Source organism: Melanerpes formicivorus, unplaced genomic scaffold, assembly GCF_026170545.1.
Source record: "Melanerpes formicivorus ecotype bairdi unplaced genomic scaffold, bMelFor1.0.p_v2 SCAF_23, whole genome shotgun sequence".
NCBI lineage: Eukaryota > Metazoa > Chordata > Aves > Piciformes > Picidae > Melanerpes > Melanerpes formicivorus.
Genome location: NW_027142375.1, coordinates 7,003,926 through 7,066,304, shown reverse-complemented (window position 1 = coordinate 7,066,304; position 62,379 = coordinate 7,003,926). Strand labels below are relative to the sequence as shown.

The window sequence follows — 62,379 nt, the reverse complement described above, 5'->3', positions numbered from 1 at the left end:
GGAGGTTGACTTGCTGGAACGTGTCCAGAGAAGGGCAACAAAATTGGTGAGGGGTTTGGAACACAAGCCCTATGAGGAGAGGCTGAGGGAGCTGGGGTTGCTTAGCCTGGAGAGAAGGAGACTCAGGGGTGACCTTATTGCTGTGTACAACTACCTGAAGGGAGGTTGTAGACAGGTGGATGATGGTCTCTTCTCCCATGCAGCCGGTACCAGAACAAGAGGACACAGTCTCAGGCTGCTCCAGGGGAGGTTTAGGCTGGAGGTTAGGAAGAAATTCTATACAGAGAGAGTGATTGGCTATTGGAATGGGCTGCCCGGGGAGGTGGTGGAGTCCCCATCATTGGAGGTGTTTAGGAGGAGACTTGATGGGGTGCTTGGTGCCATGGTTTAGTTGTTTAGGTGGGTTGGATTGGTTGATGGGTTGGTCGCGATGATCTTGAAGGTCTCTTCTGGTCTATTCCTATTCTATTCTGTTCTATTCTATTCTATTCTATTCTATTCTGAATTCTTTGTATTCATGTAGTACTGTTCTGTAGATTTTTTAAAACTTCAAATCTATGCATGCAAAAATAGGTGTAATACATCTTACATTGCTGGCTCTGAAAGCTGGACACTGATGTCATAAGTGTAATTCGCACATAACTGGCCTGACGCTTAATTTTAGCCTAAAAAAAAATGCCATTTTGCAGGATCGTACTTGCAACCTGCAACTCTTAATGAAAAATCTCTACGCTTCTACTGTAAAAAGTATATATGTTTTTTGTAAAGGTAAAAGCAGAGCCTGACTGCTGGTATGTTTGCCATTGGCGGTGGTCATTAAATACATGACAATGGTCATTAAATACAGAGCTTAAAACAGGTACTCGTTGATGGTTTGTTTTTCCCAGAGCAGGTGTGAGCTTTGAAGGTAGTATCGTGGAACAGATAAGTTATCAGTTCATCTGTATGATTTATTTGTGGGTGTATATCTGTCAGTCAGCTAGACACATTAACTGTTTGTGACTCTTACCCCAGGCATGAGCCTGGGGAAAGTGGTTTGTTGGCACACACAGGAGTGCTCTAAGTTGTTAAACCCTAATTGCCCAGGTCTTGGGCAATGCTCAAGCACTTCTCTCTCTCTTTTGTTTTTTCTTTCATAATCTGGCTTTCAAATGAGTATTTTGCCATTATTTTAACACTCATAGAGTGTAGAACAGCATTTGTTTGCCAGTTTTAATTATGCTGTGAACTTGGGCTATTTAGGATAATAGACTGGTCAGTGATCCTAAGTGGAGGGCAAGGGGCTCATTCCCATTCTGTGCTTCTCTGATGCTAAATATAAACCGCATCCATCTGTCTCAGGTTTGGGAGGAAGGGAAATGTGATGTGCGAATTCACAGCCAGTAACTGCATCCATGCAGAATTACTTTGTCAAGTTGTCAGTGTCTTTACAGCGTGTTGTGCATATTAAACAGATTGCAGGTCTTGTGCCTGTATGTCCCTGGAGTATCTCTAGTAGTTTGTTTTAGCCATGTGGCTGGAGAAAAGAGGTAACTTTGCAGATAGTGAACATATTTTTTCTCAGCACAAGTATTATTGAAAACAACAACAAAGGGTTTTTTTTTTCCAGTCTAGGCAATCTTGTTTAACTGCTTGGTTATCTTTATTTTTGGTAAAGATACTTCCTTCATCTAGAATCATAGAACCATGTAATTGTTTTGGTTGGAAAAGAGCTCTAAGAACATTGAGGCCAAGCATCAACCTGGAGCTCTTGATACTTGCCTTCTGGTAGAGTAAATCATTATTTGCTTTACATGGTTTTAGCTCTAATTACAGATTCGTTGTACCTGCGCTGGCTGGGGACTAAGCCCATCTGGTCCTTCAGTTACCTGCCGAGGGAGAGTCCCCGGCCCAACCATCACCCATGCGGCCTGTGTAGTGCCAGCACCTGTACCTCGCTGATAGTGTCATCCCTTTCCAATCTCAAACCAGGAAAATGGCAAATATACGGTAAGTGAAACCATACAGAGATGAACACTGACACATTGCCCAAGGGGAGCTGATGAGCACGTTCAAGGGGCACACTGAGGATGGACTAGAGGATATGGTCAGCTCAGGAGCCTCGCTTCTCCTGCATCAGTCGTGCTTCAAAACCTCAGGAATGGCATCTGCTGGTCGCCGCCTTTTTGTGTGGCGAGGGATTTGTGGGACACGCCTGGTACCGCACGCCCTGAAGCGCCCCGGCACCAAGCAGGCTTACTCCGGCCGCGTCAGGGGCTGCCTGCTGGCGGGAGCAGTATCCCTTCCACTGCGCAGGCACAGCGGGGCCGCCGATCCCAAGCGCCGTCGTCCCGCCACCTGCGCCGCCGGAGGGAGGCACCGCCCCAGCAGGCAGCCGGTGGTCGGGGGGCAGGGCCAGGCCGTCAGGGGGCTGTTAAAATCCCGCGCGGGGTCGCCTCCGCCTGCGCGGGGCTGGCGGCGGTGGTGGTGTGCATAGGCGCTAAGCGGCTCGGCCGCTTTAGGTAGCACTGAGGCCGCGACGTCGGTACCAGGCCCTCGCTCTCAGGGTCTCTGGGGGCGCGGGGTTGCGCAGGGAGGAGGGGGCCCAGCTGTGCTGTTAGGAACTTGAGGCCGTGGCAGCCTCATGTCGCACCCTCGCTGAAAAAAAAAGCGATTTTCAGTTAAAGGAACTGGTGTGCTTGCGTTGGCAAGGGCGAAGGGCTGAGGGCAGACGTGAGGCCGAGGTGATAGGAGAGCAGGAGCCCACTGAGCAGGGAGGAGTCGTGTAGGCCTGCGAGGGAGGTGTGCCCATTTAACCTGCTCCACGGGCCCCTGGAGTAGCACCGCAACTTCTAGCTCCAGACAGCTTGCAGCGTTGTAGAATCTGTTGTCATGGATGGAGACACACAGTCTGAGAAAGGTAAGGTGAGGTGGTTTATAACAAAAAAGCAACCACCCCTCCAAAACCAAAACAACAACAAACCCCCCCCCACAATTCAAAATCTTAAATCACATTCGATAATAATGGTTTTGGCTTTTCTTTTTTTCTTTTTTTCCCCTTTTTCTTTCCCCTAAAGTTGAAGATGTTGTGGGCTGCCATGTGGAAGATGCTGTAACCTTCTGGGCACAGGTGAATTCAGAGAAATACTTGGATTTCCATTGAGATGTTCAATCTTACCTCCTGTCCTGAGACAAGTTTATGTACAAGTGAGATTAAGTGATAGCATTTGATGTTAAAAAAACAGTTGATGTGTATTTCAGAGTCACAAGGATTGTTCCCTTTTAAACTGAAATGAGTTACTCCTTTATGAAATGTGAATTGGTTATCCATACTTTGGAATTATAGGTATAGCTGGATTTTATTGACTCTTCAGTAGGCTTAAGTAAGTAAATAAATTGAGGGTTAAAATATTTTCTGTTGACTGGAGGCTGCTGCAGGAGGCAGTTGGAGCCCTGCAGTGGGTGAATCCTCTCATAACATTTGGGGCAGTTTCAATGAAGATGGTTCAAGGAAGCAGGATCCTTTCAAGTGTTGTGTGGATGGGCTGATGGGTGTTGGACAGAATCAGTGATAAAAAGTAAAAACCCTGTGAATCGTTGCCATTAATGTGGATGGTGCAGCAAGAAGAGAGGAAAACCCAGAGAGAGAACCAAAGATTGCCTTTTCCATGCTCCATAGTCAAGCTCTCTGTAGCTTTGAGCCAGTTAGAGGAGGTAATGCTGCTTATGTGTCCCTGATAGGAATTTGGGGAAGGGGAGCAAACTTTACTTTCAGTTTATAGAATTCACTCACTCCTAATAAAGTTTTTTTTAGATATAGTGCTCATAGATAGTTCTTTATGTTCTTATTCTGGTGTTTTGAGACTTAGTCCCAGGGTTTAATGTTGAAAGGTACAAAAGTTAGGTGAATACTTCTAAGGTTGTTTAGTTGCATTAGTGTTTCCTTTCCTATTCTGAGGTCTGGATCCTTTCCTTTAAGCTGAGACTAGACTGTTGTCTAATAAATGCCATGCTACTGCAACTGAACCAGTTTCATGGTGGTTCAAATACCAAATTGTGACTGGAAAGACTCCCACTTTTCTCAGCCAAAGCAAAGTCCAAGTCTTGCATGTGAAGAGAATTAGAGGTATGGTAAAATTGGTGTCTCCTTGTATTAAGGAAAGAAAAAGAAAACCAAATGTGTACAAGAATTTGCAGGGAAGGATTGATAAGTTAACATCTGCTTACAGAAGGTGGTAATACAGCTGTTAGGAAGGTTAGATTTGTGTCAGTTTTTGAAAGAAAATGAGAGTAGGCTCAAAATGCAACTAGAATAATAAAGATTGAGAGCTTAAGGTGGGGCATTACTTGTCTCAGCAGTGCAACTGTTTTGATCTAATTTTTTTGGTTGTTATCAGCCATCAAGCACCTACTAAAAGTGACGGTTAATAACTTGTACCTTCTTTCCATACTTCTCAGAGTGTCAGTAAATACAATGACATATGGAAAATAAGTTATGCACTGGCAAAAGCTTGTCCTCAGGCCAATGCAATTTTGGACAAACCTGATTTGAGTAAGGTAAGTAGGTTGTGTTTGTGTGGATGTTTTTCATCTGTGTATAAAAGCTTTAATTTTTCTAAGATCTTTTCTTGCACTTTGATTCTGCTGTCCGCTGTATTCGCTTAAGAGCTGCTGGCTTTCCTAAAGGAGATGCCTGTTTGACTTATGTTCTGGGTTATCCTTAAGAAGGGTGCAATGCTTTTTCAGAGAAGAGATTCTTTGCTCCGTCTGAAGAAGTGCAGAGAATCTTAGAAAAGCCTGTAATGTTAAATGCACTGGACAAAGTGCCCTTAGGAAGAGAACAAGGATGTAGTTAATAGCAGCTCTGTGACAAGCATGCAAAGAATGATAGAATAGAATAGAATAAACCAGGTTGGAAGAGACCTTCAAGATCATCACGTCCAACCTATCATCCAACACCACCTAATCAACTAAATCATGCAACCAAGCACCCTGTCAAGTCTCCTCCTGAACACCTCCAGCGATGGCGACTCCACCACCTCCCCGGGCAGCCCATTCCAATGGGCAATCACTCTCTCTGTGTAAAACTTCCTCCTGACCTCCACCCTGAGACTGTGTCCTCTTGTTCTGGTGCTGGCTGCCTGGAAGAAGAGACCAATCTCTGCCTGTCTACAACCCCCCTTCAGGTAGTTGTAGAGAGCAATAAGGTCACCCCTGAGTCTCCTCCTCTCCAGGCTAAGCAGCCCCAGCTCCCTCAGCCTCTCTTCATAGGGCTTGTGTTCCAAACCCCTCACCAACTTTGTTGCCCTTCTCTGGACACGCTCCAGCAAGTCAACCTCCTTAAACTGAGGGGCCCAGAACTGGACACAGTACTCGAGGTGTGGCCTAAGCAGTGCAGTGTACAGGGGCAGAATGACCTCCCTGCTCCTGCTGGCCACACTGTTCCTGATGCAGGCCAGGATGCCATTGGCCCAATGATGGCAACTGTGGTTTTTTGAATGTGTGGACTGATGGCTTACTGCAAAGTAAGCTTTAAATAAAGTTGCCTGAGCTGTTGGTGTGTGTATGTAAATTACCTTCTACATTCCTCTTGAAAAGGAAGAGGGTGCACCACCAGGAACATAGCACTCTGCTGTGTGAGGTGTTGGTGTTTTTACAGTAGGAAAACTTGAGCTCTTGTTTTTGGGGTAGAGGATTATGGTTTTGAAGCATTAATGTATATTGTGTTGAGAAATAGGACATCAAATGCATTACTTTGTTCTCATGCTGCTGTTGGGATAATTATAGAATGTGAAAAGATTTGTAATGTATTACAAATACCATTTTGGGCTATGCTTACATTTTCCAGAATGATGTTGATGCTTTTTTTTCCCTCCTTTATCTCCAGATTTATGGTGGCTGTTTTTCTGAAGATAGGTGTTGGTACAGATGTGTGGTCCAGCAAGTGATCAACAATGAAAAGGCAGGAACTTCTTTTCTCGAGTCTTTAACTGTATATCAGTTTTGCATGCAGGATGATAGGAATCAATGCAACACCTTCTTGAAACTTGCAATATGAATGCACTTACACACTGAATATGTGTGTGGGGCAGAAACCCAGGTGACCTGTGATTCTGAAAAATGCTGATGAAGAGGCTGGCAAAACATGAAATGCTTGTGAATTGCTGTTTGTGTCTGTTGATAAAGAGATTCACAAGTGGCAGTTAATGTTATTAAGCAGTGTAATTGAATTTGAACTCTTCTGAGTGATGAAAATGGCAGCCTTTCTGTGACCTGATGCAAATGGCCTGAAAAGCTTGTTAATCAATATTGGGTGACTGATAGGGAAGGCTAGTAGTTCCTATTTAAAATGCTAATTTCTGGACAAGATGGTTGTCATGGAAACATTAGATTACGTATCTGTCCATTGAAGAAAGGCTTCTCTATTGCTTCATAACTGTAGCCCTTAGAGGCAAAACCAAACAAAAAACCACAAACAAAATGACAAAGCCCCCAAACAACCCAACAGCAAGAAAAAAAACCCCAATCAATTAAAAGACCCTCAAAATACCAAATACAACAGCCTCCAGCAAAGATCAGTTTTGTTACTTAAAGTTTTGTTGCTAAGCTGTTAGACAGGTGGCAACATAAAATGATTTCTCAACCTGCAAACATTCTTCAGAGGAACAGTTGATGTAGAGGATTCTGATCTCTGTGACATGCAGGTGTGCTAAAATACTTCTGTTCTAATTGTTGTCAGGGCATATTTCTATAGGTGAAATGTGTAACCTCCACTGATCTGTGTTGTATGTTGTTCCAGTTTCAAGTCTTTTACATTGACTATGGAAACTCTGAGGTTCTGAATAGATCACACATAGTTGAAATTCCACCAAACTTGCAATGTCCAGGTGTTGCCAAGAAGTACAGACTCTGGGGACTGCAGATACCAAGTAATCAGAACTTAAACATGTTTGACCAGGTGAGTAACCAGATTTTGAAGCATTTTGGTGATGGAATCTGTAGCAGCTGCTGCAAGATACCAGCGCAGTGTCACCAAGAGGAGTCTTGTGAATGCTGGATGCTTAGGGAGGCTGACCGTGCTGGTGAAGAATCTCACCTGTAGCCCTGAACATACTGCAGAAACTAAAATGATTATTTTTCAAAAGCAGTTCAGGTTGTGCAGGCTGATGAGTTTTAGAGCACACTTTTACCATCTTCAGAGCTTCAGGTCTATTTATGGCTGACCTGACTTCTTTCTGACCCAGAAAAGACCAAGTAGCTCTGTTTCACCATGAGAAGGAAAATACCTCCCTTGGTCATAGAGGCTGCAGTAAATTCACTTGCATTTCTAAGCTGCTTGAATGCTGTGTGCCTGTGTATTCTACAAACTTATGGCTGGGAGAGAAAACAGCAGGTGAATGTCAGTGGTAATAGGAACTCTGTTGTCCCTGGCCAACAATGAATATGAAAGGCTTGGGGGCTGATGTCAGCAGGATGAGTAAAAGCTGAGTGGCACTTGGTGACCCTTGATTGTTTCATCAGTGGCAGTCTCCCTTTCTGGGGCACCTCTTACAATCTTGACAGCGTGCTTCTTCAAGGCTTGTCAGTGGTACTGCCTGTGCTTCACTGTGCAGCACCAGTGTGTGGGGAGCAGCAATTATGGAGGAGGAAGCAGGAAATGGCTGTCCTGCTTGCCTTGTCATATCCCTCTCATTTAGAGGAGATCCTGAGACCCCTTTTTTAATAGTCTGTTCCTGTGATTCTGTTGACATTGCTTAATGTGATTACTTGAGAACAGAGGTTTTCATCTGTCATAATTCCCTGGGGTTTTGATTGTATGGTGTTGTGTGGGTTGTTTTTAAACCTTGTCCCTGAGTGTTACATCTACATGTTTCTTGAATACCTCCAGGGATGGTGATTCTACTGCCTCCCTGGGCAACCTATTCCAATGCCTGATGACACTTACAGTAATGTGTATTTCCACATTCCCCCCCCCCCCAGTATTCACTCTGGGCTTCCCCGGCCCAATTTCAGGCCATTTCCTCATTCTATCACTTGATGCTAGGGAGAAGATATCAACACTCACCTCTCTACAGCCTTCTTTCAGGTAGTTGTAGAGAGCAATGAGGTGTCTCAGCCTCATCCAGAGTAAACAATGCCAATTCCCTCAGGTGTTCCTCATGAGACTTGTGCTCTAGACCCTTCACTGGCTGTTACTCTTACTCTGGCACCTGGATATCCTTCTTGTAGTGAGGGGCCTGAAACTGAACCTAGTATTGGAGGTGTAGCCTCACCAGTGCTGAGTACAGGGACACATGTTAAAAGTATTTCAGCTAAAAGTATTTGAAGTGTCCAGTACAGGACTTCATTGTATTTTTGTGTTACAGGGGAAAAAGTTCTTGAACAGCCTAGTTTATGAAAAAGTAATTAAAATACATTACAAAGCCAAACATGAAGATGGTACCATTATTGCCCAGGCAAAATGTGAAAAAACAGATATTGGAGAAGAAGTGGCCAGGGCAGGGCTTGCTGAAAAATGGTCATCTCCAGGAAACACTAAAGATGTGGAAGAGAGAAGAGGAAATGTCACACACAATCCTCATCAGAAGCCAAAAGCCTCAGGTCTGCCGTGGTTTAACAGGCCTCATGGTGGACTATACAACATGCCAAGAGGGCAACTTTACCAAGTAACTGTTGCCACAAGGAAACAGAATGATACTGGAAACCGTATGTCTGCCCCAAAGTAAGGCTGTGGGATGTCATAGAAACTGTGGTGTGGGTAATCTGATTTGCTTAGCTGCTGGGATGTGGCTGTGTGAGAAGATGGAAGAGGAATTGAGTACCTAAAAAGCAAAGTTTAGTTCTGTCTTGCCAACATCAAGTGATGCTTTACTTAATGAAAGGGAAGCCTTTGTGAGTCTGTGTTGGGTGGTGGTGGTAATTCAGGCAGGAAGCTGTAGAAAAGCATTGATTAGTGTTACTGCTGATTGGATACCTTGTTCTTCCTTCTTTCATTTTGACAGACTGTTCTTATATGTCTTAAGGGAAGGATAGCAGCTAGCAAGCAGAGGAGACAATACTGGAAAGCTTAAGTTAAAATCAGGTGGCTCAGTTGGTAGTGCAATCAGACCCTTAATGGGAAGGTCATGAGTTCAAAGCCTGCAGTGGGCAGTAGTGTCCTCCTTACTCTAGTCATGAGGTCTGTGGTGACAGATTGGACTTGATGGTCTTTGAGGTCCCTTCCAACCTTAGGAATACTGAGTTTCCTGTGGTACTGCACCTGTTTGTGTTACAGCAGCTGCAGTCATTCCATTCCCATCTCTGCACTGAAGTATTTACCTTTGCTCGATGATCTTTGAGGTCTCTTCCAACCTTAGTGATACTGAATAAGCATCAGACCTTAAGTGGATATTGTGGTGATGGGTAGTGTATTGATATTCTTTTTAGCAACTGAGCCATTTCCATTGGCTTGTTCTTGAGATTTTTTGGTAGCTAGGTCCTGTTTATTTACCTCTGCTAAAAACTCCCTGGATGCAAAGGTGGAACGCAAAAGTGCGCTTACCTAGCAGGGGAAACATTTGGATGATGTAGTTGTGTAGGGATGTATCAGAGTGTGCCTGTAAGAAATAAAGCCAGCAATCACAGTTTGAAGTAAGCTTTCAGGGAAAACGGTGTCTCTGCAACTTGTAATTACATTGACAAGAGGTGGTGGTAACTTGGCAGTTACAGTTGTTATCAGAAATCTTTTTAAAGAGATTTGTCCTGCAGTTGCTAGGACTGCCATGGCAACAGGCTGCTGAGGAAAATGTTTGTGGGTGGGGAAAGACAGTGCTTGGCACTTGGAAAGTTGAGGTGGCATAAAAAGTAGTATTCTCCAAAAAAAACTTGCTTAACATTTTAAAGTTTGCTGGTTTTCCCATCGTTTCAGCACCTCAGACTTCTCAGTGAATCACCTGAGGGCATGCCCTTCCACATACCAGCATGGTAGCCAAATCTGCTTTAAAATTGCATCCTTTAAGCAAGTATCATAGTATCATAGAATCATTCAGGGTTGGAAGGGACCACAAGGATCATCTAGTTCCACCCCCCCTGCCATGGGCAGGGACACCCCCCACTAGATCAGGCTGGCAGAGCCTCATCCAGCCTGGTCTTAAACACCTCCAAGGACGGCGCCCAAACCACCTCCCTGGACAACACATTCCAGGGTTTCACCACTCTCATGGGGAAGAACCTCCTCCTCACCTCCAGCCTGAATCTCCCCACCTCCAGCTTCATTCCATTCCCCCTAGTCCTATCACTACCTGAGATCCTGAGAAGTCCTTCCCCAGCCTTCCTGTAGGCCCCCTTCAGATACTGGAAGGTCACAATTAGGTCACCTTGGAGCCTTCTCTTCTGCAGACTGAACAAGTACATGCTGTTAACAAATCTAATATTAATATGGAGTGCTCATTAAAGCCTAAAATTATAGTAAAGTGCTTCATCCTGGATTATTCTGTTACTCTGCCTTATTTTCTGATTTACAGATAGGCTCCAAATCTGATTGTTAAACAATAGTTATTTTCCCCCCCCCACACTTTCTTCATGACACATGGGGTTGAGATAACTTCTGTGTACAAAGCTATTTTGACTGCCTGAGGAGACAGCAGCCAGTGCATTTTGAATTTTAATTTCTATATGTTCTGGTATCCTTTAACTTTTTTTGCACATTGCAGGCATTTCTGGGGTGGTACATCTGTGCAGGAAATCGAGAAAGAAGTTAGAATGCAAACAAAGCTGTGCACATGAGGTTGAAGTTGAGGTGGGGTCTAGTGGAGCTTGGGTGCTGTACAGTATTCAGAGGCAGATAGCTTCATATGGCTCTTCTTAGTTACCAAAATGAATTTTAGGGAAAGATCCAAACCTTGAAGTACTTTGGCTTATTTAGTCGTGAAAAGATTTGGTTTACAATGGTCTTCCCTGGGTTCACAGTGGATTATCATAAGATGTGTTTTGGATGAGGAAGACTTTGAGTTAGTGACTGTGAAAACAGAGTGTTGTCTTCAGGTAATGTGGTGTTTCTCATTGAAGCTGTGGATTAGTCTTTGTGAAGCAGTGTGCAAAGGGATACCCATTCTGAAGTGTGATTGTGTATGTGCTCCTGTAGTCTTTCCAAGGTGGTGTTCTTTAGTTGTTCACTGATACTACAGTAGCATGAAAGAACTCACATAATATTTTGGTGGTGTTTGTTTTTAACTAACTTCTCTTAATTACTTTTTTAAAGAGAAGAATTACAAGCTTCTGCCTCAGTGCCAGGCATTAGCTCTGCACAAATGAGGCCAGATTGGAAACTGAAGGAAGAGATGGAAGTTCTCAGAAGGGAGAATGCTAAGTATTTAGAGAGGCAGTGGGAGCTAGAGCTGCAGAATGAGCAACTGAAACTCGAACTTCAGGTATGTGGAAGTGTGAAGAGGATGCTTCTCTCCTTGTGTTTCTGACGGTGCTTTTGTCTTATGGTTTCATCATAGTGCAGTTCATTAGTGCACTGTAGTTTGGGATAAAGAAGGATTAAGCTGGCTGAGTGAAGGTATGTCTTGCTGTGGTGCAGGGGGCTGCTGTCAGTGCTTTGTGGTTAAAGACATACTTTGTGTATAGGGAAATAATCTTTGGCCCCCACCCCCCACTTAAGAGGGAAAAAGAGCTAGTGTTGGGCTGAAAATTCCTAAGCTTCACCAAATCATAGCATAGAACTGGTAAATAATGGTTATTAATAGAAATTACTGGTTTTGTAATTGCTGCTTAATAGAAAAGGTGACTGTTTCTTTCCAAGGGAATTTCCTAGCACTGTCTGAGAAGCACACTACATAGTAATAGTGATAGGCTTAAAAATATTGTGAATGGTTTTAGGTGTTATCCACAGCAGCAATAGGAAGGTACTATGTGAAAGGTTGTTATATTTGCATGAGTTCAGAAAAATGTTGTGCAAACTTACTTCTACAGACATGAAAGGAAAACCTGCCATTGTGTATATCCCTTTGATGCTCCCAGTCCTGAGCTTGCAGGCAGATGTTTCTTTAGAATAGAATAAACCAGGTTGGAAGAGACCTTCAAGATAATCGTGTCCAACCCATCAACCAATCCAACCCATCCAAACAACTAAACCCTGGCACCAAGCACCCCATCAAGTCTCCTCCTGAACACCTCCAATGATGGTGACTCCACCACCTCCCTGGGCAGCCCATTCCAATGAGCAATCACTCTCTCTGTGTAGAACTTCTTCCTCATGTCCAGCCTAAACGTCCCCTGGAGCAGCCTGAGACTGTGTCCTTTTGTTCTGGTGCTGGCTGCCTGGGAGAGGAGACCAACATCCACCTGTCTACAACCTCCCTTCAGATAGTTGTAGAGAGCAACAAGGTCACCCCTGAGTCACCTCTTCTCTAGGCTAAGCAACCCCAGTTCCCTCAGCCTCTCCTCATAGGGCTTGTGTTCCAAACCCCTCACCAACTTCGTTGCCCTTCTCTGGACACGCTCCAGAAGTCAACCTCCTTCCTAAACTGAGGGGCCCAGAACTGGACACATTACTCAAGATTTAGCAATCAAACTGCTTCTAACTTGCCTTTGCTGCTCAGTTACCTCTACCTAGAACACCTCTATTTCTACAGAGGGTAACCTGTCATTGCACAGATTCTCCATCCAGTGAAGATAGGATGTTTGTGCACTTTTATGCAAACTAAATTAAGAAGCAGCAGAATACATCTGCAGCTAAGAAAACAACACTCAAATGCAAGGAATTATTAGAAACATGTTTTTATACATAGTCATCTGATTTGAGAAACAACAACCCTGTTTTCTACAAGTTCTGATTGGTATTTCATGTTGAACTGCAAGGACACTGCTTTAAAAGAAAAGGTTGTAGGTACTCTTTTCAATGAGAAAGTATTTACTCCCTGAAAACAGATAGGCAGTGGTCTGTCTTAGAAGGGTGATGTGTGATGGTGGGTTTTAGGGACACTTAGAAAATCAAACCTAGGAGTACTTAAATAGCTCATATTTGCATGTAAGTGTGTTGTATTTTTTTTTCCTTGTAAATGTAGCAAATCTGAAAGACTAACAATGTTTGAAGCTTGTCTTTCATTACCTGAGGTGGGGTTTATAAAGGCATCTCCGTGACATGAGAGTAACAGCTTTTAAATTTAGGTTGCCCTTTGAGGAGTGTAGCATGATTTGGTGTGTGGACCTTTTTTTTGGGTCAAGAATATTCCTTGTAGGAAGGTCAGGATGGTTGTGCATACGCCAGGAGTTCTTGTTTTGCAGCACCACTTTGAGGTGAAGTAGTGACGGGAGTAAGTTTTCTGAGGGTCTTGGACTTTGTTTCCCTGAGCTGATGGGTAGGAATTTTTCAGCAAGGGAAGAATAAATCCTGTTTGTAGATATGCTAGCAAATGGGGAATAATTGTAAAATGCACTTGAGCACATCACAGTCTCAGGCTGCGCCAGGGAGGTTCAGGCTGGAGGTCAGGAGGAAGTTTTACTCAGAGAGAGTGATTGCCTATTGGAATGGGCTGCCCAGGGAGGTGGTGGAGTCCTAGCAAGCAATCATTTCTACAAATTGAGTAGAGTTGAAAGAGTTGTTTGTGTCCCCTCTGCTGCCTGGGGAGGTGGTGGAATCGCCATCACTGGAGGTGTTCAGGAGGAGACTTGACAGGGTGCTTGGTTGCATGGTTAGTTGATTAGGTGGTGTTGGATGATAGGTTGGACACGATGATCTTGAAGGTCTCTTCCAACCTGGTTTATTCTATTCACTGCTGAAATGAAGAAAAATAACTATTAATCCTTAAAAAATGCTTAAAGAAAATTATCCCCATTGGTTTATATCTTTTGATTTATATCTTTCTGGGTATTTTGTTAGTGTTTTGAAGAGATCTGTGTGTACATGTGCCTGCACACGTGTGTGTGTGTCTAGCTTTCAAAAGTAAATTGTGGTCTGCATGTTAGTAATTTTGGCTGACTGCTGTGGCTGTTGATCTGTCTTTATCTGTCTTTGTTAAAACACTGCTCCAAAAATGATAAATAATTCAGAGAGAGAAGGAAGCATCCAGGAAAATCCTAAGTACTTCCATTGGTATGAAGATGAGAAATTTGACTGCTAAGGTGAAGGTATTGAAACAAGCTAGGTATGTATTTTTTTCTACAGTAGTACTACTACTTGCCATTTACCTGCTTATCTCTTGAAGTCATGCATGCCTTGTTTGTTTGGCTTTGTTTTTGGTGTTTTGTTAATGTTCTATGAGAATGCAGTGTTATGTATGGAGGAAAGGAGCTCACACTGGTGTTTGCATTGCCTGCTTTTCAGTGTTTGATCAGATTAAATCAGTTCACCTCTGCTCCTTTACCATAGCTGTTGCAAGAAAAACTTTGATTTTTTATCTTCCAGCAAGATGCTGATTAGTAAATGCAGCTAGTTTTTAAAAGTGGGTAGTCATAGTTCCTTGGGCATCTGCATTGCTGTGAGAGGTGTATCTCTTAGTGTAGACCAAATTAGCCTTCTAGTTTTAGGGTAATTCTAGGGACAAAACTGCAGTGGGAAGACGACTTGAAATGGAAATGACCATAAGCTGCTTTAAGAAAAGGAAATAAAATATTGCTGCATGTGTCTGTGGAAAATTAGCTAAAAACCCCAAACAACCAAGAGAGGAAGTAGGACCAAAGGGAAATTGAGAGCAGGAGAGAGTTGATCTAGTGTGGGGTGTCCCTGCCCATGGCGGGGGGGTTGGACCTAGATGATCCTTGTGGTCCCTTCCAACCCTGAATGATACTATGATACTAACCTTATCAATATTGAGATATAATGAATGTATTCTTGGTCTTTCCTCCTTCCTTCAAAAATGCTCACCAGCTGAATAAGATAAATAGCTGCTTCTACCTCTTAAAAGAAATTAAGTTATTAACATGGCAGGTGATACCTCAAAATTGGTGTGTCCAAGGTCAGAGTAGCATCAATGTTTAGTTTATTTTTTTAAACTGCTTGAGTTCTGGGAAAAAAACAAAACCTTGGTAACATGTGTTTTCCTCCTTACATGTTAGGCACACAAACAAAAAACACAGTCTTCAGGAGCAGCTCTCAGAAATTATAGAAGTGGTTACAGAAGGATGTCTTCCTGTTCCATCTTCCTTGGAAAAAATGGAAACAACCTGGACAGAGTACGAGTTGGCTCAAGAGAGGATCCAGTTATGCAGAAATGTGGTGGGTTGGAATTACTGTGGGGTTTTTTGTTTCCTCAGGAGCTATTTAACAGTTGCTGTCAGGGTGTTTTAGTCTTAAGTGTAGCTGGATAGCATGAGCGTGTCATGGAAGCATCTCTCCTTTGCTCGATAGCATTGGAGTGTTACTTTTTGTTTGTTAAACTGAGACTTTCTGACACCCTTGGGTTTTGTAAAGAGATACAAGGGAATGGGAAGATGTTAGCTGAAAAGGTTTTGTTCTGTATTAGAAACAGCTTCAGCTGTGCAGCTGTGGTGTCTGTCTTCAAAACCTTTTGTTAAAACAGCATGCCACGGCTTTGCTGTGCTTTGATTGTATGGGGAGGCACCGGGAGAGCGGTGCGAGTGTGGTTGTACGGCAAGATGGGCTTGTGTAGGGGAAAGCTGCCATCTAGTGCAGCTGCTCTGCAATCACAGATCCGAAGAAGCCTGCCTGGGTGCGTAGATGTGGCTGTGTTGGTAAGGATGGTTATGTGCTGTCTCTTGTACGTGGCGATGGATGAGCTTTGGGGAACAGGAAACTTCCCCAGCCTGTGGCAGTTGTTGTGGTAAGGCAGGGAGGGGGTGGTGTCTAGGAGAATAGCAGCAAATATGTTGCAATTAGTCCCGAGTATGGCCTCAAACATTTAAAACATGTTTGTTTAAGAAGTATTGCTGTGTTACACTGAATTTTACAGCTCATGAAGTGGACTAGAAAATAAGGAGCAGTGTGGAGAACCCCAGTAAGTTCTGGTACTTGTGCAGGGAAAAGTATTAACATACCTGTACCAGAGAACCACAGACTGCTGTGGGTTGGAAAGAACCCTTAAAAGGTCACCTTGTCCAACTATCCCTGCAGTGAGCAGGGATGCCCCCAGCTAGATCAGGTTGCTTAGAGTACAGCCTAACATTGAATGTTTCTAGGGATGGGGCATCTACCTCCTCTCTGGGTAACCTGTTCCACTGCTTCACCACCCTTGTTGAGAAGATGTCTTTCTTATCTTTAGACTTTAAGTCTAAATTTGCCCTCTTTTAGTTTAAAACCATTTCTTCCTGTTCTCTTTTGCTAAAAAGTCTGTCCCCATCTTTCATATAAGCGCCCTTTAAGTACCGACGGCTGCAGTAGAGTCTCCCTAGAGCCTTTTCTTCCCCAGGCTGAACAACCTCAACTCTCTCAACATTTCTTCTTAGGAGAGGTCCTTTAATTTCTGTGGCCCTCCTCTGGACCCACTCCCAGCAGGATCCCATCTGTCTTAGGCTGAGGACTCCAGAGTGAGACACAGTACTTGAGGTCAGGTCTCACCAGGGTAGAGGGGCTTAATCACCTCCCTTGACCTGCTGCCACATTTCTTAAGATGCGGCCCAGGGTACAGCTGGCTATCTGGACTGCAAGCACACATTGCTGGCTCATGTCCAGCTTTTCATCCATCACTCTACCCCAAGTCATTCTCCACAGGGTTGCTCTCAGTCCCTTCCTCCCCCAGCCTGTATTGATACCGGAGGTTACCCTGACCCAAATGCAGGACTTTGCATTTGGCCCTGCTGGACTTCATGAGGTTCCCACAGATCCACTTCTTACACTTGTCCAGGTCCCTCTGGCATGGCATACTTTTGATTGCTGTAGCTAGGAAAAAAAAAAGGTTTTTATATGCTAAAAACTAAATCAAAGGTTTAAATTTGATAACATTAAGCAAATTGTTAATAAGGAGATGACATTTTAGTGCTGCATCTTGTATAGGGGAGTAACATGTAGAAGGACAGCTGGGAAATGAGTTACCCAGGAACCAGAGCTGCTTAGGGATTCACATGGGCAAGCTTTCCTTGGGTGCCTCCCTGATCCCAGGTGAGGCCGTAGCAATTGCAGAGGTGGCCAAAAAGTACAGAAGTGCTTATTGAATCCTTTTTGTGGTGGTGGTTTGGTGTTTTTAAGTGCTGAAGCAATACATTGTGTTAACCTTCTATGGCAGAACTTTATCTGGTGACTTTTATTATCCAGTCCACTCATGTGTGGCTGAATTCAAAGATCTGCTTCATTGCTAATGTAAGTTTTAAAGCAGTGTATGCTGCAACTTGGGAGTTGTGTGTTCAGATGGAGGTTTTTTTTCCATCTTTCAAGTTCCAGCCATTTGGTTTCATTTTGCCTTTCTCTGTTACAGGCTTCTTCTCTGTCTTTTGTGAATACTTAAACTCCTGATTAAGTCAACTTCTAAGCTTTCACTGGATAAACTAAATTTAAAATCCCTGAGAACTTGTGTTTGTGTATGCATGTTTGTATTGCAGCTATATATTGATTGTTAGGAGGAAGTGCTCAGTTTGCTGTTCTTTGGCTCCATGTGAAACTGGTATTAGTGCCATGGCTAACTCTTCTGTTTTCTGTTTCTTCACTAATTGCCATCCACAGTGGACTTTCCAAGGTGTGTTTGTGTGTGTGTGTTTGTGTGTGTGTGTTTTTCAACAACGTTTTCTTCCCAGGACAGGGGAGGGATTAGTGCTTTTTATTACTTCCCACACTGTGTATGTAGCATTTGGGTCTGAGTTGCTGACTTGCTGTTCCTTCTGCATAGGATGAAAGAGATGAGCTGATTACCAAGAGAGATGAGGTGCAGCAGAACTTGTATTCAGCAGTGGAAGAATTAATCTTCGAAGTGGATCAGCTGCCCCTCTCTGAGCGCTCAAGAACGTTACAGGTAAGGAGGTTGCTTGTATCAGCTTTGATTCAGCTTTCAGCCCCTATTACAAGAGGGATATGGATGTGCTGGAGTGTGTCCAGAGAAGGGCCATGAGGATGATCAGAGGGCTGGAGCACCTCTCCTGTGAGGACAGACTGAAGGAGTTGGGGCTGTTCAGTCTGCAGAAGAGAAGGCTCCCAGGTGACCTAATTGTGGCCTTCCAGTATCTGAAGGGGACCTACAAGAAGGCTGGGGAGGGACTTCTCAGGATCTCAGGTAGTGATAGGAGTAGGGGGAATGGGATGAAGCTGGAGGTGGGGAGATTCAGGCTGGATGTGAGGAGGAAGTTCTTCCCCATGAGAGTGGTGAAGCCCTGGAATGGGTTGTCCAGGGAGGTGGTTGGGGTGCCATCCCTGGAGGTTTTTAAGCCCAGGCTGGACGAGGCTCTGGCCAGGCTGATCTAGTGTGGGGTGTCCCTGCCCATGGCAGGGGGGTTGGAACTAGATGATCTTTGTGGTCCCTTCCAACCCTGAATGATACTATGATACTACGATTATTTTTGTCTCAGTCTAAAGGCTATGCTGTGCTAATCCACTAGGTGGTAGGCGTTAGGCATCTTCTCCACAATTGTAGCTGTAGTGAAATGTTACAGTTGTTTGCAAATGTCTGAGTACTGAAATGCTGCTAGATGTGTTAAGTGAATGTTCTGTGTTAGTTTAATAGTGTTGATGAGCCATCATCTCTCGTATTAGGAGCTGGAAGATCAAAGCAGTTTTCCCAAGCAGGGAAACAGGAAAAAATGTTTTTACCAAGTATCACTGAGAAACTTGGTTGCAGTTAGAGCTGAAGAGCTCACAGTATCACAGTATATTAGAGGTTGGAAGGGACCTCAAGAGATTATTGGATCCAACCCCAAGTCATACTGTGCTGTCCTAGAGAAACAAGTAGTTACTTCTAGTGTCTTGCAGAACAGGAGCTTGGAAGCTAATGACTCTCTTACTGGAGCTGTGTACTGCAAATCTCTTTTGCATTGTGCATCTCTTCTGACTTAAGTTTTGTACCTTTCAGTGAGAGCTCTTGTTGGCCTACACTACAGAAAAATTCAAACAGCCCTAGCCACAACTGGTCTAGCTGGCTGGGACCAAAAAACCCCAAACCAAGAGTTGGTGAGATCCCTGCTTCCCAAATGACAATACTGCAGTGGTTAAGAGGAAAGCTGAGAGTGTGGGTATATTCAGATTCCCCTAAAGCAAGCTGGAATATGAGCTGAACAGTTGTCAGTCATTCCATGTTAGCTGTCTGTGAGCAAGCTGCCTCCTCTGCCCCATGGATAGTGTGCAGTAGCTTGTTCTGCTCCTTTTGATTTCTCACCTTTACAGGTAGCAACTGGAACAAATGCCTGTAGGCTATGGAGCTGCCTTCATATGTTGTTATCCTGCTGCAGCCTGCTTCTGTGTCCATGTGCTGGTGAAGCTGATAACGCTTTAGGGAATTGTGTTTATAGTATGAAAAACAAATGGGGATAAGTAGGATGTAACTTCCAGGATCCTTTCATTGAGGACAGCCTGATGGCATGACTAGTGCTGTTATTTTTATAAACAGGGTGTGACAATGGGTATGAAATTGCTGAGCACTTTTCTCAGTGCTATTACTGATGTCTGGCTGCTGTTAAATGGGATAATTCTTTTACTCTCTCCTTCAGACTGTTCCTTTTGAACCTGGCTTTTCCTTTGCCATGCCATCTGTCCAGGTGTGCACTTGCGTTTTAAAATCCAAATGTTCTTGTTTGATTCACTTGATACACAGGAACTGTCTCCTTCTCTGGAGATGATGGCTGGTCAAGGTTCTGAAGTAGGTGACTCTGAGGAGGCATTGCAGCAGTTCTTTGAGTGGAAGAGTGCCAAAGTGAATAAATTAATCCAGGTCAGAAATGATACGGACACAGCTCTGCAAATTTTTGCTGATTGCTTTGGTGGCATCTTAAAGGTAAGTTGAACAGTCAGTCTCTCAAGCTGGTGAAAAATAGAAAGTAGGACACTAACTAAGCTTGTGAGGAGCAACCTCCCATGGCAGGGCAATTGTCTTTGTGAGCAGAGGCATTGAATGACAGTGCCTGGATACAGAGGGAAAGGGAGTGTGTAGAAGACTGGCATGTTAATTTATTTCTAGTGTACCTTTGTGGTGAACCAGAGTTTATCTTCCTTCCAAAAGGACATCTTTTGTGTTAAGATCAGTGCTTTTATGCAAAGATTGTTTATCAATATGGTGGTAGGTACTTTATATAAACAAATAAATTACAAACCCCCACATAAATACTTTATAAACAAATCCTTCCATCTGTTCATTCTGTGACTGAAGTGCCATGATTGAGGTGCAGATTGCAAACCAAATGTATAATAGATTCCCTCCCCCACCCCATTGAACTGCTGAGCGTGCAGATGAATTGTCTACTTCTATTTGCCTGTCTTGCAGTATTTTCTGCAGTACTGTTCTGATGCAGTGTCTCTCACAATGAGTTGTAAGAGGTTTGGAGCATGGAAGTTGAGTGGGTGTTACTTTGCTTAAAAGGATATAGATGGTGAGTTACCATCTCCTGAGTTCTACTTGTAAACAAACCAAGCAACCCCAATAACAACAACAAAAAACCCAAACCAAACAAAACACAGAAAGTCACAAAGAGGGGAGGTAACTTTCTGGCTTTCCCATGTCTGTGCTTAATCTCTATGCTCTTCCTCAGTTTTGAATTTATAATCTTCCTGGGAAGACTGTAAGATGTTCTCCCTCCATTCCTGCAGGCCCAAATTGGACATAATCCACAGAGATCATGCTCTTTCATAGTGAATAGTTTTTCTGCCCCAGCATTTATTGTGGCCAGGTGGTGTTATGGATGAGTGTTCCTTGACCTGGTGATAAATGCTGTTCAGCAGCAGTGCAGACTTGTGCATGTCATGTGCAGTGTAATGTTAATGAATATAATTATTTGCAGATGCTTGTAGTCACCTCAGTCATTAGAGGGGTAAACAAACCTGTGGGGGCTTTCAGTGGTTGCTTCAGAGTGCAGTTCAGAGTGATTCAGCATGTGTGAAAGTGACTTAAGTTTGTTAGTGCTGAACTTCTGGTTAGGGATCAGTGCTGGGCCCTGTCCTCTTCAACATATTCATCGATGATCTGGATGAAGGGGTAGAGTCAGTCATCAGCAAGTTTGCAGATGACACAAAGTTAGGGGCAGATGTTAGTCAGAGGGTAGAAAGGCTCTGCAGAGGGACCTCGACCGACTGGACAGATGGGCAGAGTCCAATGGGATGGCATTCAACAAGTCCAAGTGCTGAGTGCTGCACTTCGGCTACGGCAATCCCATGCAGAGCTACAGGCTGGGGTCGGAGTGGCTGGAGAGCTCCCAAACAGAGAGGGACCTGGGGGTGCTGATCAACAGCCACCTGAATATGAGCCAACAGTGTGCCCAGGTGGCCAGGAGGGCCAATAGCATCCTGGCCTGCATTAGGAATAGTGTGGCCAGCAGGAGCAGGGAGGTCATAGTGCCCCTGTACTCTGCTTTGGTTAGGCTGCACCTTGAGTACTGTGTCCAGTTCTGGGCCCCTCAGTTTAAGAAGGACATCGAAACACTTGAACGTGTCCAGAGAAGAGCAACAAGGCTGGGGAGAGGCCTTGAACACAAGCCCTATGAGGAGAGGCTGAGGGAGCTGGGATTGTTTAGCCTGGAGAAGAGGAGGCTCAGGGGTGACCTCATTGCCCTCTACAACTACCTGAAAGGTGTTTGTAGCCAGGAAGGGGTTGGCCTCTTCTCCCAGGCAACCAGCACCAGAACAGGAGGACACAGTCTCAAGCTGCACCAGGGGAGGTTTAGACTCGAGGTGAGGAGGAAGTTCTTCACCGAGCGAGTAATTCGTCATTGGAACAGGTTGCCCAGGGAGGTGGTTGAGTCATCGACCCTGGAGGCGTTCAAGGGGAGATTGGACGTGGCACTTGGTGCCATGGTCTAGGCGTGGGGTTTGTGTTGATAGGTTGGACTCGATGATCCTCGAGGTCCTTTCCAACCTAAGCGATACTGTGATACCTGTTTGAAGTCTGAGCTCTTCTGCAAACAGTTCAGAGACATCAAAAGTACACACTTCTGCATGGGTTGGTAAACCATTGGTAGGTAGACCAAGGAAGAAATTTTCAATTGTCCATCTTCGTTTCAGCTTTTGATATGCAATTATTCTGTTGCAATTTAACTTCTAGCTCCTTTAAAGAAAAAAAATAGGTGAGCAGTCTTGTAGAGGAAATACTTCTATGAAGTGTTTCCCCTTCCCTTATTCTGTGTAGATACACCTCTTCTCTTTGGGTACAAATTAATCTCATATAAAATCAATCAGTAGGAAATTGGTCCATGGCAGACAGTGAAATTTTCAGAGACTGGGCATTTCCTTTCCTGTATGCAGGCTCTGAGGCTTTGGGGAACAGGTTACTGTTTGAACTTGTGCTGCTGAAAGGTTTTTCTCTTAAGTTCCTCTAAGGTTAAGGCAATAAAATGTATTCCACTATAGATTCTGAAATTGCCAGTTTGATAGATAAAAAATGTTGCAGGTCTTATTACAACTGTGTATCTTGTATAGAATATAGAATAAACCAGGTTGGAAGAGACCTTCAAGATCATTGTGTCCAACCTATCATCCAACACCACCTAATCAACTAAACCATGCAGCCAAGCACCCCATCAGGTCTCCTCCTGAACACCTCCAGTGATGGTGACTCCACCACCTCCTCGGGCAGCCCATTCCAATGGGCAGTCACTCTCTCTGTAAAACTTTCTCCTCACCTCAAGCCTAAACCTCCCCTGGCACAGCCTGAGACTGTGTCCTCTTGTTCTGGTACTGGTTGCCTGGGAGAAGAGACCAACCTCTGCCTGTCTGCACCCCCCCTTAAGGTAGCTGTAGAGAGCAATAAGGTCACCCCTGAGTCTCCTCTTCTCCAGGCTAAGCAACCCCAGCTCCCTCAGCCTCTCCTCGTAGGGCTTGTGCTCAAGGCCTCTCCCCAGCCTTGTTGCCCTTCTCTGGACACGAATCCAGGACCATATTTTGATTCTGCTTGCCTGTGGGATACCTCTTGTGCAGATATGAGTAACAAAACTTAGCTGAAAATCCCATTCAATATATTTATAAACTGGTCTTACTGATATTCCTCTGGCACCTTCATTGTCCTTTATTGTGGATCTAAGTTATTTCTGACTTCTGTAAACCCCATAGGATTTACTGGTGAATTTTTTTAACCTTGTTTCACACTTGATAAACTGTGAAATAGGTCACAAGATGTGTTTTTATCTCAGGTAGTGCTATATAGGAATGGAAATACCACTCAGTAGTGAAACTGCCATGCTAAGTATCTTGTGTATCCTTGCAGGGGCAGCATGTGTGTTGATTTTTGACATGAAACTCAATAGGAGAAAGATTGGGATCCTTTTACTGGTTGTTTTTTGGTTTATTACTGTTAGTAGCAATTATTAAAAACCAAAACCAACACAAAAAAAATAAAATCATGAGAGAATAGGAAAACCCAACCATGACCAAGGCAAGAATCAGCTCTTTTCTTGGTTGGTGAGTCTTAACTCTGTTAGTTCTGGAAGTCATTACATCACTGAAGTGTGAGGCAGTTAAAGGTGAGATCTGACGCAAGTCCTGATTAGATTTCCAGTAGTAGTCTTTGTATTTCTTACTTGTTTTTTGCTGCCTGCTTGCTAAATTCTTGCTTTCAATTGCAAGGCTGATTTTTTTAATTAAGTAATTGATTATTTTCTTTCCCCTTTTGCAAGTGTTTTGACATGATGTCAGAAGCATCTTCAGATGTAGAGGAAGCGATTGGCAATGCAGATGAAATTCTGAAGAACGTAGAGTTGGCTATTTGTGAGGAGCTGGATAATGACTTAAATGTAAGTTCTAATCATACCTACTGTGCCATGACTTCTATGTATTTTATACATTTTTACATTTCAGTTTGGAGCTCTTCTTAATGTATCTGATGAGTTTATTTGCTACAAGGCAGCATCTTTTTTGATAGAAATGTGGTAGAAAGTCATTCAGGTTGCTCCACAGAGAGAAGAGAATGTATTTTCCAGGCAGCTGTCAGAGGACAGTTTTGGGTTACAGGGACTTAGCTGTTTGTGTGACTGGCCTAACTAAGCAGTAGTGGGAAAACTGGCTCATTATGTGCAGAGAAACTTTCTTTAAGCTGTGCTGAGTTTTGTTGCTTGTATTGAAAAGACAGGTGATGAAAAGTGAGTTTGTATGAACTTGTGTCACTGGGTGAATGTGTATGGATAAATTTGCTTTCCCTAGTCTTCAGAAAATGAATAGGTTTTATTCACTTTAATTTTGTATAGGGCAACAGTTATTGCCTTACTGGCAATATTTCTGTGTGCCAGAGAAGGGTCACATCAGCAAAATGTGAAGCTGTCCTTTGTAGCATCATGCTAACAACAAAGCAGTGGTTCGCTCTGCTTGTGACTTCTCTCTGTGATAGAACCAGTGACTCTCATGGAGTAGAGTAGTTGCATGCTCTAATGATTCATACCTATTTAACTGTGCTATCCTTAAAATTTATTTCATAGCCTGTAGGATGTGAAATTGGACTTCTGCATAGACAAATCAGTTTAATTGTATTGAAGACACTGGATTAACTCTTAGCCTTGCTAACTTTCCTTTTAGAATCTCTCTAGGAAGAGAGACAAAATCTGATTTCCCTCCCCCCCATTAACAATGGAATTTCTCAGTAGAGATTTTACATCTTAAACATTGGTGTGTATAAATGAAGAATTACCTCAGTCTTTAATCTCCCTCTGTGTAATTCCATCCAGGAGCAGGATGAAGCAGAGAAGAGAATAGTTATGAGTGCTTGCAGTGAACTTATGCACAAAGTTCAGCAGGAGCAAAGTATGATCACTGTCCTACAAAACAGATATTCAGTTGGTGTTGAGGTGAGTATATGCCCTGCTTATTGCTGTCTCACTGATCTATACTATACTAGTAACACATTCTGACATAATCTCTTAGTAGAATAGAATAAACCAGGTTGGAAGAGACCTTCGAGGTCGTTGCTTCCATCCCCCTTACCATTTTATAAGGGAATTCTAGGAGTGTATTGGTGATGAGAGACTGACTTAAGATTACAGTTGTGCATTACCTCAGCCCATGCTTTGCTTATTTAAATAAAGCAGTGGAAGCTGCAATCTCTACACTTGTTACAAATGAGGAGTAAGTTAGTTCAGGGGACTGAGCTGTGAGTAAAATGTTGGTCTAGCAGAAGCTTGTTAATGTCATTAGAATGAAACACAGAAGAATCCCCTCTTGTGTGGAGGCAGACCCTGAGAAGCTGAAGTCAGACAGGCTTCAGGCAGTTTCTCTAATGCATTGGACTAAATCATACAAAAATGGAATGCTTGAACACAGGTTAATTTTTTTTCCTCTTCTTTCTTTTCCTTTGTTTTATTTTCCCCCTAGCTCAAAAAGCATTGTGAGGAATGGCTGAATAGAAGACCCAATATTGACAGCTTGCTATCAGTTAAGAAAACTCTGAAAAGCTTAAAGGCCCAGTTAAGGTGCAAGCTGGCTGAAAAGAAGAACTTTGAGGAAGTATGAAAATATTTTCCCTGTAGAACCAATACAGTGTTGGTGGTTTTGCCTGTTGTTTTTAAATTGTTTTAGAAACCATGTTGTCTGGTCACAGTAAGTGACAACTGTGTAGAACAGCCCTGAGACCAAGCACGAATGGCTTAGAACGTCAAACAAAAAGAGAGTCAGGCCATAGCCACTTTCTTGTTCAGTCCTCAGCCATGGCACTGTGCTTGGAATATTCCTCTGGTGCTGTTCACAGCATGAATAGTATTATCCAGTGGTTTTTCACTGTGCTGGTTGTGTGATTTTAAGTTTTCACTTGTCAGTGATACATTTATCTCCTCTTTGGTGACTGAAGTCATCTGTTCTAGTTTTCAGGGTTCCCCACTATACCACCTTGAAAGTGCAAAGACTTGTAAATATTAGAATAGAATAGAATAAACCAGGTTGGAAGAGACCTTCAGGATCATCGTGTCCCACCTAATCAACTAAACCATGCAACCAAGCACCCTGTCAAGTCTCCTCCTGAACACCTCCAGTGGTGGTGACTCCACCACCTCCCTGGGCAGCCCATTCCAATGGCCAATCACTGTCTCTGTGTAGAACTTCTTCCTAAACCTCCCCTGGCGCAGCTTGAGACTGTGTCCTCTTACTTCAGCTTCAGTGCTGTTTATATGATTGCTCATCAATTTCCCTAATGCTTAATGGGGGATAAAAACCCAACATGTGTCTCACTGTAAGCATTATAAAGGGGCAGTAAACTTCCAAGAGGGATTTTAAAATGAGACACGCTAATGAAGCCCCCTGGGAAAAGGATTCTTGAATAATGAAGTAACATGGGAAAATGCCTGCTTAGGAGAGAAACAAGTGAATGGGTTATGGAACCTAGCATTGCTGGTAGATGAATGATGTTGCTGTTAGGATTGTATGTGATCAGCTACTGGAAAAAAACCAAACTACCAAACAACCCTCTTTGACTTCTGAAACCAGTAGGCTAGAATATTTAGTCTGTCACATTAGTAAAGGGAACACCATTCCCAGTGATGAATTTTTAAGAGATCCTCTAGTGTTTCCAGGGAGGAGATTGAGTAAAATAAGCATTTGAGAATAGTTTCAACTCCAGAACTGATATGGAAGCTGCATGTTAGTCTGAATACAGTAGGCTACCTGGTATAATAGCAGAATGGGAATTAAACACTAACTGTGGTATGCCTAATGCAGTCTGATGACTACAGTGCATTTGAAATGACAAGAATTAAAGAGGAAATTGCTGATCTGAGACACAGGGTTCTTCAGGAAATATCCAAGGAGAGAGAAGAATATGTAAGTATTAAACTGCTTAGGTAACTAACCCAAACATCTGTGTGGCACATCTGCATTTCTTTTGCTGTAATGTGTGATTCTTGTAGTGTTCAGTGCTAAGATGGCCCTTTTATAGTGAAACTTATGGAAGAATGCATGGAGCATGATCAGTTTCATCTGTTTGGAGGTAGTTTAAGGCCTTCTTCCCCTTTCCTATCTTCATAGAGGGGTAAAGTTCTCAACCCAGAAGAACTGCCGGTCAAAGTGTAAGCCTGGTTACTGAGGAAAGACTATTTCTTGCAAGAAAAGGAACTGTTCTGTTATGACTAGGCCATGTCATACGTGGTTGTGTGTGCTGGTCTGTTTGGGTTTTGTTGGTTTGTTTATTTGGGGTGTTTTGGTGGCTATTTTTATTTTGGTGGTGGTTGTTTGTTTTGCCTCTGTTTGGGGGTGTTTGTGTTTGGGCTGTGTGTCTGTTTGCTCTTTAAGAAAAGCAAATGCCAGTGTTACTTTGATGTTGTTGAAAGAGGTGCAGCCATGGTCATTGTATGCTTGACTGTCCTGGGTATACACCACAAAATTCAGTGTGTATTTATATATGTCAGAAACCACTCACCTGACAATGTGGGCCTTGTTTCCTTTGTTTAGGAGAAGCTTGCTTGTTTGGCACAGAAATGGTTCCCTGAGTTACCACTTCTTTATCCAGAAGCAGGAATTCTGAACTATATGGTAAGCAGAGATGGTGTTTGAATGCTCTTTCAGTTACTGTTTCAGGCACTATCAAGGCTCTGCACCAACAGTGCTCTGCATGGTCTTTGGGGGACATACATCCTGAGTGTTGTTTGTTGTGGTCATCTTCCTACTCCCCCTCTTGTGAATGAATGTTTGAAGAATGCATTTGTGTTCCCCAGGGCTCAGTGTTGGGGCCAGTTCTCTTTAGTATCTTTGTCAGTCATCTGGATAAGGAGATAGGTTGCACTCTCAGTAAGTTTGTGATGACACCAAGTTAGGCAGGAGTTGTTGATTTGCTTAAGGGTGGGGAGGCTCCACAGAGGGATCTGGACAGGCTGAATTGGTGGATCAAGGCTAGTGGTATGATATTCAACAAGGACAAATGCACTTTGATCTCTACAACCCCATGTAGCACTACAGGCTTGGGGAAGAGTCGCTGGAAAGCTGCCTGGTGGAAGAGGAACTTGGGGTGTTGGTCAGCAGCCAGCTGAACATGAGCCATCAGTGTGCCCAGGTGGCCAAGAAGACCAATAGTGCCCTGGTTTATATTAGAAATAGCATGGATAGCAGGACTGGGGAATTGAGTGTATCTTTCTGCTTGGCACTGTTGAAGCCACAACTCAAATGCTGCTGTTCTGTTTTGGGGCTCTCTATACAAGAAGGACTTTGAGGTGCTGGAGTGTGCCCAACAAAAGACACTGAAGCTGGTGAACACTCTAGAGCACAAGATTTATGAGGGAGGTTTTTGTGGGATTGTTTAGCCTGGAGAAAAGGAGGCTGAGGGAAGACTTTGTCCTCTACAACTACCCAAAGGAGGTTGTAACAAGGTGGATATTGGTCTCTTCTCCCAAATAACAAGCAATAGGGCAAAAGAAAATGGCCTCAAGGTGCACCAGGAAGGATTTAGGCTTGATAATAGGAAAAATATCTTCACTGAAAGGGTTGGAAAGCATTGGAACAGGCTATCCAGGGAAGTGGTGGAGTTACTATCCTTGGAAGTATTTAAATACACATAAGGATGTGGTACAAAGGGACATGGTTTAGTGGTGGACTTTGCAGTGGTAGTTTAACAGTTGGAATTTATGGTCCTGAAGGTCTGTTCCAACCACAAAGATGACATGATTCTGTGATTTCAATAGCTGCCTCATCACGGCCAGTCTCTTGGCAACAGATGCTGTAACTTTTTAACATGTCCCAGCTGTTTTTCTGCTTTAAGTTGATTGAGGAAGAGGAGAGATAGAGGCTTCAACTGAATCCTACTGGGTATTAAATCCATGCACTTACTTTGGATATTTCTGTGTGCACATGCTTCAGAACTCTGGTGGACTTATGACATGCAGCCTGGAGCGAGAGCTTTTGGATGCTGAGCCCATGAAGGAACTGAGCACGAAGCGACTTCTAGTGTGTTCAGGAATTCAGGGTCAGAAGGTTCTTTTGAAGGTAATGTTGGCACTGGCTTTCAGTGAGCCCTGCAGGTGAGGCCTTGGCTTTGCAATGTGCAAGTTCTGAATAAACTCTGCTGTTCCTTTCATATCTCTGTGTTTAACAGCCTTTTTCTGATGGCAAGTATTTTTTTTCTGGGTCATGTAGAACACAAAGCATTGTTTTCCATCTGGATTGCTTCTGTGTTACCTACTGGCTCTTTCTCCTTTTGAGTAGTGCTGAGGTAGACAGTGCTTCCCCCCTACTGTCTGTTCTTTCTGGTATCTGGTGGACCTTTTTTTCTGTTCACTACTACTGCCTCTTTTTCAGATGCTATTCAGTGTACTCAGTATCACTAAGGCTGGAAGAGACATCAAAGATTGAGTCCAACCTGTCACCACAAGACCTCATGACTAGAGTAGGGAGGAGACTACTGCCCACTGCAGGCTTGAACTCACAACCTTCCCATTAAGGCTCTTATACACTAGCAACTGAGCCACATCTGATTTTTTTTTGCTGATGATTTAAATGAGAAATTCAGGAACTGCTGTTTTTCCTTTGTGCTGCTTCTCTACCACCCTGCTAGCAGTTGGGAAGCCAGGAGCTGTAGTATTATGAGAGGCATAGATCTATCTATTCTTTTTGCCTTTGACTTGGCTTATTTAAATCTCAAAATAGAGACACACTCCCAAATTTGTTTTTACAGGCTTTCTAAGAGGTAAGAAGAAATTATGGGAACAGTCTGTGACAGCTGGAACTGAATTTTGTGTTAAGTAGATGTTGTTACTTGCTGGCATCTAACAATAGGCATTTCTTTAATTAAAAAAAGCTTAATGCAGTAATATTATAGGCAAGAGTGATAACTTGAGTTTCTCTTTTGTATTTTAGGGTTACTTTGTAGATGTAAGCTCGGAAGCCAAAGTGACTGAAAGAGTTGTCAAGTATCACAAAGCCTGGAATCAACAGAAGGAGAAGTCTGGATTACTGCAACTGTTGTTCCTTCTTTCCTGCGAGGCAAGATTCAAATCGATGACCTCTGGTTTAAGCCATGAAAAACTTGTAATTGGACCTTAAAACTTAATATGTTTGAAGTTAGAGCATTGAATTAGAAAAGCAGTTCTTTTCTGAGTTTAGAGAAATTGTCAACTTAGTAAAGATAATGAATTCATCTATGTCATATCTAGTGTGTGCTCAACTTCCTAATATTCCTGATATTTGAAACAATCTACTTCTCCTTTCCTTCTTCTTCTTGAAGTCTGATCCCTTGGTGTACTTAATGGTCCCATACTACCCAGGAGCAAGTCTGGAAGCTTTACAGGCTGGTACACCTTTAACTTTAGAAGTAAGTATAACTTGAGACTATTAACTTTTTATTTTGTACGTTTCTGAACTGAGCTCTTGATGTTTTGCTGTATCTTACAGTGCTGATTGTGTTTCATCACTGTACTCCCTTTGGTGGATGACAGTGAATAAAGGAAGTTGCACAGAGTAGCTTGACTGGTATTCTTAGCATCTTGTCAGGCAGTAGTTTATAATTTTCTAGGAGCTTTTGCTTGAATACACTTTTTTCTTTTGTTGAAATTACTGCCTGAGCTGTATTACAAGTGCATTTTTAAAGTACTGGAGTTGAATGTCTCAGATATCCATGGACAAGCGTTTCTATGTATTGAAGTTTTACAGGACTCCTGTGTGTGTAAATTTTTCTCTTCCATTGCTCTCATTCATCCCTCTCCTTTTCCTTTCCATGCTCTCCACTCAGTGTGCACACTTTGGATAGTCATTCCTTCTCCAAGATGCTGTAGCTAGGATCATATAATTGTCAGGGTTGGAAGGGATCTCAAGGATCACCTATTTCCAGCTGCCCTGCCATGGGCAGGGACACTGCGCACTAGATCAGGTTGCTCAGAGCCACATCCAGCCTGGCCTTAAAAACCTCCAGGGATGAGGCTTCTACCACCTCCCTGAGCAACCTGTTCCAGTCTCCTACCACCTTCATGGTGAAAAACTTCTTCCTTCCTAACATCCAATCTGAATCTACCCATTTCTAGTTCTGTTCCATTCCCTGTCCATAAAGGTCCAAGTTGTATAGTTTGTTTTTCTTTGTGTATTTTTTTCTCTTATGTGTGCATTTGTTTTCTTTGTCCCTGACTATTTTTTCAGGTTTGTAATTTGTCAATTGGTGATGGCATTTTTCCCCCCCACCCTGCCCTGGCTGCTGTGCAAGTCATAATAACCTTACTGGGAGTAAATCCACTTTTTGTAAAGTGGAATTACAGAATTTGTGTGAACTCTGAATATGTACAAACGTTAAAAAAACAACCCCAAAGTCTTAGCTCTAAACAGGAACTGACTTGGTACTGTTAGGCCACACCTCGAGTACTGTGTCCAGTTCTGGGCCCCTCAGTTTAGGAAGGAGGTTGACTTGCTGGAGCGAGTCCAGAGAAGGGCAACAAAGTTGGTGAGGGGTTTGGAACACAAGCCCTATGAGGAGAGGCTGAGGGAGCTGGGGTTGCTTAGCCTGGAGAGGAGGAGACTCAGGGGTGACCTTATTGCTCTCTACAACTACCTGAAGGGAGGTTGTAGACAGACAGAGGTTGGTCTCTTCTCCCAGGCAACCAGTACCAGAACAAGAGGACACAGTCTCAAGCTGCACCAGGGGAGGTTTAGGCTGGATGTTAGGAAGAAGTTCTACACAGAGAGAGTGATTGCCCATTGGAATGGGCTGCCTGGGGAGGTGGTGGAGGCACCATCATTGGAGGTGTTCAGGAGGAGACTTGATAGGGTGCTTGGTGCCATGGTTTAGTTGTTTAGGTGGGTTGGATTGGTTGATGGGTTGGATGCGATGATCTTGAAGGTTTCTTCCAACCTAGTTTATTCTGTTCTGTTCTATTCTATGCTTTGGTTTCTCCATATCAACCTTTGTAATAAATACCCAAATTAAATCATTATCAGGAGGCGTTAAAAGTCATGACAGGAGTGGCCCAAGGTCTACAGACATTGCATGGAGCTAATATAGTACACGGATCTCTGCATGGAAATAATGTTTTTGCTGTGAATCGTCAGCAAGGAATCGTTGGAGACTTCGATTTCACAAAATCAGAGGTAAAAAAATGAAAGTCACAATTGCATATCAAACCAGGCAGCTGTTTGCAGTTCAAAAAGGGGTACTGATAACCATTGTGCATAGCGATGAGGCTCATGTTTTGTATCCTGAATATGGCTGACTAGTGTGATTCCAGGTGAAGTTTTTCAAGGGCAAAAGAACTGCTGAGGGTGAGCTTTAGCTGAGCAAAACAGTGAAACAAAGAGAAATTGCAGCAGTTGTTAGTGACTCTGGTTTTGTATGTTTAATGGTAAGGGGACACAGTCTCAAGCTGTGCCAGGGGAAGTTTAGGCTTGAGGTGAGGAGAAAGTTCTTCACCAAGAGAGTAGTTTGCCATTGGACTGTGCTGCCCAGGGAGGTGGTGGAGTCTCCATCCCTGGAGGTGTTCAAGAGGAGAGTGGACGTGGCACTTGGTGCCATGGTCTAGTCATGAGGTCTGTGGTGACAGGTTGGACTCGATGATCTTTGAGGTCTCTTCCAACCTTAGTGATACTGTGAAATACTGTGAACATCAGCAGAGTAAGAACTCGCCTTCAAGGAAGGGTTAGTCAAGCTCATTTGAAGTCTGTGCCTTTGATGGATGGGATTCTAAGTATGTGTTTCAATCTGCCATGGTATTTGGTGAATTAACAGGATTTTACATGTTGACTACATGCACCTTTATTTATATGTACTTCTGATTTAGCCCTCAGTTTCAGGAGTAAAGAATTTCACGGTTGTTATGAGACAACTCTAGCATTTTTTAATGTAAGCTATGCTCTTATTATTCATTGTGCTTACACAGCAAGTGGTGATGGTATCTGTTCTGTAGTCAACTTTTGACCTTCTAAACTCAAGTTGGTTGAGCTGGTTGCATGGTTTAGTTGATTAGGTGGTGTTGGATGATAGGTTGGATATGATGATCTTGAAGGTCTCTTCCAACCTGGGTTATTCTATTCTAAACCACTTTTGTACTAGAGGGCTGGTTCTTTTTCCTTTTCTTTCCCCAATTAATAATGTATGTTATAATGCTATGGCTAGTATGGCTATCAATAAACATAAATATAATACATTTCATTGAGAACCCTTATTTCTGCTTTGGAAATACATTAGCTGTTAATCTGGTTAGTGTCAAATGTTCAGACAGCAAAGTGCTTTCCTTCAAATAAATGTCAATTCACAATGTGCTGAAAAGATGCTTTAAAAATTGTTGACAGCTGAATTTCCTGAAAGGTTGTGCTCAGTACAGATGGTGTCACTGTGAAATTTGCAAGAGCTGAGGAAGGCTATCCCTGTGTTTACACCTCCCTGCAGGTATGGGCTGTGCTGAAAAGAGCAGCTCATTTATGATAGAGCAGAAAAGTTCCACTCATGATTCACATCCTGGATCCAGTTTGTGCCCTCTCCATAGGGGAGTAATTTCTGTTCAGGGCTTGTACTTTCTGCAGGATAACAAATGCATGAGTGGGGCTGGTAACTGATGTGTTGCCAAGTACTTTTGGCAATCTAGAGATTAGTCTTTTTCAGTCTGGCTATAGCTAGTACTGGCTGCTGTCATGGAGGGGGATAGAAACCCAGGGTCTAGCTTCTATATTGACAAGAGACAGTCCTAAAATATGCTAGCAACTAGGAGGGAAGAAGCAGCTCTTTTCAGGTAAAGATCAGAGAGAGAAGGAAAAACAGAAAAGTCATCAGAAATGAAATTCAGAACTAAAGGTCTCTGAAACATTGCCAATGAGCTCTTAATATTTGTGATTTTATTTTTTCTAATTTGAGAGCTGTTGCAGTTTGTACTCTAACCCCTTGTGAGCTTCAGTAATTCTCCTGTCATCCTATTCTTTGCTTACAGTTACCAATGGCAGATGTGTGACATTGCCTCCCTTTTCCCACTCTCTTTTATTTTAATCAGTAAAGGAAGATTTTTGCATTTCAGTCTGGGTCAGCACAGAACTCTATGGTAAAGTTATGTGACACAGTAAAAGGCAGAGAGAAATCTGCTTCAATGTGCTGTCAGTTGTGCCTGATACTATGGGTATGGTTTTTGCCCCACAGGAACAGCGTGCTGCTGCAAGCAATATGGTCGTCGGGACCCTGAGCTTAGTTTCTCCTGAAGTGAAAATGGGAGAGCCAGCTTCTCCAGCCTCAGACATGTATGCTTATGGCTGCCTTCTGCTCTGGGTACGTTATGGCTTGTGGCAGAGTTTCTAGTACTATTGTGGACCCCAGGCTTAGAGCAACAAATAGTACGTCCAACTATTTCTTAGAACTGTCTTGGCAAAATAACTGTTGGTCTCTTCAGCTGATTGTTAGGTGTGGAATAAATGGGAGGTGTGATTATGGGCAGAAGACCCACTGCACTTTTCTGTCAAGTATACAGTGTTGTTTCTAGAGTAATAGGAGCAGAATTTATGCTGTTGTTCCTTGTGCTGTGCTATTCTTTGTAAGCCTTTTTTTCTTGACTTTGTTGTTCTTGTTGGGTTGTGTTTGTGTGTGTGTGTTTTTGTGACCTGGGCCCTGAGGAATTACCTAGACAGAGAGGGAAGATGAGGGCACCCATGGGGATGTCATGTGTTTTGTGTGTCTGTGTGTGTGTTTTTGTGACCTGGGCCCTGAGGAATTACCTAGACAGAGAGGGAAGATGAGGGCACCCATGGGGATGTCATGTGTTTTGTGTGTCTGTGTGTGTGTTTTTGTGACCTGGGCCCTGAGGAATTACCTAGACAGAGAGGGAAGATGAGGGCACCCATGGGGCTGTCATGTGTTTTGTGTGTCTGTGTGTGTGTTTTTGTGACCTGGGCCCTGAGGAATTACCTAGACAGAGAGGGAAGATGAAGGCACCAATGGGGCTGTCATGTGTTTTGTGTGTTTGTGTGTGTGTGTTGTGACCTTGGCCCTGAGGAATTACCTAGACAGAGAGGGAAGATGAAGGCACCAATGGGGCTGTCATGTGTTTTGTGTGTTTGTGACCTTGGCCCTGAGGAATTACCTAGACAGAGAGGGTAGATGAAGGCACCGATGGGGCTGTCATGTGTGTTGTACTGGCAACCATGATTAGGTAGAGCTTTTAGTTTTCAGTTTTTAGTGTGTTTTGATAGTGGGTTAGGCCAGTGAGGAGAAAGGAGTTTACTTTTTTGTCTTAGGTGGTGTGTTGCACAGCCTCTCCTCCACCTCCTTTTTGCTTTCTCACACTGTATTACTGCCTCCCTAAGTCACGGTGTCAGTGCCGTGTGTTCTCAGTGGGAAAACTTCACATCTCCCAGACTTGAAAAGTCCCAAGCTACCCAGCAAGTGCTGATGTTCCCTGGCAATGAATTTTCATGAGCAATTGATAAATTGAAGCTGGTTCATTGACTACCAGTTGGAGCTCCAGGTACACAGGGGTCTTCCTGGGAAAAAAAAATTAATGACAAAATTTAATAGATGAGGTGACAAAATTAATAGATGAGGGGCGAGCAACTGATGTCGTTTACCTGGACCTGAGCAAAGCCTTCGACACTGTCCCACACCACATCCTGGTCTCCAAACTGGTGACACATGGGTTTGATGGGTGGACCACTAGATGGATAAGGAACTGGCTTGATGGCCGCACCCAAAGAGTGGCTGTCAATGGCTCCATGTCCCAGTGGAGGCCAGTGACAAGCGGAGTCCCTCAGGGATCAGTCCTGGGACCTGTCTTATTCAACATCTTTGTGGGGGACATGGACAGTGGCATTGAGTGCACCCTCAGCAAGTTTGCTGATGACACCAAGCTGTGTGGTGCAGCAGACACGCTGGAGGGAAGGGAGGCCATCCAGAGGGACCTGGACAGGCTGGAGAGGTGGGCACAAGCCAACCTCATGAGGTTCAATAAGAGCAAGTGCAGGGTCCTGCATCTGGGTCGAGGCAATCCCAGGCACAAATACAGGCTGGGCAGTGACTGGCTGGAGGGTAGCCCTGAGGAGAGAGGCTTGGGGGTGCTGGTGGACAAAAAGCTCAACATGAGCTCTCAGTGTGCACTTGCAGCCCGCAAAGCCAATCAGATCCTGGGCTGCATCAGGAGAAGTGTGGCTAGCAGGTCGAGGGAGGTGATCCTCCCCCTCTACTCAGCCCTGGTGAGACCCCACCTGGAGTACTGTGTCCAGTTCTGGAGCCCCTATTACAAGAGGGATGTGGAGGTGCTGGAACGTGTCCAGAGAAGGGCCACGAGGATGATCAGAGGGCTGGAGCACCTCTCCTATGAGGAAAGACTGAAGGAGTTGGGGCTGTTCAGTCTGCAGAAGAGAAGGCTCCGAGGAGACCTAATTGTCGCCTTCCAGTATCTGAAGGGGGCCTACAAGAAGGCTGGGGAAGGACTTCTCAGGATCTCAGGTAGTGATAGGACTAGGGGGAATGGATTGAAGCTGGAGGTGGGGAGATTCAGGCTGGATGTGAGGAGGAGGTTCTTCACCATGAGAGTGGTGAAACCCTGGAATGGGTTGTCCAGGGAGGTGGTCGAGGCCCTGTCCCTGGGGGTGTTTAAGAGCAGGCTGGATGAGGCTCTGTCCAGCCTGATCTAGTGTGGGGTGTCCCTGCCCATGGCAGGGGGGTTGGAACTAGATGATCCTTGTGGTCCCTTCCAACCCTGAATGAAACTATGAAACTATGGAACTATGGAAACTGGCGGTTGCCTTAGCTGCACAGTGTTGGCTTCAGTAATCACCTCTGTGCTGTAGCATCTTAACAACACTTAACAGAAATGTAAGCTGTCACTGTAGTGAGAAGATGAAACTGGTTCCTATGACAGTCACTCTTCATTATGTTTTGGTCCCAATTTAGGAAGCAGTTGCCCAAAACATTTTTCTCCATATATAACTAATCTTCAGCTTGAACTTGGTGTTGCATTGATCATTTGATGGAGAATTCTAGCTCAGCTGTTAGTGTTACATTAAACAGTTGCCATTTTCACATGAGATATCTGAAATGGTGTTCTTCCTCATTAGTTTAGTTGGTGGGGTGGTGTTGGATGATAGGTTGGACACGATGATCTTGGAGGTCTGTTCTGCTCCTGTTCTGCTCCTGTTCTGCTCCTGTTCTGCTCCTGTTCTGCTCCTGTTCTGCTCCTGTTCTGCTCCTGTTCTGCTCCTGTTCTGCTCCTGTTCTGCTCCTGTTCTGCTCCTGTTCTGCTCCTGTTCTGCTCCTGTTCTGCTCCTGTTCTGCTCCTGTTCTGCTCCTGTTCTGCTCCTGTTCTGCTCCTGTTCTGCTCCTGTTCTGCTCCTGTTCTGCTCCTGTTCTGCTCCTGTTCTGCTCCTGTTCTGCTCCTGTTCTGCTCCTGTTCTGCTCCTGTTCTGCTCCTGTTCTGCTCCTGTTCTGCTCCTGTTCTGCTCCTGTTCTGCTCCTGTTCTGCTCCTGTTCTGCTCCTGTTCTGCTCCTGTTCTGCTCCTGTTCTGCTCCTGTTCTGCTCCTGTTCTGCTCCTGTTCTGCTCCTGTTCTGCTCCTGTTCTGCTCCTGTTCTGCTCCTGTTCTGCTCCTGTTCTGCTCCTGTTCTGCTCCTGTTCTGCTCCTGTTCTGCTCCTGTTCTGCTCCTGTTCTGCTCCTGTTCTGCTCCTGTTCTGCTCCTGTTCTGCTCCTGTTCTGCTCCTGTTCTGCTCCTGTTCTGCTCCTGTTCTGCTCCTGTTCTGCTCCTGTTCTGCTCCTGTTCTGCTCCTGTTCTGCTCCTGTTCTGCTCCTGTTCTGCTCCTGTTCTGCTCCTGTTCTGCTCCTGTTCTGCTCCTGTTCTGCTCCTGTTCTGCTCCTGTTCTGCTCCTGTTCTGCTCCTGTTCTGCTCCTGTTCTGCTCCTGTTCTGCTCCTGTTCTGCTCCTGTTCTGCTCCTGTTCTGCTCCTGTTCTGCTCCTGTTCTGCTCCTGTTCTGCTCCTGTTCTGCTCCTGTTCTGCTCCTGTTCTGCTCCTGTTCTGCTCCTGTTCTGCTCCTGTTCTGCTCCTGTTCTGCTCCTGTTCTGCTCCTGTTCTGCTCCTGTTCTGCTCCTGTTCTGCTCCTGTTCTGCTCCTTCTACAACTGAGCCTATGGTTTTTCAAGTCTCCTGACCACCAGTGTCACATGCCTCCTTTTGCTGCATAGTTGTTCAGAATAGTGGCATTTTCAGCTTAACCTGCAGGCAGGGTTTGGAAAAATGCTATATTAAGGCATGGCTCTAGGCAGTAGTAAAGCAAAACTTTACTTTGTTTATGGGTACAGAATTCTGTTTTCCTGTTAGAGTGCACTTACCACTCAGCACTGCTTAAAGAGGATTGTATAATTAAGCGTACAGCTTGAGGGTACTCTGAGTCATATTTTTAGAAGCTTGTTTATTTTGGCCCCTGAAAGTTTCTTCTGATAATTTATCTTTTCTCCCTTGTTTGTATGTAAGGAGAACTTGAGCCCCTTGAATGTTTTACCCTGCTGTAAAACTGGGAAGGAAGCCTTTCCTTGCCATTTCCCTGTAACAATCTCTTGTCTGATGTTTGGTTTTGTTCATTTAAAGGGCAAAACCCCACCAACTTTACACATTATGTATCTCTCTATTCTATTCTAATTTCCTTAAATCTTTCCATTTACAGCTTTGTGTTCAAAACCAGGAGCTTGCTGTAAAAGAAGATGGAACACCTGAGTTGGATGTAGTTGTGATGGTATGTTAGTTGTCAGATGAGGAAAATTGGAATGATCCATCTTTAGAGGTGGTTAGTTGATTTTACCCTTTTATTTGTTTTTTAAAGTCAAACATTTCATTCCAAGTGCTGGGTTGAAAATGCTCTTAATTGACTAGTTGGATAATTCTAAATGGCATGCACAAAATAAGATGAATGTTTTAGAAGGTAAAAGCCACAAGAATTTTCTTAATATTTAGCTCTGGTCTCAAGAGGAGCAACTTCTTCCCAGGTAACTGTTCAATATCATCAAGGTATTGCTGTTGGCAGTCTTTGAGGATGCATCCTAGATGTATGTGTGTGTGTGTGTTGTGTACCTACCACCAGAGTCTACTGGAAAGCAGTCCCTGCTGCTTGCAGTGCACAGAAGCATGCTTGAGGGTTTTACTAAGAAATATCAATAAGTCCATTTCAGCTGTGTCTTGGGGAATCTCCTAGACCTATGGCTGTTAATCCTTGTCCCAGTTCTTGGGGAAAAATCTATTTTGCTTTTAAGTGCTTTATCTATAATCAGCTTATTCAGAATTAATCTCCATGCCCATCTGCAGGCTCTTGACAGGCTGGTAATTTCCCTTCCATTTTAGTCTTGTGCCCAGAGGAATTGCACACTTGCAGCTAGTACAATATTTGTTACTTTCAGCAAATATAAAATGACCCTGGGAAAAGAAGCTTTAATCCTGCAGTATTTATGTTAGGTAACTTGAGAAGAAGCAAAGTTTGGAGATGAGGTCTTCATTTAGTCAAGCCAGACTTCAGTGATCAGTGTGTTTCAGCATCTGGTTTTGTGTGTTTAGGAAAAAAACCGAAAGACCAAGCACAGTGAAATGGAGTAAACATGATGAAACCTTGTCCCATAGCAGTAATTCATGTGGAATCATTTCTCAGTTTCCTTAGTGCAAGAAGATAGTGAAAAGGGAATATATGTTGTTGACAGACATGTGATAGTGTCAGGAAATGTAAATACACAAGCACAAAGCTCTTCAATCTCATGAGATGCTCAGACTTTCTTCACTTAGTGTGTAGTTATGGTTCACTCCTGCACATGTTTGAATTCTTACTTACTATCCTCTGAGAATTTAACATGATTTGTGAGTATTTTACAATCCTTTATGCCTCTGTAAGATCAGCAGTGTTCAGATCTCATCTTTTCACCCAGGGTTCAGGTTATTTAGGGATTGGCTAATTCTTCAGAGTCACTCTGATAATTAGTGAAAAGGTTAGAAATTGGTTGCCTGTTCCTGCTTCAAGTTTTTGACTGCTTGCCTACGTTCCTTTGCACCACAATGGTTCTTCTACCCAGGTGACATGAGGATAGGTGAGAGGTGTGCTGTTCACTCATGCTTTGCTGTTTTATTGACCCTGGTCAGAGGGTTGCTGCCTTGGAGACTGAACAAGCAAGTCTTCTGCTGGAAGAATTCTGTTGCCATTGAGTTTTGGTAATCTAGATGCTGTCCCCTTTTCCAAATCCAGTGTGTGCTTTTCCTCTCTCATCAGCTTATGCTTATGCATATGTAGAGCAGCTGTGTTTTTCTGTTGGATGTATGGAGTCTAGCACTGTTAATGTTCTGAGCATCTAGACATGTAATCTGTTTTGACAAATCCAAAGAGCCTGAGTGTAAGTGATGGATTAATAGCCAAACAGCTACTGTTGATTTAGAGTCCTTTGGTGTTCTTTTTGACTTTGTGCTCTTGTAGAGAGATAAGCAATAGGACAGAAGTTAGAAGATGAAGGCAATAGTACCTGTTCTGGTTCTCCTCATTAGAAAGACCATCTGCAGTATTTCTCTAATTCATAGTAGTTCAGTGAATCAACACTTTGAAATAATGGAACTACTTATGCTGGTCTGTTATACCTGCTGGCACCAGACTGCCAGAGCTGGTGCAGAATGCTTGCTTTCATTTAGTTGTTAATGAGCACTATGACTGTCAAGTGCTGCTGACCATTGGGAATGCTATGATACAACCTTTTGTGAGGGCTTTGGGCCCTAAGCACTTAAAAGATGTGTTCATCAAATAATTGGTTGTTACTTGTAATTGACTTTGTTTTGCTTACTGATGAGAAATCTTTCTTCCTCTGTTTGCAGGATGACAGAGTTAAATCTCTTCTCCAGAAACTGTTGTGCCGTAGCAGGCTGTGTGCTGAGCAGGTGCTGAGGGACGATTGCTTCCTGGGACTTGATGCGATTCCAGTTTCACATGGGCCAGGTGAAGAGCATGGCCCGTGTATCCAATGATAAGAAAACCTTGGTTAAAAGTAACTTCTCAATGTAGAGTTTTTGGTTGGTGTTGATAAATACTTTCATTGCATAAGAATGGTACTTTGGGTTTGGTCAGTGAAAATAAAGTTTAGCTCTCCATATACTGATTGTAGTCTTTCATTGTTAATAAAAGCCTGCCTTTAATTAATGTTTAATGCTTGGCAGAGGCTAGAAACCTTAACTTGATGGCTTGTGTTATGCTGTGCCATGTAGATTAGAATAAATCCTTGCCCAGTGTTTATGCTCCAGAATCCATGCCACCTAGAGTGTACTTCTTAATCCACCAGACTCCTGACCTTGGATTTTGGAAACCAGACATCTCCATGTATGCTTGGTTAAAACAAAATAAAATGGCAGTCTCTTCAAAATCTCAGCAGCTGAGAGTAATATGATTTTACATGTGGAACCTGGCACATGAGATGAATACTCTTCTTCTTTTTAATTAAAAGAAAAACCCCAACCTGCAATAAAACTTTTGAAACTTCCTGGTGCAGTGCATGAGGCAGCCTCTCCCTTCAAATTAAATGTAGGTTACAGTCTTAGCATCACCAGTTCTGGTTCTGTTTCAGTCTTTTCTGTGGTAATTTTGTTGCTTTGACTTCCTTTCTAGTTTTTTTGTTTTACTTGCTGGAGGCCTTGGCAAAATAGGATGATTTGAGGTCATGTTGTACAGCTGTCCTGCCAGACCTGAATACCCATGGTAATGGGCTGGCTGCTGTTCAGTTTGAGACAAGGCCTCAGAGAACATTTGTAATGTTGTCTCTCTACCTTGCCATGTCCTCCATGCGTTGCTGCAGCTTCTCTTACTAACCAACTCCTACTAACCAACTCAGTTTTGTCCTCACTCTGGTGATAAGGTTACTCTGTTGCTCTCAAAGACAGTCTGTTGTGGTGTTACCAGAACTTGAAAACCTCTGAAGCTCAGGTTTTTGATAGTGTTGCCTTACGTACCCTGTGGTGGACTGTTACTGCCTGCTCCCCCCTGCCCCCCACCTTGCCCTGCCAAGGCAGGAGTAAGGTAGACACAGGGGCAAGTCTTGAAGGAAAACTCGAGAGTTATGTATCTAGTAGAGAGTCTTTTGGGTGCTTTGAGCTTTGATAGAAGGATTTTAGGTGGTGATTATCACACTTCAAATTTTATGCTGTTATTTGCTTGAAGTGTGTTAAATCACAAGCTCTGCAAGTCCTACCAGCTGAAACACTGATCAAACATGCAAGAAGCCTTGTGCAACATAACTGACATACAATGTAAGTGGATAGAGCTAGCAAAACTCAGAGGACTTGTTAGGTGCAAGTACCTCACTTTTCAGTGTACAGTATCAACTTAGTCTCTGCAGGAGAGAAACTGTCAGAATTCATTTGGAGCAGATGGACTGAAGATGCTTTGGTCAAGCTGCTGTGACGGACGAGTGCAGCAAAGTAAAAGCCTGCTGACTTCAGTGTCAGGAGATGCAGGTGGAGGATGCTGGAACTGGAAGAGGTTTTATTTGAAATTTGGTTTTTTGATGTTCCTTTCCCCTCACAGAGCTGGCTTGTACTAGAAACACTGAGGCCAGCAGGAACACATTGGTGAGGTGTGACCTCACCTGTACTCACTCAGTACTGGTGAGGTCACACCTCAAGTATCACAGTGTCACTAAGGTTGGAAGAGACCTCGAGGATCATCGAGTCCAACCTATCAACACAGACCCCATGACACCAGGTGCCACGTCCAGTCTCCTCTTGAACACCTCCAGGGATGGTGACTCGCTGGGTGGAGAACTTTCTCCTCACCTCCAGCCTAAACCTCCCTTGGCGCAGCTTGAGACTGTCCTCTTGCTCTGGTGCTGGTTGCCTGGGAGAAGAGACCAACCCCTTCCTGGCTACAACCACCTTTCAGGTAGTTGTAGAGGGCAATGAGGTCACCCCTGAGCCTCCTCTTCTCCAGGCTAAACAATCCCAGCTCCCTCAGCCTCTCCTCACAGGGCTGTGCTCAAGGCCTCTCCCCAGCCTTGTTGCCCTTCTCTGGACACATTCAAGTGTTTCGATGTCCTTCTTAAACTGAGGTGCCCAGAACTGGACACAGAACTGAAGGTGTGGCCTAACCAATGCAGAGTACAGGGGCACAATGACTTCCCTGCTCCTGCTGGCCACACTATTCCTAATGCAGACCAGGATGTCATTGGCTTTCTTGGCTACCTGGGCACACTGCTAGCTCATGTTTAGGTGGCTGTTGATCAGCACCCCCAGGTCCCTCTCTGTTCGGGAGCTCTCCAGCCACTCCGACCCCATTGTGTGCAGTTCTGGGTCCCTCATTACATGAAGGACATTGAGGTGCTGGAGTGTGTCCAGAGGAGAACAAGGCTTGTGAAGGGCCTGGAGCACATGACCTTTGAGGAGTGTCTGCAGGAGCTGGGGGTCTTCAGTCTGGAGAAGAGGAGGCTAAGGGGGAGACCTCATTGCTCTCCCAAACTACCTGAAAGGAGGCTGCCCGAAAGGCTCCTTGGTGTCCAGTTGGAGGGCTACAAGCTGTGCCAGGATGGATGTGTTCAGCATGGATATTAGGAAATACCTCTTCACAGAGAAGGACACTGGAATGGTCTGCCCAGGGCAGTGGTGGAGCCATCATCCCTGGAGGTATTTAAGCAGCATGTGGACCTGGCGCTTAGGGATGTGATTTAGTGTAGTCCCTTCAACGCTGGGTTGAGGGCTGGAATGGATGATCCTTGAGCTCTATTCCAACTGTATGTTTTCTGTGGTTCTGCTATGCTGTAGAGGTTTGCTGGAGAGCAACCTTGTTTCTTCCAACTTAGTAATAAGCTTCTAGTCTTGTGATATGTGCTGTGTATTGTCCCACAGTTTTACTAGGGAAGTAGCTTTAGAGACAGGATGAAAAACCTCACTTAAAATAAGTTATAGTTACCTGCTCCCACTACTGAAGATTGAAGTGGTGGAGGCATCTGAAGGAGATATTGCATACCAGTGACTTAGAACATTACTTTTTCCATTCTGGGTGTTTCTGTTTCAGTGAAAGTCTCTCTTGGGGCTGGGTGTCAGGAGGGAGGGGACAGGCTTTGCTCACTTGCTCCCTGTGATAGGACAAGGAGCAATGGATGTAAGCTGCTGCACAGGAGGTTTTACCTCAACAGGAGGGGGAACTTCTTTGCTGTAAGGGTCACAGACCATTGGAACAGGCTCCCCAGAGAGGTTGTGGAGTCTCCTATGGAGACTTTCATGGCCCATCTGGATGTGTTCCTTTGTGACCTGAGATTCTGTGGTCCTGCTCTGGCCGGGGGGTTGGACTCGATGATCTCTTTGGGTCCCTTCCAACCCCTGACATCCTGTGAGAGGGAGCTTTAGAAATGTGCACTACAACTTGTTTTAAGTCCTTCATAATGTCCACACCTACCACCCATTTCAAAGCACAGGGAGGCAGCATTATTTCCTGACAGTCCTAACTCTACAAGAAGATGCTGCTTTCCTGACAGTAGGAGGAAGCAGCCTGTTAGTGCTGTTAGATGGGCCCAAATGCTGAACTTGGTTTACTGAAAATGTGAACCATTTTCCAGTCAGGGCATACTGGCAGACCAGCATGTTGTGTTAATACCTTAACACTGTGCCTCAGGGCGTTCATAAAGTCAACCTGGTGACGTCTGTATTTGCTTTTTGGCTCAACATCATGATTAATTTCTTGCCTTTTAGAAGTTCCATGTACGACTGTCACTTAATTGATGGCAACTACAAATTACACTACCTGCAAAGGAATAAATAAAAGAAAGGCAGGTAGTGCAATTTGGAAGGTGGTAATCTTAGTAGCCTGAGTCATGAATTCCATCATCTGCTGCGGTTGGTATCATTTTATGATTCATAAGTGTATTCATTTCTTTTTTTAGTAGGTAATCAGATAAATAGCTCAACAGTAAGGTGGCAGTAAGCCAGTCATGGGAGAGAATGCAGATTTGATTGTTCCTGCCTGTGTGTAGTAAATGTGTCCCTCTGACCCTTAAACCTGTGGAAACAAGTTCTAGTGCCTCAGCGGAGTGCTTGCTGCTGAAGCCACGCAGATCATCAGCCTCAACCCAAAATGTGTGCTTTGTACAAGTTGCTTTGAGATGCATCTGTTCACTTGCTGAAGATGACCTGCTGCATAGATCCGTGTGATCGTGGGCTGACCCAAGCAGTAAGCAATCAGCATTTAGTCAAGTCAGTGCTGTCAGGCCCTTGAATGGTTAGTATCTACTTCAATTTGAGGAAAGGTAATGTTTCATTGCTCTCTGGGGGTTCCCTTTCAGCTTAAAATCCTCAAGAGGTGTGATTTCATTTTGGAATGTCTCTTCTTATTGCTTTCTACAACTACCTGAAGGGAGGTTGTAGACAGACAGAGGTTGGTCTCTTCTCCCAGGCAGCCAGCACCAGAACAAGAGGACACAGTCTCAGGCTGTGCCAGGGGAGGTTTAGGCTGGATGTTAGGAAGAAGTTCTGTACAGAGAGAGTGATTGCCTATTGGAATGTGCTGCCTGGGAAGGTGGTGGAGTCACCATCACTGGAGGTGTTCAGGAGGAGACTTGATGGGGTGCTTGGTGCCATGGTTTAGTTGATTAGGTGGGTTGGATTGGTTGATGGGTTGGACGTGATGATCTTGAAGGTCTCTTCCAACCTGGTTTATTCTATTCTATTCTCTTTAGGTGCTGTGCCAGCAACAGTACCTACTGCTTTTTAACTTAATTTGAAGTTTGAAAAGCTCTGCAGAAAGCACCAGTCTTCATATATGTTAAAGTAGTGCAGTCCCAGCCCAAAGTGGAGTCTCAGGCCTGGAATTTTCTAAAAGCAATTTAATGGAACAGGGCCTTAGCAGGGTCAGCTCGAGCTGGGTGCCTCCAGAGGCAGACCTCAGACCAAGAAACCCCTGGGCATTTGAACCCTTAGAGATTGAGCATCTGCCCTTTGTGTCATCCTCACATGCCTTTCACACACACTTTGATCTAGTGGTGATTCTGGCCTGAGATCTTCCAGCACCACCTGACTCCTTGGATTCCTCCCCTGTTAGGCAGCAGGTCCTTCTCTTGGCTAGCTGCAGCTGCTGGTACAGTTTTAGCCTTGAGGCCTCCTTATCTTTTGGTGTATACTGAATCTGGAGGCCCTGTTTTGACTTGGTGGGTATGGTTAAGTAAATCCTAGAGAAGATTTACAGCTTGTGGCCTAAGGCTTTAGCAAATCCTGGTACTCATGCTAAGTCAAGCTAAGCAAATAGCATACTAAGCCCACAATGCTGTAACTCTTAAGTTATTATTTCATTTAAAGCTTATTTAAGCTGAACAATTAGTGTCTCAACATAGATGTGTTGGTAGAGATACATTAATACATCAGAACTTGCATATTTCAGGAGGATGAATTTGCTGTAGTAATGTTCATTGCTTTTTCAGGAACCCATGTAGTGAGGAGAAACAACTTACAAGCATATAAATACGTGAGCAACATCTTTGTACACGTGGTCATCACTATAAAATCAATATCTTCAGTTGCTGCTGAACTTCCAAGCTTGTGCTGTGGCAAATGTCATATAAGCTTAAAGTGCTGGAATATTAGCTTTAGGCAGAGGCTTGAAAAAGTATCAATATAATCACCATCTTCCACCAAGAGGTGGCACTTTTCACCCAAACAAGGCTTGGTTTTGTAAAATGCTTGCAGGCTCCCTTTCTGCTGCATCTGCCCAGCCCTCAGAACAGATGTACAGGATAGTTTCATGTATGCATTCTGATATCTGTATTGAGATTCCCCCAGGACTGCTGCTTCCCAGCTTTTATTTCATTCACTCCTGTCTTTTTTTTCTGAGGGGCTCTGTGAACAAATGGTTTAACTGTGCCATTGGAACAGCTGTGTTAGTTCTGAGGATGACCCCTGAATTGTCAGGCAGTGTGTAGTATCTCTGCTTTTTTCACCATTTTGATAAATCTTAGCATGGTAACTCACTTTCATTTGCAAAAGTTGCTGTGCAAGATATGCAACATCCTATCTTTTAACCACACATTGATTATGGAGTCACAGTATCACCAAGGTTGGAAGAGACCTCAAAGATCGAGTCCAACCTGTCACCACAGACCTCATGACTAGACCATGGCACAAGTGCCACGTCCAATGTCCTCTTGAACACCTCCAGGGATGGTGACTCCACCACCCCCCTGGGCAGCACATTCCAATGACAAATGACTCTCTCTGTGAAGAACTTTCTCCTCACCTCGAGCCTAAACTTCCCCTGCTGCAGTTTGAGACTGTGTCCTCTTGTTCTGGTGCTGGTTGCTAGAGAGAAGAGACCAACCCCTTCCTGGCTACAACCACCCTTCAGGTAGTTGTAGACAGCAATAAGGTCTCCCCTTAGCCTCCTCTTCTCCAGGCTAAACAATCCCAGCTTCCTCAGCCTTTCTGTCCCTGGAGGTGTTCAAGAGGGCATTGGATGTGGCACTTGGTGCCATGGTTTAGTAGTCATGAGGTCTTGGGTGACAGGTTGGACTTGATGATCTTTGAGGTCTTTTCCAGCCTTATTGATTCTATGATCATAGTTGCCTCAAAACCAGGTTAAGTAAGCTTTAGCAAGTTAAGTGCCAAGCAATCTCAGAGTAAATCAATTGGAAAAGACAGGATTTCTGGAGACTCAAAGCATCTCTGGTGACCTCAGTGCTGCTATTTGTCTTTTCAGTAAAATGATGAGGATACCATTTTTCTTCACCAGGGTACTTTTTACAGACTTGGACATCACACATCGAGAAAGAATAAATACTCATCAGAGACAATTCAGGGAGAAGTATGAGAAAGTCAGAGGTCTACAAAGCAGGATTTACAAGCTAGAACAAAGTTTTGGGAAAAGAAAGGGCTAGTTTTAAGTCTTTGAAGAGGTAAAAGCCTCGAACAGAAGTGAACAAAATGGAGTTACTTTAACTTCTGCACTTTGGGGGTTTAATAGGTTGATTTTTATAGCAAAGGAAATTAAGGTTAATCAGCAGGGAAACAATCATTCTAATTCAGCATAATTAAGCACTGGAATGTATGGCTTAAGCATGCTGAAGCTTCCAATACTGCAGTGAGATAAGGCAACTGTCTGGCACAGGAATGGAGTAGGTATTTCTAACTGCTATGGGGTGGAAGATGGGCTGGGTAACACTTTTTTTTCTGTTCCACTTGTCTTTGCCTTTTGTAACTTTCTTTAGTGTATCACTTGGCCTTAAGCTGTCACTATTAGGTTGGTTTCATCAAGAAGAAATGTGTGAACTTGGAATAGCTTAAATTGAGTGAATTAAAAGGTAGAAACTTAGATCAGAATTTCTCTTTTGCAGATGGTAGGGAAAGGAGACCTGTGTTAACTGCGTGCAGGCAAGATGTCTCTGCAGTTCCAGCTCTGGAAGCTTAAAAAGTCACTGGCCTGCTCATTGCAGTAGGAATAGTGTGGCCAGCAGGAGCAGGGAAGTCATTGTGCCCCTGTATTCAGCACTGGTTAGGCCGCACCTTGAGTCCTGTGTCCAGTTCTGGGCCCCTCAGTTTAAGAGGGACATTGAGACACTTGGACGTGTCCAGAGAAGGGCAACAAGGCTGGGGAGAGGCCTTGAGCACAAGCCCTATGAGGAGAGGCTGAGGGAGCTGGGATTGTTTAGCCTGGAGAAGAGGAGGCTCAGGGGTGACCTCATTGCACTCTACAACTACCTGAAAGGTGGTTGTAGCTGGGAAGGGGTTGGTCTCTTCTCCCAGGCAACCAGCACCAGAACAAGGGGACACAGTCTCAAACTGCACCAGGGGAAGTTTAGACTCGAGGTGAGGAGGAAGTTCTTCACCGAGCGAGTTGTTTGTCATTGGGATGTGCTGCCCAGGGAGGTGGTGGAGTCACCGTCCCTGGAGGTGTTGAAGAGGAGATTGGGTGTGGCACTTGGTGCCATGGTCTAGTCATGGGGTCTGTATTGATAGGTTGGAGTCAATGATTCTCAAGGTCTCTTCCAACCTTGGTTATACTGTGATACTACTGTGGAAGCCACACACCTGATTTGCTCTGTATTAGACAGCTTGACATTTGCAGGCACTTGCAGCATTCAAAGTAATAGGTTCTGCCTGCAAGGATGACTTCAGTATAGGCTTTATCAGTTGTAAAGTCTTGTTTGGTACACCTCTAAATCAGTTTTAAGCCATTTTAACTTATTTTATAGAGAGGCCTGTTACCTCTAGCTAGTTGTCAAATGCATTGCTGCAAGCAGTAACTGTGTTTTGCAGCCTGAGTATTCTGGGTGTACGACTAGATACACCCAGCTTTGTTTGGATACAAGGCTGCAAACGCCCACAGATGTCTCATCCTGTCAGGAAACATTCTGTTCAGAGTGCACTGCCTCTATGTCTAATTTGCCATGGGGAAAGAACGCCCAGCTAGCTTCTGTTCTTCCACTATTTAAATCAATGTGTTGATGTTTCATTGAGGATAAAAAGTGTTGGGAGTCTTGTCCTTTCAGCACAGGAATGGTACGAACGTTATGTTGCTACTGACTCAGAGTGGAAGAGTATGGATGAGTGTATGTGTGTTTGCTGTTAGCCTAGGGCATTAGCATGACTCCTGTAGTAGTTCCCAAATTAAGTATGCACAAGAAAGACTCTGTCATTTCCTGGAAAACATGAAAATCAGTTGCTCTTTAATATAGGAGCAAGGTGTAGGTTTACTATAGATGTATCCAGTCACTATCTGGGCAGTGTCATGTGAATTTGGTGGCTTTTTGTTAGTCATCCAGTGGGTTTTGGTTGGAACTGAAGGTGAAGCATTACTCATGGTAAGTTTCTTGCAGACTTTTGAAAAAGTTTAACCTAAATGATGATGGAAGTTTTTGTGCTATTAGTGGAAACCAGGAGGAAAAGTGTATCTTTGGAGAGAGAGGCAGGGGGCATCATGTTTAGTACCGAAGGTATCCTTCTCTAAATTTACTCAAGCTGTGCCAGGGGAGGTTTAGGTTGGAGGTTAGGAAGAAATTCTTCATGGAGAGAGTGATTGCCCTTTGGAATGGGCTGCCTGGGGAGGTGGTGGAGTCACCATCACTGGAGGCGTTTAGGAGGAGGCTTGATAGGGTGCTTGGTGTCATGGTTTAGTTGATTGGGTGGTGTTGGATGATAGGTTGGATGCAATGATCTTGAAGGTCTCTTCCAACCTGGTTTGTTCTGTTCTATTACTGATCTAACTCATACTGCATGGTGTATGTTGAAATAACAGAGCCTTTGCCGAGCACACTGAGGAAGTCTCTGTTATTACAGGATGTGAAAAAAGATCTTGTGGAAAAAGCCAAGCATGTAAAGAAATTAATCTAAAATCATAGGGGGCAGAAGAAACATGAAGCTAAACTTACACTTGAGACAGATTTCTGAAAGTTTGCTCTTTACAGAAGTGGAATTTGGTGAACCAGTGACAAAGGAAGAGGATTGTGGTTCTCGAAAGGATGCCCTACTGGGATTTCACTAAATGTGAAGAAACACTAACTCTAGGGTAGCAAAGTAAAATGCAGATGATTACTGGAAACCAAACTCTTTCCTTCAGTGCAATTGATCTTGTTGCTTGTGGAGAACTCCCCAAACCATGATAAATTACTCCAAGGTTTGCCATTAAAGTGAAAGGAATTTTCTGTCAGAGCTCATTAGCTGTGTGAGGGTTTCTGTGAGGGTTTGTGTCCAACAGAAGCTTTGAAATGGTGCAATGGGTAGGAGGAGTCCCACTGTTGCCTCTTTCAGTTGTGTCTTTTCCCTCTCCCCATATGTGCTGGGCCTTTGGGGTGGGGGATGGGGGCTTTCTGATGCCTGTTGGCAAGGTAAGCAGTTAGCTGTTATTTTCACAGAGTGTAATTCTACTTTCCCTTCTGGAAGCTCTTACCTGTCCTGCTGTGCCAATGTGTGTTTCCCTGTTGCCTTCCACTAAATGTGTTGGAGAGAAGGTTGTCTTTTACTAAGATAGCATTAATTTAGGATTACTGGAAACAGGGCATAGATCTGAGAGCTTCAAAAGATGTTTGCATTGAGCCATATTAAAAGAACCCTATTGCCAAAGCATGGCCATGAACACTTTTATGCAGCAAACCATGTACGTTATTGATTTGTTGTTTTGGGAATGCATCTAATTAATGCCAATTTGAGCGTTGAAAGCAGCTCTATACATTTTAATTCAGACTTGTGGAAACTTGTGGATAGACCTATTTAAATGCAGACCTTTAAAACAAGCAAGGTTATGCTTGGGAGTTTTGGAGATATTTTCTGAAGTCCACTGTTCATATGATCAGTTGAAAGTACTTTCAGTGTTCATCACTTTATTGGACTAGGGAAAGATCAGAAGAATAGAACAGAACAGTGGTGTCCCCCAGGGATCAGTGCTGGGCCCTGTCCTCTTCAACATATTCATTGATGATCTGGATGAAGGGGTAGAGTCAGTCATCAGCAAGTTTGCAGATGACACAAAGTTAGGGGCAGATGTTAGTCAGTTAGAGGGTAGAAAGGCTCTGCAGAGGGACCTCGACCGACTGGACAGATGGGCAGAGTCCAATGGGATGGCATTCAACAAGTCCAAGTGCCGAGTGCTGCACTTTGGCTACGGCAATCCCATGCAGAGCTACAGGCTGGGGTCGGAGTGGCTGAGAGCTCCCAAACAGAGAGGGACCTGGGGGTGCTGATCGACAGCCACCTGAATATGAGCCAGCAGTGTGCCCAGGTGGCCAAGAGGGCCAATGGCATCCTGGCCTGCATTAGGAATAGTGTGGCCAGCAGGAGCAGGAGGGTCATAGTGCCCCTGTACTCTGCTTTGGTTAGGCCGCACCTTGAGTACTGTGTCCAGTTCTGGGCCCCTCAGGTTAAGAAGGACATCGAAACACTTGAGCGTGCCCAGAGAAGGGCAACAAGGCTGGTGAGAGGCCTTGAACACAAGCCCTATGAGGAGAGGCTGAGGGAGCTGGGATTGTTTAGCCTGGAGAAGAGGAGGCTCAGGGGTGACCTCATTGCCCTCTACAACTACCTGAAAGGTGGTTGTAGCCAGGAAGGGGTTGGCCTCTTCTCCCAGGCAACCAGCACCAGAACAAGGGGACACAGTCTCAAGCTGCGCCAGGGGAGGTTTAGACTCGAGGTGAGGAGGAAGTTCTTCACCAAGCGAGTCATTCGTCATTGGAACAGGTTGCCTGGGGAGGTGGTTGAGTCATCGACCCTGGAGGCGTTCAAGGGGAGATTGGACGTGGCACTTGGTGCCATGGTCTAGGCATGGGGTCTGTGTTGATAGGTTGGACTTGATGATCCTCGAGGTCCTTTCCAACCTAAGCAATACTGTGATACTGTGATATCTCCAGTGACGGTGACTCCACCACCTCCCTGGGCAGCTGACTTCTGAAAATATTGTTGAAAAACTTGCTGCAAAGCTGCCAGCTTTTCAAATAGGAGTTTCTAGTTCTCTTACAACTAAAAAAAAATGTCAGAAATCAAGTCTTCTGTTTAAATAACTTTTGTATAGTCCATATATTCATCACAGTGTTCTCCAGCACCGGAGTGGAATCTTTCCTCACGGTTTACACCTCCTATGCCAAATAATTCTGAGGGGGAAAAAAAGAAAGGCTTAAGAAAGAAAAAGCAGCTTTTAATAATTTAAAATGATGTAAAAAGTTGAAAGCTTCTGATGCTTTGACAGTGAGTTTGTTGTGTTTTGGTTTTCTTTGGTTGTTTTGGGGGTTTGTGTTTGTTTGTTTATTTGGTGGGGTGGGTTTTTGTGGGCTTTGCTGTTCTGGTTTGGGTGGTGGTGGTTGGAGGTTTGCTTTGTTTGTGTTTTGGTTTTTATTTGTGGAGCAGTTTGCTGTTATTGTTTTGCTTTTTGAACACTTTCCATCTTCTTTAAATGTGAAAGTGAGGAGGCAATGCTTCTGCATTCCAGTGAGATGCCAAGTTTCACACTGCAGTGCATTACCAAAACATCCAAATGCACTGGGAATTAGTTTGTTTGGCACAAGTTTAATTGTATTGCTGACACCTTTTTCATTTTGAGGTTTGTCTTTTCCCATTAAAAATGTTCTGTATTGGCATAGACAATGATCATCCAGAGATCAGTGCCAATGTTTTCTGCAGATTAGGTTTAGCTCATTAACACCACTTAGATGTGGTGTGTGACCATCTATGGGACAAGCAAAAGGAGGTGGTGTTGGCGTGGACTTACTTGGCTAAGTTTCAGTGTCCTTTTCAAATGCAGTTAACGGATCAGTTCACCTCAGCTGTGCTGTTTCTTCTGTGCCAATGACTGTTCTGCTCCATGCAGGAGCAGGGTGGAAAAGGAGTAGTTCTGCTTTCATTAGTGTAATGATTTATCTCAACTCATTTTCAGTCTGCAGTCTGGGCATCTTGACTTGTTTAATCTTGTCTTCCTCTGCACCGAGGCCCTTGCTCTCACTGAGTGTCTTTGGGTATTGTTCCTATGAATACAGCTTTACAGAACTGCATAATTTCATTTGCTAGTATCAGCATAGAAGTCTTAGAGTCATAGAATTGTTAGAGTTGGAAGGGACCTCAAGGATCATCTAGTTCAACCCCCCCTGCCATGGGCAGGGGCACCTCACGTTAGATCAGGTTGCTCAGAGCCACATCCAGCCTGGCCTTAAAAACCTCCAGGGATGTGTCTTCTACCACCTCCCTGGGCATCCTGTTCCAGTGTCTCACCACCCTCACAGTGAAGAACTTCTTCCTAACACCCAATCTGAATCTACCTATTTCTCTTTTTGTTCCATTCCCCCTAGTCCTATCATTACCTGACACCCTAAAAAGTCCTTCCCCAGCTTTCATGTAGGCCCCTTTAAGATACTGGAAGGTCACAATAAGGTCTCCTTGGAGCCTTCTCTTCTCCAGACTGAACATCCCCAACTCCCTCAGTCTCTCCTCATAGGAGAGGAGTTGCAACCCTCTTATCCTCGTGGTCCTTCTCTGGACATGCTCCAGCACATCCAGATCCTTCCTGTAATAGGGGCTCCAGAACTGGTTGCAGTACTCCAGGTGGGGTCTCACTGGAGCTGAGTAGACGGAGAATCACCTCCCTTGACCTGCTGGCTGTGCTTCTCTTGATGCAGCCCAGGATCTGATTGGCTTTCTGGGCTGTAAGTGCACACTGGTGGCTTCTCTATTAATGTTCAGGTATTTACTCCAATCTTACTGTCTTTAAGAAGTCACTTAAAGGATGCAGAACATTCTCATTGCAGCATCAGGTCTCATCCATGGTTCACCTGCACCATTGGCAGTAATCAAGCGGCAGTTATTAGTTCACTTTCTCCAGACACTGATGCCTTCAAATGTTGTTTTTTTTTCTTTAGCAAGTGTGTAATATGCCTGTTGGGAATGGTGTGTGTTTGTAGTTGTTGATTTTTTGTGCAGGAGAAGGGGTTTGCATCCTCATACTCCAAGCGTTGCTGTGTGAAATAAGTGCAGCCTCCTGGGGGTGATGATTAAAAACTGCGTGTGTGTATGCACTCGCATCCACTTCTTTTTTGTGCTGTGACTCAACTCAGTTGCTCCTTTCCAGGAGTCAGCAAAGCCTCTTTGCCTCCAAGTTCTCAGTCTACTAACTCTGCTGATGACAAAGATGCAGAAAGATGCATAATTGTAACTAACCTGAAAGCTGACATTTTAATTTAATACTCCCCAGGATGATGTGAACAACTAGGGGCATGCCACAGCTGCCACAAGTGTGTGAGTAGGTAGATATCTGATGTACAGAAGCTGTGAAAAGGAAAAAAATGTATTAAAATAGTGGTAAACTGCTTCAGCCTGCATATCCATTTATGTGCTTACTTACCCTGACTTGGGTGCCACTTTCTTGTTTGAATCTTAGAATAGCAACAGACACTTACAACCAGCGTCTCACAGAATCAGAGTGGATGAGGTTGGAAGGGGCATGTGGAGATCATCTAGTCCTAGCTCCTGCCCAAAGATCAACTGCAAGCTCAGGACCATACCTAGCTAGTTTTCTACAAGGGTGGAAACTGCAAACCTCTCCAGATAGTCTGTTCTAGTTTTTTACCACCTTTATAACAACAAAAAACCAACACCATTTTTGCCTTATCTTTAAATGGAATTTTCTGTATTTAAGTTTGGGCCTTTTGTTTCTTGGCTTTTCATTGGGCCACACTGAGAGGACCCCTGTTAATGCAGCTCTCCTTGGAAAGAAAGCCTCTGAGTGTGTAGATCTCTTTGAGTGTGCTTGAAGTACCTGATGCTTACTAACCTTCCTACTAGGGAAAAGTAGATAGGTCCATGTCCCAGTGGAGGCCAGTGACAAGCGGAGTGCCTCAGGGATCAGTCCTGGGACCTGTCTTGTTCAACATCTTTGTGGGTGACATGGACAGTGGCATTGAGTGCACCCTCAGTAACTTAGCTGATGACACCAAGCTGTGTGGTGCAGCAGACAGGCTGGAGGGAAGGGAGGCCATCCAGAGGGACCTTGACAGGCTGGAGAGGTGGGCACAAGCCAACCTCATGAGGTTCAACAAGACCAAGTGCAGGGTCCTGCATCTGGGTCGAGGCAATCCCAGGGACAAATATAGGCTGGGCAGTGACTGGCTGGAGGGTAGCCCTGAGGAGAGAGACTTGGGGGTGCTGGTGGACGAGAAGCTCAACATGAGCTCTTAGTGTGCACTTGCAGCCCGCAAAGCCAATCAGATCCTGGGCTGCATCAGGAGAAGTGTGGCTAGCAGGTCGAGGGAGGTGATCCTCCCCCTCTATTCAGCTCTGGTGAGACCCCACCTGGAGTACTGCATCCAGTTCTGGAGCCCCTATTACAAGAGGGATCTGGATGTGCTGGAAGGTGTCCAGAGAAGGGCCACAAGGATGATCAGAGGGCTGGAGCACCTCTCCTATGAGGACAGACTGAAGGAGTTGGGGCTGTTCAGTCTGGAGAAGAGAAGGCTCCAAGGGGACCTAATTGTGGCCTTCCAGTATCTGAAGGGGGCCTACAGGAAGGCTGGGGAGGGACTTCTCAGGATCTGAGGTAGTGATAGGACTAGGGGGAATGGAATGAAGCTGGAGGTGGGGAGATTCAGGCTAGATGTGAAGAGGAAGTTCTTCCCCATGAGAGTGGTGAAGCCCTGGAATGGGTTGTCCAGGGAGGTGGTTGGGGTGCCATCCCTGGAGGTGTTTAAGCCCAGGCTGGATGAGGCTGTGGCCAGGCTGATCTAGTGTGGGGTGTCCCTGCCCATGGCAGGGGGGGTTGGAACTAGATGATCCTTGTGGTCCCTTCCAACCCTGACTGATACTATGATACTATGATAGGTGTTTTGAGTCCAGTATCTTACTGGTATTAAAAAAAGTCTGGTAATACATGGGTCAATCAAGCCAACTGACAGACTAGTCATCTCATGACACTTTAATTGTTGCAAATAACTCTGTGCAAAGCCTCCTTCTATAAGGCAGGGCATATACATGTAATTATAAGATGCTTTTTGGTATTTTTTTAAAAAAAGTAATTAAATGACTAATACATTTTGATGGTGGAACTGACAGCTGTAACAGACCTGCTTCTCTTCAGCTGCAAGCTTTTATCCCTCCCTTGTACTAATGAATAAATCATCTTATTACATAAAATTGCCTTCTAATTGCTCTTGTGTCAGTCTATTTTAGGTTAGGCCTAGGCAGCAAGGTTCCCTTGATGCCTGGGTTTTCCCTTTCTGTCTCTGACAAGCAGTCACCTTTACAAGTGCCTGGGAATGGATTTGGAGAGGGGAAAAAATGGGAAAAGTGAGGCTAGAGTAGGCAGGACACAAAAGGAGAGAGAGACTGGAGAGTGTTTTAAGGGGACAAGGAAGGAGTGTAGCAGACACAAGGAAAACCTGAAGGAAATGTTGAATGCAGGATCCAAATGGTAAACACTTAGAAAATCTGGTGGGATGTGAGTGGGAAGGGAGGGAAGATGAGTCAAAACTACAGCAAACCTTTTGTTGTTAAGTCTTGTGTGGAGCAGCTTGCGGGAGCTCGTAGTGTTTGCTAAACCGCTGTGACCATTTTGTGTGGCAGGAGGTTTTCCTCAAGCTCTGGCAAATTGTCATTATCTAAGTTCTCCTTTTCCTCACCTAAAATGTTACTAGGAAAAAAGTTAATTAGTCATTTAATACTGTGGAGTGAAGGGATGTATCCCTCCTCACCTCTCCTCATTATAGAATAGAATAAACCAGGTTGGAAGAGACCTTTGAGATCATCGCATCCAACCCATCAACCAATCCAACCCACCATGGCACCAAGCACCCCATCAAGTCTCCTCCTGAACACCTCCAATGATGGTGACTCCACCCCCTCCCTGGGCAGCCCATTCCAATGGGCAATCACTCTCTCTGTATAGAACTTCTTCCTAACATCCAACCTCCGCCTGTCTACAACCTCCCCTCAGATAGTTGTAGAGAGCAATATCAAGTCAAATGCTTGAATCTCAGATAAGAGAAAATGCCAACTCTGGCAGGCTTTGTGTGGCAAAGAAAGTTTTCTCCAAATGAACTAAATTACTTGGAATCCTTCAGCTACCAAGCAGGCTGCATCAACTCTCATGTATTGATTTTGCTTAGGTCAATTAGAAAGATCAAGCAAGTGAGACTGTCTTGAACGAAACCCAAGTGCATCTGTATAGAAATCATGTAACTTTAATTAATTAGGTCTAATAACTAATTTAATTGAAACTTCCTGTCACAGAGAAGGCATTTGGAAATGAATGTGCAGCTCCTAAGTGATTTGATGTAGTCATGTTCAAAAGACAAAAAGAGTTGGACTTTCTTGTTACTCTTCTGAGATGTATTAGAATGACATCACAGAATCAACCAGGTTGGAAGAGACCTCCAAGATCACCAAGTCCAACTGATCACCCAACCCTATCTGATCAACTAGACCATGGCTCTTGAATCTCTGCTTCTGTTTGCTTTCATATTACAAAGTCATCTTGCCTACTCAATTGGTTGGGAAGGAGTAGAGTGCTAGTGGGATTGTGCATTTGTCGTGGTTTGAGGCTGGTGCTTCTAAAGAAAAACAGACATAGAGTTGAGTCTTCCACAAGGGCCAGAAAGGTCCTGAGGTGGACCAGAGAATTGTAACTGTGTTATTCAACCCCATAGTTCTGCTATCTCTTTATGAGTTGGGAGCAAGGCCAACTTGATCTCCTGTCTCCCTCCTGTCTGCTCTCCAGCAGGAGTCCTTATCTTCTGGTAACAATGGGGAAGGAGTTCTGTGTGTGGTCTTCGGAGGCCTGACTAATTTCCCTGCACAATCGTGGCCTGCTAAGGCCTGATGGAAGGGAGGCTGCAGGAGGGGGGAGAAAACGAGCACTGGGAGTTGTGGTTTAGTCTGATTGGGGGAAGGTTTTTTTTAGGGGGGGCATTCATGTATTCTGTATATGTGTTAGGTGTTAAGGATTCATGTGTTCTGTATTTTCCTGTGTATTTTTTAATATAATTGAGATACTTGAACATGTCCAGAGAAGGGCAATGAGGCTGGTGAGAGCCCTCAAGCATGAGGAGAGGCTGAGGGAGCTGGGGTTGTTTAGCCTGCAGAAGAGGAGGCTCAGGGGAGACCTTATTGCTGTCTAAAACTGCCTGAAAGGAGATTATAGACAGGTGGGGGTTGGTCTCTTCTCCCAGGCAACCAGTGGCAGAACAAGAGGACACAGTCTCAAGCTGTGCCAGGGGAAGTTCAGGCTCAAGGTGAGGAGAAAGCTCTTCACAGAAAGAGTAATTGGCCATTGAAATGTGCTGCCCAGGGAGGTGGTGGAGTCACCGTCCCTGGAGGTGTTCAAAAAAGGATTGGATGTGGCACTTGGAGCCATGGTTTAGTTGTCATGAGGTGTTAGGTAACAGGGTGGACTTGATCTCTGAGGTCTTTTCCAACCTGGTTGATTCTGTGATGTCATTCTAATACATCTCAGAAGAGTAACAAGAAAGTCCAATTCTACAGTTCTCTTTTATAGTTTGTCAATAGGACAGATTAACCTTAACATCCTGACAAATGGAAGAAAAGCTGTCGATGCTAAACATTAAGAACCCTATTTCCTGCCTGGTATTTCTAGTTTGGATTTTTAGTGGTGGTGTTGTGGTGCGTGGTTTGTTTTTTTTGGTGGGTGAGAAAAGGTGGAACACTGACACCATCCCTGAATTTTGTTGACAAAAGTGCCAAATGAAAAGGAGCCTTCGAGTGAACAAAGCAAATCCTTGGGGCTGCCTTTCCAGGATGTGAAAGAGAAAAGGAGTTTGCAGTCCCTGCTTTTGCTTGGCTTTGTTTGTTTGTTTTCTTTCATTTCCTGAGACTCTGCAAAAGAAGGTCTGTATTAATGTAACTTGTGCCAAAATAGAGTCACTTCATAAAGGCTGCTCAAGAAGTGTGTGGGATCCTTATTTTTATTTCAGGTTGGAGTGTGGAAACAAGCTGGCAATCATTTGTGTGTTTTTTTTGGGGGGGAGAAATGAATGAGGAATGCAGTGTCTGTTCCAGCACTCTGAGGCAAGAATAACCCAAACAGATGCAGAGAAGTAATTCCTTGATTACTTTTTCTGTGTGTTAATTTAGCATCAGCTGAAATGCAGAGATTTGTAACAATTCCACACTCCAATGTTCCACCAAGAATTGCCCTCTGGTGTATTTGTCAGCATGGGCATTACCTTGAACAGGAACGTTGTGGTTTCTGGGGACTGCTATTAAAGGTACCTTTTGATTAAGAGTCTTTCAGATTGAGTGTTTTCTGGTTTTGACACTATTCCCCTTTGCCTCAGTTTTCTCCCTCCTGGTTTTTGAGGTACCTCCTGTTACCTGTTGCCATGATGTGTTTATGACTTCCAAGAGACAGGACTGCTTGGTGCATGTTCTCCTGAAGCTGCTGGGCTTCCAGGGAGAGGTTGAAACTGTTCACTCCTGAGAGCATTTAACACCAGGGTCCATGCACCTTCTGGCAGTTCTGTGCAACTGGACTGAAGGATTAGTTAGCACCAACTTCACACAGTGGAGTTTGAGCACCAGGAGTATTTCACAAATGGGCAGGTGCTGGTCATGCGTTGCTAGAATCACAGAGAGGGAGAATGCTGCTGATGGTCTGCAAGGTCCTGAGCATTACATGATGCACCACAAAAACAGAAGCAGAGTCATGAGCTGTGGGCAAAGATTCATTCTGAAAAGCAGTGGCATGGAAGGCTGAAATGTTAGTCTTTGGAAGAGGCAGAAATCAAGCTTATCTCTGTATGGTATCTAGTAAGAACTGTGGCTGGGCACTGGATGTACACTACAAGACCATTGGTGTGCCTAAACTGCTATGGTCACTTCTGCCATTGAAGTGAAGCTGAACTGTAGGCAGAAGAGGAGGGATCTCAGACTAGAAAGCACGTGTGGAGACAGTCCTGTGAGTGCCATGTTTATGATGCTTGGCAGTGAAAGCTTTGCCACGAATTCAGGAGGACAGGAAATGTTCCCAGGTGCTGAAGAAGTGACTAATTTGAGGTAGAATTAAATACAATATTTATTTTCCAAGAAAATCTCAGGAGCCTTCTTTCTTTCATCTCATTGCCAGTTCACTGAAGTGGGTGAAGCTTAAGTGGCAGGAGGAGCTGACTTTCAGCCTGTTGTCTGCAAGTAAGAAAGTCTGCTCTGCTGAGCTTGCATTGCAGAGTTACAGTCACGCCAAATACTCAGGTTAGGTCTGTCCTGCCCATTTGCTCTTTTCCAAAGAATGTTCCTTAGGCTTTTGAGATTTACCAGCCCTGCTTGTTAGTAATCTTTGGGCTTTGTGGTGGTTTTTAAATTGTTGTCTTGTGTAGCTTGATTAAAGGTCAGATCTGAACAAGAGCTCTTATTGATTTCAGAAGCACTAAGTAGAGATTGTAGGTTCTTGCTCTTTGTACTAATGCTTTTCCTTTTGTAAGCTGATGGCAGTACATGTCCAGGCTGTAGTGTGAGCAGACCCAATCCCGGGCTGTCTCAGCAGGTCTGAGTCAACATGGAGCCAGGGAGAGCACGGAGACTTTGGTGATTATTGAATGGGAAGTGGCTTGAGGTGCATGGAAACTACTGCTGAGAAAACATAAATGGGAGGAAAAAACCAGACCTAAGCAGTTAATGAAATGGAGAAAAATAATCATAATGAAAACCAAATAAAAAGCAATGGGAACAGAGATGAATTGGTAGGACTTTGTTTAGGCACTTGTAAGAAACAAGCTGCTAGGTCCAGTGTCAGTGGGGCACGCATTAAGTGGACTGAGTGGGAAGTTAATAACAGAGGAGACTGGTGTTGCTGAGAAGAGCTCAATACACTCTTTGTCTTACAATTCATTGAAAGGACCACAGGGTCACTTCTACTGCAGTGATATTTTTCTTTAAAAGGAGACTGTAAAGCTCTATGATTATAAGATCAGGTACACCAAAAGTTGCTGCCATTGAACATGCACATTCGTGTAGATTACCATAGGGAGTTCTGATAAGGTAGCCAGCCAAAAAGCAGCTTAATTAATGGTCTGTTGCTTTTACTGAGGGCTCTAATAAATACAGAACTTTTAAAGTTACTTCTGTTAAGAGATCCCAGCTCATTAAATGTGCTGCACCCCAGGAGGTGCCTTTTGTTCAGCTCACCTGTGTAACAGGCTGGCATAGAGCAGCTGCTGCTACAGACTGGTAGCTCTTGGGGAGTTAGTGTGCTGTAAAGGTCTCTTTGGAGAAAACAGTCTACTGCTGTAAATCTGAATCTGGGGTGAGACACTAATGAATGTTATTAAAGGGTTTTAGGGAGTGGGGCTCTATGGGATAGTTACAGAGTTGATGGATGTGGTTGGTTTTGCTGCTTGTTTTACTTTCACTGGGTGCTGTGACAGTCTTGTTTTCCAAAGCTGTGGTCAAACTGTCTGTGTCAAAGTTGAGCACAGAATGATTTTACAGTACTCCACTGTTTTATGAGTCTTGTGTTTTCTGTTTGCTTCCTGCTCGCTGCTGTTGAGAAGGGCGGTGTAATTTTGGATCAAGGCCGTGGCTGAACCATCATTTGCAACACTTCCCTGTCTAATGTGGTGGGTTGAAATTCCCCCCCCTGCATTAACTTTGCCAGACCAGCTCAGCTGGAAGCAAATGAGAGCTGTACTTACAAGCAAAACTACACTCTACAATGGAATGCAATGACTATGGTCACAATATACAGTATTTACTATATTATACAGACATTTAGAATAGAATAGAATAGACCAGGTTGGAAGAGACCTTCAAGATCATCATGTCCAACCTATCATCCAACACCACCCAATCAACTAAACCATGTAACCATGTTTGCTAATTTACAATTAGCAAATGATATGAAAACCCCCCTGGTCAAAAAGAGCAGGGAAGCTGTTCCACTGTCCCCTCCCCTGCCAAAAGAGAAAGGAGTAGGGAGAAAGCAGTGGTTATGCTTATCTAAAATAATGCAGCCAAGGACAGCCAGAAGCAGATTAATCTCTCCTGAGCGAAGCAAGCAGAGATGAGATCAGATACAAGATAGAATCGTTTTGGTACACTCCATCTT

The 62,379-nt window shown here is 44.2% G+C and overlaps 1 protein-coding gene across 2 annotated transcripts; it reads left to right on the top strand.

Moving 5' to 3' along the window:
• The first annotated feature begins 2,534 nt into the window (after nucleotides 1–2,534).
• STK31 (serine/threonine kinase 31) lies at nucleotides 2,535–41,327 on the top strand. 2 transcript variants are annotated; one of them, XM_068152541.1, is made up of 23 exons: nucleotides 2,535–2,899; nucleotides 3,057–3,109; nucleotides 4,438–4,536; nucleotides 5,867–5,941; nucleotides 6,779–6,937; nucleotides 8,346–8,701; nucleotides 11,219–11,387; nucleotides 14,014–14,108; nucleotides 15,019–15,178; nucleotides 17,739–17,861; nucleotides 19,650–19,829; nucleotides 23,653–23,769; nucleotides 24,694–24,813; nucleotides 25,337–25,468; nucleotides 26,672–26,773; nucleotides 27,401–27,481; nucleotides 28,799–28,924; nucleotides 29,795–29,965; nucleotides 30,162–30,248; nucleotides 31,859–32,008; nucleotides 34,041–34,166; nucleotides 38,542–38,610; nucleotides 40,713–41,327. In XM_068152541.1, the coding sequence occupies exons 1-23, from the start codon at nucleotides 2,872–2,874 to the stop codon at nucleotides 40,860–40,862; spliced, it is 2,928 nt and encodes a 975-aa protein (XP_068008642.1). In that variant the 5' UTR covers nucleotides 2,535–2,871; the 3' UTR covers nucleotides 40,863–41,327. The 2 variants fall into 2 exon arrangements, with proteins under 2 accessions (XP_068008642.1, XP_068008643.1); XM_068152542.1 differs by having other exon boundaries at nucleotides 29,795–29,920; nucleotides 40,713–41,326.
• Nucleotides 41,328–62,379: the final 21,052 nt, after the last annotated feature.

What these genes read in the sequence shown, in the direction of transcription:
- STK31 (XM_068152541.1), top strand. Translation starts at nt 2,872, where the DNA reads ATGGATGGAGACACACAGTCTGAGAAAG. An exon ending in GTCAGAAGGTTCTTTTGAAG is followed by an intron (nt 28,925 to 29,794) that starts GTAATGTTGGCA and finishes TTTGTATTTTAG; the next exon opens with GGTTACTTTGTAGATGTAAG. An exon ending in TCGATTTCACAAAATCAGAG is followed by an intron (nt 32,009 to 34,040) that starts GTAAAAAAATGA and finishes TTTGCCCCACAG; the next exon opens with GAACAGCGTGCTGCTGCAAG.